We start from the raw sequence: 53,129 nt of genomic DNA on the forward strand, positions 1-53,129 counted from the left end.
GGTTTTGTCAAACTCCGGACGTGAGATTTCAAACAATGTATGCATTTTATACTAAAAATATGAAGAGGCTAACTTTTTATAAAGCACACACATGATTTTTTTATTTATTTTTTACGTAACATTCATACTCTCAAAAATAACGAGTTAAATTAAGAAATTTGAACATAATTCTAGTTGATAAAAAAACATAATACGAGTTGAAATGTCAATGAACAAGTCATACTTTTAATGAGTCATTAAAATATAAAAATTATTGAATTGTTAAAACGTAACTACCAATAAAAAAATAGCAAGAGAAATAGACGGTTGCATCGCATGGGGGTTTGTACTGACTCTAAACGAACAATATCGTGCTACGATGGAGTCGAGCTCAGAATGTGATGAGGCCCCGGACCGGGATGTGACACGTTGAATTTCAAATAATCACTTTAAAATATTGATTGAATACCTTTACAGTTAGTCTCTCTTTTTAGAACTCAATAGTCTTTTCTTAATGTTTTCGTTCTGTGCTTGAACCCATTAGTCTTTTTTTTATAGAACTCATTAGTCTTTTCTTAGTGTTTTCTTTCTTCCTTAATTAATTCCTAAGTGCATGCCAGACATTAAAAGTACACATTTATATATGTGTGTGTGTGTTTGCACATGATTAATTATTTGCAAGTTGCTAGATAATTGAGGAAATGTTGTGAGAGAATAGCTAAGAGGATACTTTTAGATGTGCCTCAGAGTCAATCAAACTTGACAGCTTCCAATTGTAATGTTGAAAGTTTATACAATGACTCAGCTATCGACTGCATGTTAGCTACGTCACAATTTTATACTATCGACTGCATGTTAGCTACGTCACAATTTTATACGTCATTAACTTCTGGACATTGGTCTAATGGAGGTTTTGCAGAATCAGGGATTGGCGATCAATCTTACACTAATAATATTCCCAACTTAATTATATATTTACTTACTTGTCCAGCATGAGTGCGTATTTATGAACGGTACTATGTAATTATAAGTTGTAAACGGTTTTGTCAAACTCCTGACGTGAGATTTCGAACAATGTATACATTTTATACTAAAAATATGAAGAGGCTAACTTTTTATAAAGCGCACGCATGATTTTTTTTAGTTTATTTTTACGTAACATTCATATTCTAAAAAATAACAAGTTAAATTAAGAAATTTTAACATAATTCTAGTTGATAAAAAAAACATAATACAAGTTGAAATGTCGGTGAACAAGTCATACTTTTAATGAGTCATTAAATATATAAAAATTATTGAATAGTTGAATTGTTAAAACGCAACTATCAATAAAAAATAGCAAGAGAAATAGACGGTTGCATCGCATGGGGGATTGTACTGGCTCTAAAATATGATATATACCAGGTTAAGTTGGAGCTAAGGAGCAAGCATTAGCAAGCTAGAAAATCACGTCAAAATTTGAGAGAGAGATCATTGGAGTTTAGAGGATGGAATTTTATGCGCTGAAATCAAACGAGAGCAGCTTGTACTTGAGGCACATACCTGAACCTATCGAAAATCTTCATGGGATTCTCCAGTTCTCCAGAAATGATCAGAACGGCGAGGACGCAAGGTTCCTGGTGGAGATGTCAAACACCAATCCGGAGTACGTGCATATCAAATGTTCTTCCAACCGCAAATACTTGATAAAGGCGCCGGAGAAAGGAACGCCATGGATCCTGGCCGCGGCCGAGCAACCAGTTGAAGACAGAAACGAACCGACGTGCACATTGTTCAAGCTTGTGCCTTCCGGAAAAGAATACCACGACAACGACAAAGTCCGATTAGTCCACGTGCAAAGCGGGCTCTATGTAAGGCCAATTACTGAAGGAAAGTTCGAATCGTGCCTCGGCGTAGTGACAGAGGAAAATTCACTAAGCTCCTTTGTTCTGAAAGCAAACACCAACAACAAATATTTGCGCTACCAATCTGATGTAGAAAGCGGCACTGATGGGATTCTCCGCTTTTCTGAAGAAAATTCTGACAGCCGGTTCATAAAGTTCACCACCGAGAAGCCAAACAATAAGGACTACGCTGACCAGAATTATGTGCATATCAAATGCTCCTACAGAGGCAACTACTTTAGAAGGGTGGACCAAAACAGGCCAATCCTAGCCGCGGCTATCGACCGAAATGAAAATGGAGACGATTGGAAGTGCACATTATTCAAGGTTGAGAGAGTTGGAACTCCCGACGGCAGCAACCGAATCACGCGATGCCGACTCTTTCACTTGCAAAGTCGCCTCTATACAATGATTAACGAAAATTTTGATTTATGCCTCGGCGGTAAAAACCCTCGCTCCGACGATTTGGATGTCTACACATTGTCTAGTCTTCCATTATCCTCATGATCATGTGATGTTTGTAAGTTAGATCTTGAAAGTTTTTATTATTTATTTTCGAGCATGTATTGGATATTATGGAGTTCAATTTCTAGGAAGAGTAATACTAGAGAGATTAAAATTTTTAACCAAATTTGCAAACTAAATGATGTGGTTGTAGATGATTTGGATTATTAATTAAGTGTCGATTAACATGATTGTTTCTTATTGGTGACACATCATTTAGTTTAAAAAATTTAGTCTCCCTAGCATTATCCTTCTAGGAAATATGTTGACTTTAACGACCAGTTGAGAATATTTCCAACTAGACGTCTGGGTTAGCAACGACAACGTCTTCTAGAATTCTCTGTTCTTGTTTGTCTGTGTGTTTGTTTGTCAGCCTTTCTTTGGGTTTCTATGTAATCTTTGGCTTTTGTCGTGGTAATGAATATTTTCAATTTTCCAAAAAGAAAAACAAATAGTTGAGAATGGATTTGACATGTTGTTGAATATCAGATTAAGCAACAAACTAATTGAATATAAAATTTTATTAGACGGTATTAAGGGTGCAACTTGGGCTGGTTGGAAGGTCAATCCAATCCAATCCTAACCCAACCCTTATAATTCGGGCTTGGGTTTGGGTTGGGTTTCATTCGGGTTCATTTGAGCTCGGATTTAATTGGTTTCGGGTTTACTTAGGTTGGGTTCAGGTTGCCTAACTTTTTTGAGCTTAATCCTGTAACAACTTAGTTACCAAGAATTCCTAAAAAAATTAAGCTAAGTGGCATCAAAGCTAGTTAACTTTAATTTCATGAATCAATCAAAGTTGTTGAGCAACTGCTTTGAGACACACCAAAATTAGGTTTTGGAGATTAACAATCTACTATAAAGCTTTAGGATTTAGAGACTACAAATATGGGCTGACTAATTAAAGCCTCTTATTTCCTAAAAGATTAAGTAATTATAAAGGGTAATTTAAACAAATATTAGAAAATGGCGTTGGCTTTTGGACTTAGCCAACTTGGGTGTAGTATGAGAATTAATTGATATAAGTTACAATCTGGTTAGATATGATTTGGTTAATCGAGTTGGGTTGGGTTGGGATGGACGAGTAAATGATCAGTCTAACTAAACTCAATCAATGAACGAGTTGAAATTTGGTTGGTTTCAGGCGGGTTATAACTATAAAAAAATACTAGCTTGTTCGAGTTTTAAACAAGTAGATGCAGACTGGCTCCATTGGGCGGACTGGCTCTGTTAGGCGAACTGACGAACTTGATTGGCAAACTGGCGGAATAAGCATATAAGTGCTTCTGTCACTAAACGGAAGAGATTTCCATATCCCAAGTGCATGAACAAACTAAAACAAAATACTATCACTCGAATGGTCACAGGTCCAATCACTCAAGTGACAGTTATAAAAAAATCCCAAACAAACCAACACCAACAACGGAAGATTTCAACAACAGGCCACGTTGCCTGTGTGGGCCTCTTAGAAACTCAAAAACTAACAATTTTTCTCCTTGCCCGTGTGGGCCTATCTCATAAAGAAACCTCTTTTTTTTTTTCCTTCTCTTTTCATTTTTCTTTTTCCTATTTTTTTCCCTTTTTTTATTGGTGGGGGTCTTCTCCCCGATCATGCAAACCATGGAATGCAACAATCGTGGTTCAGTAAATGGTTCTATTCTAAAAATCTCCGTTTAGATCCCGTCTAGGCGTTAGGCAGTTAGTCATTGCCCCGATTAATGCCTAGGCTTTTGAAGATTAAGAAATTGCGCCTAAACCTATTAAGGTGGCCGCCTAAACACTCACCTAGCCCGTTTGAAACCGTATAGGCACTCACCTAGATTGTGACTTACTTAGACAGAAAATACGTAACTTTCATTTTGCATTTTATTTTTTTCAATAAATTGTAAAAGACTTGTTACATACTTAAATGAACACACATTATATGTTTGTCCTCATGTTTTCATTATGTTCCAATACTTCATTAGATATGTCATTCTATATTGTAGTTTGTGATGAAATTATATATGTCTTAAGTATAAGCAGACACTTATTTAAACGAAATATAATAGATTTACTTAAATACGCCTAGTCCGCCTAGGCGCCCGCCTAGTCGCCTAGGCACTAGGCCTCATCCCGCAGCCTGACTACGCCTAGCGCCTTTTAGAACCTTGGTCAATGGCAGCGGGTAGGATCGGCGAGAATTTTTGGACTTCTAGTTACAGGTCAAGGCAAGCGGATCAGACTGGTGGATGTAAGGGTCTGGTTGCGATGGTTCAAACAGAGATGTGAGGCGGTTGCGACGACAACAAGGGTAGTTCTGGTTATGCGATGGTGATGCCGATCTTGGGTATAAGTGGAATCGATCGGGTGTGGCGGTGGTCTCGAACTCATGAAGGATTCGAACGGGTCTGAGCAGCAGCGGTTCAACAACAGTGGTGGTTCAGGGCATCGAGGACAGAAGGCGTGCGAGGTTTTAGGTGCGACAGTGTCGTGGTGACTATAGAAAATTTGACGAAATGTGAATGAGTGCAAACGGCAGCTCCGGTACAGGTTTGGGTTCTGGCAGATAACAAACTGCGAAAAGTCGCAACGATTTTGGGTTCTGGGTTTTGCGCGGTATGCCTCCCAAGTAAATAGATTCAACTTTTTTTCTTTTGTTTTAAAAAAAAAAAAAAAAAAAACTAACTAATACAAAACTGATACTGAACAAACAAACAAATCGATATCAACCCCAAAACAAATTAATTCCCGAAGGATTTAACTTGCTCTAATACCAAGTTGAATATCAGAGTATGCAACGAACTAATTGAATATAAAATTTTAGATAGTATTGCCAAAAATGCTACATGAATCGAAGAAGTTACATTGTAATTAACTTATTATCGATTGAATAACAAACATGTTATTTATAATAAACTAACTCTAATCTTAAAAGGTAAAAAACCAAAACCCTAAAGCTAACAGGTTAAGCCCAAAAAACCAAATATTAAAGTAAACCTAATACTAATAGTTTCCAACAGTTTACACAAGCATCATATGCGCGAGTAAGTCATAAAATCTCAAAATAGTTACATGCTTTTGCATTATTTTTTTTTAAAGAGAATCGATAGAAAAATGACAACAACTTAGAATTTTGGAGAAGAACGTCCTGAATGATGTCAGAAAGAAACTCCTTTCAAATTATTGTGATTGATGTTTAGAACAAACCTGGCAAGTCGGTGAGCCACCTCATCGTGAGAAATTTTTAGATGTGACGGGAAGACGAGTGGTAAATCACATGTTTTTATGTAAGTGGTAATAAATTTTATTTTTTAAGTTATTAACATTTTAACACACATATCCCACAATTTGTATAATGACACGTAGTGCACCATCTCGTATGCCGATTACACTGAAAAATCTCCCTCACAACGACAAAAGAAAGGGAAATGCTAAGGAACTCGCCCCAAGCGAGTGTGGAAGAACTCTCCTTTCATGTAATAGTACTTCGAACGTTAATGCTAATTACGGGTTCCATAATTTAAATTGATAGTGGGACCCATAATTACTAGCATGATCAAATGAAGGAGTATTTCGTGGGCGAAGAGTCCTTTCAGACTCGGTTTGGGACGAGTTCCCTGGCAATTTATTCAGAGGAATATACTTAAGATCTAAGAAAAATAGATTTTCATACTACATGAGTATAAATGTCAAGTTTAATTACATTAAGGGTAATGTTATCCACATGCTTATTTTTACTTCTCACATTATCATCTCAATTTTTAGCCGTCGAATCAAACAGTTGAAGAAGATTGATGATAAAAATTTAACAAGAGTGTGTGAGAGGTAAAAACGAATATGTAAATATTATTATCCTTACATTAATAACACCAATTACATCATGTCATGCATAAGAATAAAACTCATCATTTGTTATTTATATTTTAAACTATTCAAACTCACAACAAGAAAAAAATATTCAATGTGCAAAGTATGGGTAAGATTTTTCTTTCACTCATCAGATGTGCCCGGCCAAAAGAAGATCTCCAGTGAAAGTTGGACGCTTGATGGAAATATTTTGGAGGAATGAAATTATGGGTTAAATTAGAAAATTGGTGGTTGTAATAATAGGACGTCCAAGTCCATGCAAGTTCATGTCTTTTGTCGGGGCGCAATGGACGAATGGAGGTCGATGCCCCACCAAAAAACAAATGGTAATCCCCCATACTTCTCTGGATACATCCAGAACTAGAAAGAAATAATACTACGTCGTCCAACAACTTCTGGATTTGGTCGCGGCGCAGTCGTAATCATGTGGAGCTCCGACCGAAAATATCTCGCGAAATTCCGGCCAATCAGAAAAAGGTTCAAAATTCGGTCGAGTGTGCACTTACGTGGTTTCATGTGGACTGCTGCTATACTTCTATGCTACAATACTCGAGTTTGAATCTCACATCTCGAAATGTTGATTAAACACTTGGATTTGAATTTCACACCTCAAAATGTAAAATATATTAACTAAAATATGAAATTTAGGAAATACCTTCAGCTTCTGACTTTGAAATATGGGTAATCCTAATGAGACCAAATTTTTTAAACCAAATTTGCAAATCAAACGATGTGGTTGTAGATTATTGGATAATGGATAATGTTAGGGAGACAAAAAAATTTAAACCAAATTTGCAAACTAAATGATGTGGTTGTTGATGATTAGATTATTACTTAAACGTTGATTAACGTGTTTATTTCTTATTGATGAGACATAATTTGGTTTGCAAAAAAATTGATTTACAATTTCGGTCTCTCTAGCATTACTCTTGGATTATTAACCAAGTGTCGATTAACGTGCTTGTTTCTTATTGGTGATATATCATTTGGTCTGCAAATTTGATTTAAAAATTAATATCCATTATTCCTTAAATAATTATCAAACTTTATTCAGTAAGACGAAAAACTCTTCTTTGTTGTGACATATGTTCTTATCAATATGTGATTGTGTAAATCCTAAGTAGAGATAAAGTAGGAATCCTTTGGGATCTAGAAGATCTTTCCTAATATACTTTGTATTACTTGGAAAGCAAGTTTCTCTCCTCTTAATTACTATAAATAAAGGCACAAGGACTGAGGAATTAACACACAATTCCTCAAGTCTATTCTCCAATCTCTCTTCTTCTCTTTGCCGCACATCTCTGTAAAATATAGGCCACAACACGTTATCAGCACGCTCTTCACGTTGTGCTTAGAAGAATTTAAAGAGAATTTAATCGTCTAGAATCAGGGGAGTATTACGTTTCAATTATTTTTAATTGATTAAATCTTGATTTTATTGAATTCATATATTGTTATTGATTCAATTTATTTTTCTTCTTATGTTGAACGTGATACAAGCTTGAAGATGAAAGCCGAAATTGAAGAAATAATTTTTCTGCATCAAACCAGTTCATTCATATAATCACGCAATCAGGTTCTTCCAAAACAACGGCTTTTAACTCGATATTTTTGAAGCCCTGATAGCATGAACATTCACCATGATACATGACCCAACTTTACGTTTAACGTATTTTAGATTCTACATAAATTGTGTATGCCTCATAACCAAAATTGCTGCAATTATGTGAATTTGATATTTGCCATGAATTGAATCGTACATATGTACATGCATTGAAACTATTATTTGCATATGCATCAACGTAAATATGTGATTCATTGAAATATATATTGAATTTCATATGCATATAATTGAATTAAATTCTATTAGAATTTTTCAAGAAACCTAGGGTTTCTTCCCCGTGACCCCGACATCACTGGGCTCACGCGAGCCCACAATAGGATGCGAAGCACCGGCGCAAAACCCTTGCTCCAATCTGAAAGATGCCTTTGGCATCAAACCCTAACCCACGGTGCCACCCGAAGTCGGCCACGGCTTCACCGTTATTACTGGGTACTCACACCTGCAGTTGTGATTGGGACATAGCCATCGTCGAAGACGATGGGTTTTTTTTTCAGAAAGCTCAATGAACACCGCCGGGTTCTTTGAACCCCGATGGTTCTCGGATCCCCCGACGTCGAAACCAAAGGTCGCTGTCTACAACTACGATTCCCAGTTGAACCCACATGTTTCACCATGCCTTAAACCCCCGAGGACAGTCGCTCGAAGCGACGCCGGCATCCCCCCGGTTCGATTCCGACACGCAGCGCCGCTGGGGTGTCTTGGATCCCAAAACCCGAGCCCTAGTGGGCTCTTGTCCCTTGGCCTGCATCAGCGCCTTTGGGCCTGCTGCTGTTTTGAGATGTCACGGGCCAACCCGTGCGAAAAAATAAGAAAAAAAAATTTGTTTGTTTCTGGGCTCGCTTGCAGTGGCCCAGCCCGAAAAAAGGGATTTTTTTTTTCTTTTGGGTGTGCTTGATGCAGCCCTTTGTGTGAAAAAAAAAAATTTAAGGGGGCTGCCCGCAGCAGCCCAACCCCATACTGTCCCCGTGGGCCTGCAGTCCCACCCGAGACACCCTAGCCCCATTTTGGGCCTAGGTCACACGACACCCATTTGTTTACGCCACCCTGTGGACTTAATTTTTCTATTGGGCCCCACATTTTATCTGCCTAATTATTTTTAGGCCCAATGGGTTTTATATTTTTTTTTCACCCACATTTTAATTTGGCCCGAAGTCCAAATAAATTAATTCAATTATAATTATAAACCTGAAGTTATATCTTTATATATCCTTGTTGTATATTTGCTTGCATATATATTTGTGTTTGTCTACAGGTATTATGAACTTAAAAGTTCATACTTCCGAACCCGAAGTTTCGGAAAAGTGTCATATGAACCTGAAGTTTCTTAATGCGCAACACTCATGTTGAGACCCAAAGTTCTCCATGCTTAAATCCGTTTAAACCAAACCATGTCTTAGAACCTGAATGTTCTAAATTTGTTGTTTATGGCAATTTTATTTCCTAAAACACCACTCACATTCTTGTTTCCTCCATTCAGCGTATTGTCGAACCGTAACAAGTTCGATTTCACTGACTTGGAAGTTTCGAATAGTAAACTACTTTATGTGGATACAAGACGTGAATAAGCATCTGCCATGATCCTTATTCAAAGAATTATGCCTGAAGCATATCCAATGGAAGTACCTCCCTGCTGAGGACTCCATGACTCTTCAAATCCATTATGGACTGTTTCAAATCATGCAAAGATGAATTTTTGCCTGAAGCAAAACATGATTGAAACTGTTACGTCCATGAATAGGTACAATTCTCGTAGTCCATTTGTGAAGACTCATTTTGCTCCACCTAATACATTTGGAAGAGCGAAATTTGACATGGACGGCCTATTGGCCGAACCCCATTGTTTTTTTTTTTTTTTGGTTTATTTTGTGAATAATTTATTTTGTTCTCGGATTTAAGATTAGTGTTTGGATGTAAAAGAGTTAATTAACGAAGATTACCACATGTGACTACAATTAACTCATGCTTAGGTATGTTTTGTGGGGAAGTTAGTTGTCTGGTTCTATGCTAACTTCATACCTAATCATCCCCTGACAACCTTTCAGGCTTATCCAACCTGATTGTGGGGCATGACACTGCCCTATATTGTCCAATGGTATTAACTTTACCATAAAGGGAAACCTTATACTCACTTCGTTCCGGAAGAACACCCTTTTGAGCTTTAAGGATATTCGAGAGTATTATTACCATATCGAAACCAATGTAGAAAATGGAGTAAAAATTCCTTGGCATATCACCATTTTTGCACTTCCTACGGATATAGTTAAATGCATATTCTAGAGAAGATGGAACGCTTAACGAATGGATTACATCCATTCAGCCCCATTATATGGCCGGCCAGAAGCCCGCGATTCCTAAGGAATTTTCGCTATGGATGTACGTTTGGGATATCTAGGATGATTCGTGATGCGCCGTTTTGGGCATCATTTTACCAGAAGTAAAGAAATCATACCTGGACACGTATTATACCTTAGCACCATCAATCTCTTTACAAAGGATTCAAATGGGACATTTGTGGATAGATTCAACCACCCTACGGACCATTTAAATATTCTATAGTATTGGTTGATGCTTCTACACGTTTGTCACACGTGTGGTTGTTGTCCACAAGTTGCATTCTCCACACTGGTAGCTCAGATTAACAAGCTCAGGGCTCACCACCCTGATTATCTGATCAACTTTATTTGATTGGATAAGTTGGAGAATTTACATCGGCATTTACATCGAACACTTTAAATCTCGATGGATATTGCATGTCGATTAGGTTTTTTTGAAGTTGAACATCCAGTCCCATGTTCATACCCAGAACGACCCAGCAGAAGTATTCATTAAACGCCTTCAAATGATTGCGTGGTCGACTGGTCATACGTACCACAGTTCCCGACCTCTGCTTGGGGCCATGCAATATTGCAAGCAACCATGTTGGTCCGCCTGAGGCCCGTCACGACCCAACCTTATAAAGCGCGTGTCAGTTGGTTACCAGATACGAACCCGACATATCGCATCTGCGCGTCTTTGGTTGTGCGGTCTATGTGCCATTTGCGCCGCCCTTACGTACACAAGAACAAAAGGGTCCTCAGGGAAGGATGGAAATCTATGTCGATTATGATTCTTCTTCTAATAATTGTTACTAAATAACCTTTGACAGGCGATCTCTTTACCGCTCGTTTTGCGGATTGTCACTTTTATGAGCCAGTCTTCCCGTCGTTAGGGGGAGATAAGAATGTCACCATTCCTAAAGAACGACGCAAATTATCGTGGACATCCCCACTATGTCTCATATCGATCCCAGTCTAGATCGTCAGAGTTTAACCAGACACTTCCTCTGATCTAGAAAAAGTGACGAGATCACATATACCAGCTGCAAATGTGCCTGCAAAGATGTGTACCAAATGTACTTCAGACCTTTGTCCTGAAAGTAGGAAAACCACAATTGTGGTCGACCCTCGTACATTGGCGACTAGCCAATCAATCTATCTTATGCCAGAAGCATGGTAGATAACTCGGTTCGAGGATTCACCTCCCCAAAAGAGGAGGAACGTGGCACGAATGAATCCGCCCCTTGATCGCTGTCTCAGACCTTTTCATCTCATGAGATTAAATCCGGATTACTCCCGAGACCTAAAGTTCTTGGTCCAGTATACTAGTTTGGATGAGATATGAAATTGGAATGAGATTATCATAAATGATGTTTCATTTATATGGTACCGACATAAATGAAAAGGGATGATAACGAACCGCGTTCCGTTGATTAATATCAACGTAGAACTGATTGGTCAACTAAAAGAATTAATCTATGACGAATGAGATGAATGAAATAGTGCAATATGGCGCCTTGTGGCGCAATGTTTCTCTCATACGCCATTTGATTGATTGCAGCATTACAAACGTGGTTGTAGTATCTCTGGGATCGTGATATGAACCTACATGGAGTTTTCAAATGACTTACATGTACTGATTCAAATAGTTCTAGACCACAAGAACATCCTCTTGATTCCCAAGAAGCCTTCACTTTACGGATGCAGAACTATCTGGGCGGATGTGGTATACCCGTCTAAGTGAATATTTGATCAATTAGGGATATATGCCCTTGCGTGTATAAAATCCAAAATTGCTAGAGTTGAGCAAATTAACTCGCATGTCGGACTATAAGGTGAATGATCTTGGGAGAACTTGACATTACCTCGACCTGAAGTTTCGAGCTAGTTTTGATGGTATTCTGGTCCACCACTCAAACTAGACCCAGAAGGTGTTACGTATGAGTATATCCCGATCATATGTATGCTAGATGCAAATGAGACCTTTAACGGAGGGTATGAAGCATAAGGTTCCATATTGGAACGTGAGGCAGCCATATCTAAGTACCATTGGCGTTTGTTGTACTTAGCTCAAATGCACTAGATCAGACATCTTATGTGCTGATAATCTTTTGGCATAAAGCAGCACTGCGCCTAACACTCCGCCACCAAATTTGGTGTTAAAGACATTTTTTTCCGTACTACGGATTTGGGCTTATTCCCTATACATCTCAGAATAGATCACACCCCCTTGATTTTCGGAATGATGCCTACCTTGTGGGATTCGCTGAATCAGACCGTCTATCTGATCACACAAGGTACGTTCCCGCATGGTTATGTCTTTACCATTAAGGAACACCGCAATATCTTGGAGGTTAACTAGATAGACCTTTTGTTGCGAAACCTTTGAATCGTTCCAAGACTCACTATGTCTCATCACGTGAGAGATATGGTTGAGAATTCTTGTTGAGCATATTCAAAATCCCTGCGTTTTTCATCCATCGTTGAGTCCCAACAACGATCCATGAATACAACGTTGTATGTATCGACCAAATCATGATACATCCAACAAGTCAACACCAAGCATATTGTGTCTACATCAGCATGAGCATCAGAAGATTGAAGTCAAGCAGTCCAATCCCAGATAACCTTGCTGACATCTACACGGAGTCACTACTGAAGTCTAAATTTCAGAAGCTTGTCCAAGGAATTGGTATGCGTAACTTTCTCATTTGCGATGCTTGTAGTTTCATTTCGAAGTTTTGTCAAACTCAGGGGGAGTATCTAGAAGTATACTCACTTGATCTTAATGTACTCTTTTTCCCTACGATTATGAGCATTTTTCCCACTGGGTTTTTGCTACCTAACTAGGTTTTAACGAGGCACCCATCCTGGGCTGATCATACCCTTGTAAGCTCTTCTACTTGCGTCCAGAAGACGTATAGTTTTGACTTAATGCAACTTCTCACTTTTCTCCTTAGCCTATGGGTTTTTCTCCCACCTTGGGTTTTGCCATAGCAAGGTTTTGTGAGTTTTACCACTCCTGCATTCTTCCGTTTGTTTTGAGACTCGCATTCGCTACTTGTGCCGACTAAACGAGACGATTTCATCCACTACTTCTACATTTGCCTGAAGATCTGATGCGCCATCTACTTGAGTATTTGCACACTCAAGGGGGAGTGTTATGACATATGTTCTTATCAATATGTGATTGTGTAAATCCTAAGTAGAGATAAAGTAGGAATCCTTTGGGATCTAGAAGATCTTCCCTAATATACTTTGTATTACTTAGAAAACAAGTTTCTCTCCTCCTAATTACTATAAATAAAGGCACAAGGACTGTAGAATTAACACACAATTCCTCAAGTCTATTCTCCAATCTCTCTTCTTCTCTTTGCCGCACATCTCTGTAAAATATAGGCCACAACATTCTTCACAATATATAGCTCATTAACTTATTATGACAATGAAATATGAATTTTATTTTATTTTAACTGGAACCAACCAAATAGTCATTAACTTATTATGACTGAAATTTGGGGAGAACCAAAAAGAAAATATATTGATTTACTACAAACAATAACCAAGAAATACTTGAGTAAAGATGTCCTAGATCACATCACGCTATTTATATTTTGAAATCTTTTGTATGTGGGGTAATGTTAAGGAGTTTAAAATTTTAAATTAAATTTACAAATCAAATAATGTGTTATTGGTAGAAAATAAATACGTTAATCACGACTTAAATAATAATTCAATCATCAACGACCACATTATTTGATATGCAAATTTAGTCATTCGACACTATACTTCAATCACGTAACTTGAAAACGATCGTAAGTAGACAACTCTACAGAAATTTAGTTCACAATATAAAGTGTAAAGCATAAACATTATCATTTGTATCAATATATTTTTTTTTCACCCTTGTAATTTAAATATCTCATTTATATAGAAAAAAAATAATGGAAATGGGACATACAATACAAGGCTGCCCGTTATTTCCACAGAAAAAAGCATAAACGAGAATCACAAAAAATAGAAAGAAGGCAAATTTGACCTGCGGCCACAAAAACTCTGAATCGTAAGACGCCAACGTACCCCTTTACGCAACACACAGATAACACACGCTCTCGCTCTCTCTCTCTCTCTCTCTCTCTCTCTCTCTCTCTCTATAAATTTGTCTCTTTGGTACGAATTGCACAAGTCAATCTGCTCAATTCGATTCCCATTTTTCCAATTAGGGATTTCATTGTAAATCGAAAAAGAATCAGAATTTCATTTGTATTGTGGGAAATTTCTCAGTTCTAATCTTAAATTATAGGGTTTTGGGTTCGGGAGCTGAAAGATGGAAGCAGCAGCCACATCGAGTGTTTTCCAATCATCAATCGCCGCATCCAGGCCTTCCAATTCGATTGGTCGGTCGGGGATTTTGACGGCCCATGGCCCCGGATTTCTGCGTTTGGGTCCCAAAGCTCACTCGCCAAGCAAGGTAATTGATGAGAATTCTAGGTTTCCTGTTGCTTTTCAATTTTGCATGATCCCGAATGGTTTGTGAGTAATCGGTTCCCCTGATAATTGATGAGAATTCTAGGGTTTCTGTTAAATTCATAAATGTTCAATCTTTGATTAGGATTTTAGCGCTTTTAGTTGATGCAGTTCAATTGTGTTGTTTATAGCATATGATTTACTGTCTATGCCAAAAATCAATTTCTGAGCCTCATCTGATTATTTTGGAATATTTCTATCTACGATAGAAAATGGAGATGTACTTGAGTAATATTTGATCTGATTCCTTGTTTAGCAGCATCAGTTTTCAATCTGTCAACCGAAGGTGGGGCATAGGAGAATGGGATATGGAATCAGGAGAGGCTTGGTAGTTAGGGCGGCAGCTGCATCTTCGTCTCCGGACTCAGCTGGTTCTGATTCTCCAATTGCCCCACTTAAGCTGGAGTCTCCAATTGGGCAGTTCCTCTCACAGATAATGATAAGCCACCCGCACCTCGTGCCTAGTGCAGTGGACCAGCAGCTTGACCTGCTTCTAACCGACCGTGATGCTGAGGAAAAGAAGGAAGAGCCTTCTGCTTCTGGTACCGACATCGTTTTGTACAGGTTAGTTGCGATCTCGAGATTGAGTGCTAAGCTAATAGCCACTGATGTTTTCAATTAAATCAAGTTAAGCTGCAGAATGAACCTTAAGTTTGATGCTGTTTTCCTTATGAAAATCAGAATAAAGGAAGCAAGTTTGAAATTTTCGTGTAATTGTCCAGAAGACAAGACATGGGACGAAAATAATCGAAAAGAATGAAAAGAAAAAGAATATTCGTTCTTTATGTTGTTTTAAGTTTCCCTTTTTGTCATCATTTGTTATGTGTGTCTAAATGGAGAATTGCAGTTTTGGAGGGAGATATTGGTCTTTTACTAACTTCTTCTGCATTATCAGGAGGATCGCCGAGGTTAAGGCTACTGAAAGGAGAAAGGCCCTTGAAGAGATTTTGTATACTTTGGTGGTGCAGAAATTCATGGACGCTAATGTTTCTTTAGTACCTGCCATTACCCCCACTGCTTCATACCCTTCTGGCCAAGTTGATTCATGGCCAAGTCAAAATGAGAAGCTCGAGCAGCTTCACTCTCCCGAAGCGTACGAGATGATTCAGAACCACCTGTCTCTCATCCTAGGAAATCGGTTGGGTGACTCGACCTCCTTAGCTCAGATTAGCAAACTCAGAGTCGGCCAGGTTTATGCAGCCTCTGTCATGTATGGGTACTTCCTCAAACGGGTTGACCAGAGGTTTCAGCTTGAGAAGACAATGAAGATCCTTCCAAGTGCAATGGGTCCCGAAGACAGTGATATTCAGACATCCGTGGGGCAGGACATGAGGCCTGGCGGTGGAGAGGATACTTTGCAAGCAGGGGCTTCTTCGCATCCTGAAGTCTCTTCCTGGGCTGGAGGCATTAGTTCTGGGGGTTTTGGTAATGCGATCAAGCCTTCCCGTTTGCGTACTTATGTGATGTCGTTTGATGGAGAGACCCTTCATAGGTATGCAACAATTAGATCGAGGGAGGCCGTTAGCATCATTGAAAAGCACACCGAGGCATTGTTTGGGCGACCCGATATTGTCATCACACCTCAGGGGACTGTTGATTCCTCCAAGGATGATCACATCAAAATTAGCTTTGGTGGTTTGAGGAGACTTGTTTTGGAAGCTGTGACTTTTGGCTCTTTTCTTTGGGACGTCGAGAGCTATGTGGATTCCAGGTATCATTTTGTTGCAAACTGAGTTATGTCAAGTTCAGTTCGGTCCTGCCATAGTAAAACACGGTGGTGCATGTGGAGGCAGGCATAACTGCCCTTCTCAAATGGGATAATTGACTGTAAACTTAGTGAAGAATACCAATTATTTGGTGCTAATTGCTGTATATAAACAGTTGAAGATTTGCTTTTGTTCATGTAATAAAAGGCTTTGTAGGATTGTCAAACTTTGTGTAATTTTGATTTATTTGCGTGGCAACTATTTCGCATCGATGCAATGGGTTACAAGAACAACATTTGATCAATACATTTATGAGACATCCTTTCTTTTGTTGCACTTCTACATGGAATTGTAAAGAATTTTGTTAGGCTTGGATAGATTCAGACGATGCAAAACTGTACCGAACATATCATAGAATGCAAATTCCGCATCAGTTTCTGTAAGTTGTGCAGATAAGAAGCCTTGCCCGTCATAGTAGAACTTGAATCCATTTCGTTTCGCTTTGATATCGCCTTTCCATGCCTTCGACCCACCACCGCTGGTCAAGAATTGCATTTGGCTGCACACAAATTGGTGATTTTTAACAGATTCTGTTCATCCATAAACATAACGTAAAAACTGTTTGTTCATCTTTACCTGTTGGTGTCACTTAAGTGTTCCAAGCAGTGATCATGTCCGTTTATGTACGCATCAACGTTGTTTGCCTGCATCAAAATCATACGAGAGATCGAAACACGTTATTCAACGTCTCTCTCTCTCTCTCTCTCTCTCTCTCTCTCTCTCTCTCTCTCTCTCTCATGCATAGCAGCACAAGAAGTTACCTCAAGAATGGGCAGAATTTGGTCTACTACTTCTTTGGTGTCTCCATGAGACCCTATGCTTCTGATTGTGTGATGTCCAACGACTACTTTCCACTTTGCAGAAGAATTCCTTAATGCAAAATCTAGATCCTGTTCCCAACATAAACAAATGTATTATGTTTACTGGCAGGAAAATCCATTGTTGTAAATTCCCACATGATGGGAGAAAATTAGGAATGCCACTATCGCGGTATCTCAACTCTCAAGTCAATAACACACCGCATGAGTTTTAAATTTCTCATAGAGCAGTTTGTGATTGATTTGAGATACTGTCAAGCGAAATCCCTGTTTCGTTCTCAAGCTGATGGGGAACGGGAGGAGTACCTTCAGGAGGTTGGAGATGTACTCCTTCCTAGGAAGAACACCTCTCCAGTCATGCTTGTAGTACTTTTGCCTCAAAAAGTACTTGTCCACGAAAGGGTTGGTGTCAATGAAGAAGAAATCTGCAACTTGTGTGTTGACAAGAAAGGACCTGAGGCAAAGCCACCGGCTGTCCATCTTCCTAAGGACCGGACTCAACTGGGCCAAAGCGTTTCCCCGGTAGTCATGGTTGCCGAGAACTGAAATCGACCAGATTTTCCCGCCAACATAGAAACAAAGTCAGCTGAGCTCCATCCCAATTCAATTGCCACTATTGTTACGAAAATCAGAGGACATCCATGTATAACATATATTGCTGAATTTAACAATTGAATGTGCATTGAAGAATCAACGAGAATTTAACGGGTGAATCTGAGCTGACTTAAAAATGTACGAAGCAACGAACTCACCAAGATACCATTGCTTTTGCAGGCTCTGAGCAGTGTAGATTTCAGTAAACGACTTTAGAAATGCAGGGTCGTTGACGCTGGTCAATCCCCTGTTGTAAAAGTTGTCACCCGTGGAGATGACGAAGTCTACGTTTAATTTGGCTCCAATCTTCCCCATCTGCAATTAAGTATTTACAAAATGCAATTGTACTTGTACATAGAGGAAAAGAACAGCCACTCATTACTTTTAGGAAGGAAATGGATCTTCGCCAATTCCTTTTCTTGAGGATTCCGGGAATTCTGTAATTGTGACCGTTTATTGTATATCTTATGGTCAGTTTTCATTAGATAATATTCATATTAAATTTAAAATAATTTCTGACCGCACGATATACGATGAACATTTATGATTACGGAATTCCGAGATTCACAAAAAAAAATCCGACGAGGATCATTTTCATCAAAAGCATTTTTAGCAACATTCCATTGAAAAAGTTAAATGTGCTTTATGAGTTAATCAAAAGCACTTTCAATATATGTCATATATGAAAGTAAAGCAAACTGTCTCCAACTCTATGTCGATGATAAACAAAGTAAAACAAATCCTGGTGTAGCAAAGCTGATGAGAACAATGTGTTCCCCCTCCGTAACTCGCATAAAAATAAAAATAAAAATAAAAAGAACAACAAAGTAAAGAAATATAGTTAACAAAGTTAACCTGAAAAGCAACTTGAGATTGATTGTAACCACCCCTTCTACCCCAGTCACCAACCGCCAAAAAGCTGAGTGAGCCATCAGGTTTCACAGGGTGTTCAAATCGCTGAAGCTCTGCCGTCGACACAGAAACAAAGCTCAACAGAACAATATTCATGCAAACAACCACCCACAGTAACCCCATGGCCATGGACATCAGGTAGCCAATATTATGTTTCTGTCTCTGTGAGAGAGAGAGAGAGAGAGAGGTGGTTGGAAGTTGGAACTAGAAGAAAGTACAACGTTGAGTGTATTATATTATATTATATTATATATAAAAGGGAAAGTGCTTTAGTTAATATGAATTATTGTTGTGAGGGCCATGTAATAATGTAATTAGATTTTGAATTAGGAAAATGTAGGCATAAACATACAAGGGAAAGTAAATGCTACGTAGACTCATCCGTTTGAAGTTAAAAAGAAAACTAATGAAAATGGTTTGGAAACCTTAAATTTTAATAATAATGACAAAATAAATGATAAAATAAATAGTATTAAGATTAACTTTTTAATATAAAAATATAATTTTTCGTTAAAATGAATAGTATCAAAAAAATTTCATTAAAATCCCTTAAATTATTCCAGTTGGTATCTGCAGTGCAAAATATGATCATGCTGGGTCCCATCGATGGGTCTAGGTCCCAGGGTTGCTTTCCTTCCCAATTTCCTAGCAATTTCCTGCATCTTGTTTTTCTCTTTCACTTTCAGGTTTTGGGATCGTACTCTGGCAATTGAGTGATCGACAGAGAGGAGAGAATCCTACTTCATTGAGTGATGGTCCTGCACTGATCACTTGCTAGCTCAATTCCAAATATATACAGAAAGGAATGAAGCATGTTGCGTAAGTTTTTCTACAAATCATTAGGTCTTTTGATGATAGAACAACTCTTTTAATAATATACAAGTCATGCAACAAATTCATATGAACTTGCTCTACATTCGATCCAACACTGATATAGTTTTCAACTTAATAATTTGGGACAAACTTCAGCGCCGAAGTTGATCCACACCGATGACTTATACCGAGCTGTACAAACTCCAACAATATATATCTTGGTAAACATTAAAATGGTATCTTAGTATATTTTGTACAAGGTGCTAGGAAGAACTGAAATGATGGCTTAATTTTGTGTTCTAGTGTCTCATCACCTAGGATATGTTGAAAGAGAGCTACGCTAAACGTCCTTATTTAGGTTTACCTCATCTTGATTCTTGTCCAAGAAACCTCTTATTTATATATTATAGGTTATTTAGTTTCATACATGAGGGAATGTTTCCGGCTCAGAACATATTTGCCAAGTAGCTAGAATTTGGGTTCGTTTAAAATATTATATTGAGCAATAAAATTGTGGTGATCGAAAGAAATCGACTAATTGCATGTGTGTAAGGCAGTGTACTTTGCCTCCTTGCTCTGCAGTTCGATCCTTCTTGTCGTACATCAAAGTAATTTAGAATATCGTCATGTTAAAAATAAGAATCGACCAATTTGATAAGAATCAATTTAGCCGAACGAGGTACATTTTAAGAATAAGAACAATTTGGGAATTGAATCCAACTACAATTTTTGTTCTTGCAACAACAATCTATATATAATACGTTCCCCATAGGATCTAGCTACGAAGCTTGATTTATATGGAGGGGTGAAGCTGCTTGGAAGCATTCAGTCTATGTAAAACCTTGCCATAAACATCATAAAATGCAATCTCTGCATCTGTGGGATTCAACTTCACAGACATGAAGCCTTGACCATCATAAAAGAAGTTGAGCCCTTCTTTGTTCAGCCCCTTAACATCTCCCCTCCATGCTTTAGACCCTGCTCCGCTTGTTAGAAATTGTATCGGGCTGCATTTACATTCGAGTTTCAATCAGCATCACCATCATATGGCGTCACATACAAATTAAACTTTTTCGGCAAGACTCACGTTTGGTGCCTAGGATTGGATCGAATGGGATAATCACCACCAGATTCAATGTGTTGAAGCAAGAAATGAATGTTAACTTCCAAATCTAGTGAGTTTTCCAATCCAAGGTACCAAACAAGGCCTTCCAATTTTAAGCAACACCATGAAAATTGAAAAGGATTACCTAAATTAAACTTACCTCTCTAAGTCACTAACGTGTTCTAGGTCATATATACACTCGGCCATTTGAATGGCCCTTTCCAATTCTTCTTGACAAGATTCCTCGTTACTTTCACCCTGGTTGGTTGAAGCTCCCCCTGCCATTCCTGCTCTTCTCTGTCTAAGAGCTCATTTTCTTGTCTTTTTCCGTTCCCATACACCAACAGTCGTTTAATCAGGGATCTGACTACCATTACCTGATCTTCCCTTTTTTGTTCTATCATTGATGGTGTAGGTGTGTTGGGATGATATAAGGTCTGCCCCACTCCTCTCTAGTAAGGAGCATCCCTTGTTCTAGGAGCTTTTGGGCCGTCACCTTGGTAGGGCGGCCGTTCTCATCTGCTCCCAAACACTTCAAGATTCCTATGTTGGGATTGTAAAAACTTGCTTCCGCTATATTGGTTGTGGGAAGAAATGGCCGTGATTCGGCCTCTACCATCTCCCAAAAGCCTGACCCTTATGCGCTTGCCTCATGATACATAGCCACTTGTTGATGTAGGGTGGAGGGTATAGCAAGACTTTGGTGGATCCAATCTCTTCCAAGTAAGGCTCCATAGGTGGAGGTGCAGTCCACCACAAAGAACGCCAGCATGATCTGTTTAGACCCCAGATCTACTTCCAAAGGCAATATCCCAAGAGTCTTGGTGATAGCGCCCGAGAAACTAGAAACTGTGAGGTCTGTAGGAATAAGATTCTCTGTGCCTCTCCCCAACTTTTTCATTTGCTTGGCTGGTAATACATTAACAGCTGCCCCTCCATCAATCAAAATCCTTTTGAAGAGCACTCCCTCCAAATGAGCTGTTACATATATGGGCTTTAGATGATTGGCAAGTGAAATGTTCGGGCGACTGAACACCATTTTGTCTGTGTAGATCCTTAAAGGACCCTCTTTGGATGCTTCAGATGATGCAACCTTCCCCGACTCTCCTTCTTCTGCTATCTCCACATTAACATGAGCCATCATTGGCTCAGTTGTTACATAATCTCATTCCATGGTGGCGGGCTGATTAGGTTGGGCAACAAACATAGCAGATAACACATACGCCATGTTTATATGAAAGTTGATAGGCTCTGGCAGTTCCTCTTTTTTGCTCCCAATCTGGTCCATGAACTCATTCAACCACGTCATAGCATACCATAGCATCTGTGTAGATCCTTAAAGGACCCTCTTTGGATGCTTCAGATGATGCAACCTTCCCCGACTCTCCTTCTTCTGCTATCTCCACATTAACATGAGCCATCATTGGCTCAATTGTTACATAATCTCCTTCCATGGTGGCGGGCTGATTAGGTTGGGCAACAAACATAACAGATAACACATACGCCATGTTTATATGAAAGTTGATAGGCTCTGGCAGTTCCTCTTTTTTGCTCCCAATCTGGTCCATGAACTCATCCAACCACGCCATAGCATCTGGTGGAAGCAATGGTTCTGGTGCCCCCTCTAGCTGATTCACACCTGAACATGGTGTTTGTTTTGGAACTTCCCCGAAGGGATCCTCTAATGATAGAGAAGGTTATTCTTTCTCAGGGGAGACAGTTCCAAAGCAAATAGGCTGCTTTGCCTTCCATCCGGGAGTCGGCGCCATAACTATATCTTCTTGAGCTCTCCTCAAGATTCTATATTTCCCAGGGTGTAGGCTTTATGGCACATGATTTCCTTCACCTTCAATCTTGCTGTTAGCCTTTTCCACCTCCTTCTTACTTCTCCAGTGGAGCTGACTGCTCCCCCCAGATGACGTTTTCTCTAACTTTTGATTTTTGGAAGCTTCCGACGTCGCTGGTGTTTTCAAGGAATTCATGTAGGCTTTGTGTTGCCTCTGAACCCTTCTGACCATGGAGGCACCCATTTGTTTAACAGGCTGTCCATTCTTCCTGACCACATACCATTTTCGCCCAAGGCGGGCAGGATTATCTTTTGTGACGGGGTTTGTTATCCTGTCATTCCTCCTGACCTCTCTTCCCATATGGCCGTACTGAGAATGCCCTACACTTGTCTCTTTTGGCTTCTTGGCATCTTTATCCTCTGCCTCCTCAGAAACTTCATGGTTACGAAATTTCTGATAAAGCCTTTGGTTGGGAATCGTCTCCTAGCCGCTGAAAGACACTTCGAGAGGTATCCCTTCCTGCAGTCCGCCGAGCTTTCTCTTGTGCCTCTTTTCTCTTTTGTTCTTCATTTCTCCTGATCAATTCATGATCTATGAGGGCTCCCGCGGGCAATATATCGAGTTCACACTCGCATTGGCACTTACTGCACAGCACCATTCCTTTGAATATGGCAGCTTTTGGATATTTAAGCAAGTTAACCCCCCCCTTTATGGGTTTGTCAACCAGTCTTCTTTCTTCTTCTCTTGTGACCTTCTCTTTTCCCTTCTCTGCCCATGCCATACTGATCATATTTATAGGGGCCTCTGAGAAGGGATCCGTATGTTTATCCGTCATCGCAGCTTCTTCTAATTGATTGGTTTTAAGCCCCATCTTCTCCCTATCATCTTTCTCCCCAATATGAGGTAAAGACATAGGGATAGGTGGTCTTAGAACCAGGTCATCTTCTTTTCTGGAGCCTGCAGAAGCGTTCTCCAGTCTTTGTAGTATGTGCAACAAAGCAGTTTGGAAATCTTCTGATCCTTTTGACATATTGCTTTGATCAAAGAATCCCACCGGGCGTGCCAAAACTATGTTCGTGGCGGGAATTTCCGTGGGGAATGCTTCCTGGCCGACGAGCACACAGTTCCCCGAGAGGTTGGCGCCGGTTGATGCTTTCTGTCGGGCTTCTGCTTTACTGGCGGGCTTGTCGGGCAAAGCCTGTCGGGTAAGGCTGAAAGAGAAGGACAGAGTTAACTTTGAAATGTGCCTTTGTGAGGCTTTAGGTGTAAGCCTTGAGGCTCAAGATCAAGATTAACTTTGAATTGCTCAGGCGTGCCACTACCATCTTCAGCATGGCATATGTAGAACGGATGTTTGAGTTACAATTATATATATTCGAGAGACTATGTTAGTTATTGACAGGTGCCTTTGTGGGGCCTTAGGTGTAGGCCTTGAGGCTTCCCATAAATAACTAACTTAGTACTCAAACACATAAGGTTCCTTTTGTTGGTTATATGGGTCTTATAACCATTATACTTCTGATTACCTAAGCTCAAATAGCAGAATGAATCCAAATAGGTGCCTTTGTGGGGCCTTGAATAGGCCTTAAGGCTTCCCATAAGAACCCCTTCTGTACTCAATGTTCTTGCCCGAGAAATAGGATGAATCCAAATAGGTGCCTTTGTGGGGCCTTGAATAGGCCTTGAGGCTTCCCATCAGAATTTATCCCGTACTCGAACGTTATATAGTCATCATAATATAACAGAAATCAAACTACGTGGCAGGTCGATTACTTGCGCCCCAAGTAACTTGGGACTTCTTGTTTATCAAAGCTTGTCGTGGATGGGTTAAGTCCACATCAGGTTCTTTTTTATGCCTTGAGGCCAAGGACTTTTTAGGGTGATCAAATCTTATATGCCCGAGGGCTTAGAACTTAGATCTGGCTTGAACTGTGAAGACATATTCAAATCGGATTCAAGCGCTGAGAGAGTCTTTTAATAGCCATATTACTAGAAATAACTTGGATACAACTTGAAGTATACAACATATTGCTAGGCTAATGAATGAAAAGACAAAAAACAAAGAAGGTCGGGCAAGGTTTAACCTTGTCGGGTAAGGCGGATCGTCTTGCAACTTCCTATCTTTGTGGGTTAACAGAAGGTTTGAAAATTTAGAAAAGGGGTTGGGAGGTGAGTTTGTAGAAAGAAAATCGATACTACAGCAGGCGTTGAACAGGGTAGCAGAGCTATTACAAAGGGTTTGTCCCGAAAGAGATGAAGGCTTGGGTTGATTACAGCTTCGTTTTGAAGGTAAATCTGGCTTTGAGCAGAGTTTGTGCTTTTGTTTGTTTGTTTGAGTGTCCTTGATTCTAACTTCTCTTTCTCCTTTTATAGCCACCTTGGCTTGGCCTCCTGTAGCAATAATCTTGCCCGAATGCAGTTTGAAGGATAGTGACTCATCAGCTATTTACTTGTACTGCCATCATAAAGTACTTTTGGGCTGATTAGTTGGCTGGTCTATACCACTTGGCCGGTCTATACCACTTGGCCCTTGGGTAGGTAAGCAAGTGGTGCAAATGATCTGCACCTAGTCGGGAAATGCCATTTCTGCTTTCTAGGTCTGGGCTGAGCTTCGGACTTTTCCTTCTCTTTTTGGGCCAACTCCCTTCTAAGCCCAAAGTTTAAGTTTCAACCCAAACAAATATAATAAATAAAATATACATTTTCATTAACTTTCGAAGGTGAGACAACTCTCCACATCCTCGCAGAAGAAACTTACCGTTATACCACTGCTTTTGCAGGCTCTTTTCTGTATAGATTTTGGTAAACGACTCTTCAAATGCTGTGTCATGCTCGCTGGTGAGTCTATTGTCGTAAAAGTTATCTCCCGTTGACACCACGAAATCTATGTCAAGTTTCTCTCCAATCCTTCCCATCTGCAACAAAAGTAGTTGTGCATGCCAGAGCGAAATGTTACTAGCACTCCAAAAATGTTACTTCTGTCAAAATCATAAGAAGAATTTTATATGAATGAGAAGAAGGTTTGGAAGAAACCTGAAGGGCAACTTGAGATTGGTTGAAATCTCCTCTTCTTCCCCAGTCCCCAACCACCAAGAAACTGAGTGATCCATCTTGTTTGGTGGGGTGGTCGAATCTATGAAGCTCCGCAGATGTAATTACCAGACACAGGCCAAAACTGAGGATCAAGAAAAACATAGAGGTCCTGGAATTTTTACAAGGAATAGCCATGGATGGCTTTGGAGAAAATATATGAACCGAGGCAAAAGGTATAGACTTGATGACTATTTGGAGGTAAGCTTCTTCCTTGTTCAAAGTGTCACGGTCCACTGCCTTTATATATAACAAGGTTGATAGCCTTTATATATAACAAGGTTGATAATTAAGTAGGAGATGCTTAATTGTAATTATTATGGTGATGATGCAAAAGGGTTGGGATTAGTTACCAATCAATTTTGAAATGCTAGTCTGTTACGCAACGACAAGATAAATACTAATAAGAGAAAAATCTTAAGTTATAACCAAGAAATTAGAACAAGGTATGCGAGGAATTGAGTATATCCACAGATATCCTCATCGACGTGTGAGTTGGTGGACACAATTATCTAGCTGTTGTACTTTTGAACTTGAAACATTTTTCAATATCAGGACTTGTAATTTGTCCCGTAAATATTAGTTAATCAGTAAAATTTGTAAGTTTTTTAGATTCTTTGTGTATAAAATATTGGTTGGATATGATTGGGTTTGGCAGGGAGAAGGTGGGAGTATTAGTTTCATGGATTATAAAATGGTTGGCAGAAAATGTTAGGGTTTGCATACACGATGACGAGATGCGAATATGCGCGGGCATATATGTTGGAACCGTTAGAATATTCGGAGGATCCAAATCCAAGGTCGGTAACAAGTAACAACCACTTTGCCTCCCGACTCGTAATATGGCATGGCAGATGCCATCGTCTCCAAATAAGATTTAGCCAAAATGGTCTCTTTCAACCTTCGTATGTTGGATTGGACGGGACCAGTCAGAGACTCTTTATCTTTTATTTTATTTTTAGTTCAAGGCCATGTAGTTTTTTTCCTTTTATAATATCTTTTAAAGTCTTGTGCGAGACACCGTCTTCCGAAAGAGAAAAGGCTAGTGAAAAATGAAACAAGCGGAGAGATTAGGCCACAACACACTATAAACAATTAACAAAATTGAAATGTTCTGTTTTAAAAATTCTTGAGCTTGAATCACTTGAAATTGGATTTTCATAATTCTGCTACTCATATTTTAGCTAGCAATACCCACCTCCTCATCATCAATTTTCTCCTCATGACCTCGAATGCAAGAATGGAAGCCCAACGTAATCTCTTCTATAAGGTGTCTCAGCAAAATCAAGTATCAAGTCCCACAACGTAAAATTATTATTCATTGCACCAAAATTAGAAAATTCATCCGCCAAACAATTTCTTTCACTAAAAATACGTGAAAAGCACAAGCGAGCAATATACCATAACAAATTCACCCAAGAAACTTTGAGAAACAATGGAACATCTATGGAACAAGCTGATAGAAGGTGGATGACATGAATAGAATATGTCTTTAACCAAATATGATGCCTTATCCCACCCAATATGAATTGCCTCGATCACAGCAACAAGAATCTCATATTAACGTATCACGTTTTGTTTTTATAGTTTTTTCACACTTTGAAGATTGTGAAAACTGAAAAGAAAAAAAAAAATAAGAACACGTGGTTTGGTAATTTTGGCGTATACCTTTATGTCATTAAATAAGAATGAGAAAATTTGAAAGAGGTCCAATTTTATAACCCATCTTTTGAAATATGTTCAATTTTTAATGATTTTTTACTTTTGAAATAAATCCAATTTTTAGTCCAATTGAACCCATATCAAAAGACCCCAATAAGAATCCCGTTAACTCTTTTCAATTAAACAATATTTTAAATTACTCTAATTTATGTGTAACTGGTTCATAGAGTATTCTTCTTCAACTCATTGTATTCTTTGTTGAAACCTTTTCTCTCCCCTTAATTTAGCTTTGAGTAAGAATATCGCTTGTAATAAAAATAAAAAACAATTTAATTTGAAAGATAGGTGCACAAACTTGGATGTAAGAGACACGTTGTTCTAATCAACTGACATAACCTAAAATGCACAATTCGATTATTAACCTAAAACCAAAACTAGGGTTGTGAAGTTGTCATAGCCAAAGGGTTAGTATTTTGGGTTGGCCCAAAATCTAATATTTGACCTAAAGTAGGCCTTATAAATTTCAGCCATTAAAACCCAAAATCCGAATTATTTTTTTAGTCGGCCCAAAACCTGAGGTCCGTTCGGATACTTGAGGGCATTTATATATTAGCTGAAAGCCAGAAAGCCAGAAAGCCAGAATTCAATTCCTCATTAGGGATTTGCTTACGTTCAAGAGAGCATATCTAATTGGGGTCAGATTGATAGCTCTCTTAAAAATGCTAAGAGCAGAAGATGAAGACGCTTCAGAACTCAAACTTGGAGACGGTAACTGATAAATTATTATCAATTTCTTTCAAACTTCTTAACTGGATGCGATTGCGATTTTCAGTCATGACCTAGGCATAAACTTTTGTGTATCAAAACTCAAAAAGGCACAAGACCAATGGCACTGTAAACGTGATATTGTACAATAATTTGCGTTCATAATTCAAAGATATAATAATTTAAGATGTGAGACGAAGGATATGGAATATATATATATTTTTTTCTTGGATTTATGCACTTTAATTGAATTTGTGTAAAGATGAACATTACTCCGTGAAATCATTATCGTTGTTTTAAGAAAGCATGCTAGGGCATAACTTTTTGTATCTTCAAGCACTCAATTTCTCTAACTTACCACCATAATTAATTGTAAACCTAGTTTGATTCAATCTTAGGGTAATATCCGGTCGTGATTTGATTTGCGTTGGGAATAATTGATTAGTAACGATGAGGTTGGGGTTGTCAGATTTTTTGAAGGCAAAGTGTCTAATGAATAGTGAGGTTGCCATTCTTCTTGAGCATAGATGTGATCAGATGAAGCATATGTCCGGCGAATCAATGCACCAACTTCCCCAGTAAGATTTAATTCTAGTACTCTTGACATCAAAATCTTGTACAAAATTATGGATTATCAGTTAACATATAGTTAGCTGGTTGATAGAAAAGGTGCTTATTAACTTTTTCTTGTCCAGGCTTATTAACTTACTGATCACATGTTATTTTCATGGCCAGAGTGTTGGAGAAATCACTGCAGTATGTTAAGCGCTTTAGTCGCTTCACGAATCAGGGCTCTGTGAAGCAAGTTCGAGAGTATCCTTCGTTGTTGATATAATTTCAGATATCGTCACACCGATGAATTAGTTTATGTATGGTCTGGTGAAATCTTTAGGATTCATGTTGGTTCAATACAAGCATGCAATGCCAATATAATGGAGTAACTTACTATTGATATAGGTTATCCAATTGCACTTCATAATCTAATTATTGTATTCTTCTTTTCACTATACATCATTTATACACGTTTAATCCTTAAGTAAATATTCAGAGTTCTCAGTAGATACCAGTTGGCTGAATTCGAGGTAATGTACAAATAATCAAAGGAACAAACTACTCTTTGTTTTAGATAATAGCCCTCATATATTCTCTACACTGCAGCTTGCTGTGATTGGAAATCTTTGTCCTGAAACTGTGGAGGAAGCCAAGGCAGTTGTGCCTTCTCTCAAGGTAATGTTGTAAATGTCATAATTCATGTCTACATATCTCAGGTTACAACAAGGCAAACATTTATATCTCAGCATCGCACCACTTCATGCCTGTTTGATAATCTTTAGGTTTTTAATTAGTTTTCAGTATTTGGCGTAATATGGCAACTTTGTATATCTTTACTTTACTTCTTATTATGTCAATTTGGTGTATGTATGTCTGCAAAAACTAAATTGTGATGAATCTCCTGCCTGATCAAACTGCAGACGAAAGGACGTGGGCACGACGATGAAGCCATTGACAGACTGTTGAATGACCTAATGATGATTAAAAAGTTTGAGTGAATATTATGCTTCACTGTTTTGGTGATTTGATTTTCTCATCTCTTGGTGAATACTATGCTTATTTCTACTTCAAGTTCAAATCGATCCACAATAAGTAGTTAATTTCTCTCTTCAAAATGCACAAACTTGGATAATTAACCTAGGCTACCAGTCAACAATTTTTTGTTAGTTAGGCGAGCATTCGAGATATAAGACACATTAATTAGCGTTTAAGCACCTGACCTAATTAAATGGACCTGTCTATCCCTTCGGTCTTAGGCAGGCTTAGCATCTGGTCCATTCTTATTTGTCCATTAGAATTTGGTCCGACTTTGGCCTGTACGAGAAGTTCTGGCATATGAACACATGAAGACCTTTTCTACCTATATGCATATGTATGCCATAACTTCTCAACCTATACACTCCAGGCTCTATCTTATTACGGGTTGATCTTATCGATGCTTCTTCTTCTTCTTCTTCTTTTTATTGTTTTTTATTCGAAACATGTTAAAATTTTCTAATGGCTTAACATACACTCATGGAATCTAGAACTCCTATTCTTCTTAGAATTTTTTCTTTAATCAGTACCTGTCTCTTGATATTAATTAATAATACAAGAAAGAAACTTTTTGTAATTATATTGCAGAAGAATTCAACATGCATATCTAATGTCTTGTCCAACCATATATACTTATATTCTTCACTATATACATGAATTAAATTTAGCAGCAATAATCAAGTTGAGCATATAACCCAACTCTACACTATTTATGACTTTTAAGTCATGCCTTATCAGAGTGTACAACAAAGACTTAGATCCCCTCTCCGGATCTTCCCTTCTAGATCATTTTCGAAACTCTAATTCTGATCGTTCACGCAAATTGTTAGGCCACGAATAATTTTCAATTTCTTCTTTTTCACCCTACACGCAACATGATCTTTGTGGACGGCTAAGAATTGAGTTTTGTAAAGAATTTGGAGAGAGAAAACCGAAGAGAATCTGGACCCCAAGGAAGCAACCTTCATAAATAAACAACACGATGCAATTCAATATGGGTGTGAAAGTGAATATGTGATGGGTCTATGTAGTAATTATGTGTGTAGGTGTATCGGTCCCGTCCTGTATGGCCTGTGGAAGGAAAAGGGAGGACCTGGTGGTTCCATCCACTCTCCCGATTGTTACTCCTCAATTCAAACCTGACCTGATAGACTGACACCTCTTAACAATATTATATATGCCTATTGTTGTATAATAAAGAAAATTTTAGTTCACTCTGTCCAAGAACAATTAGAAGTAGTACTAGAGAGGATAATTATTAACAATAATTTAATTAATTTTCTTTTATAAGGGAAATTCCACTGTACTTTCTAAAGAAATGGGTATAGATTTCCAATGTTACATAACTATGGTGAGCTTAAAAATGGTATTGTTTATGGAAAGTGTTATTTGCACATTCATTTTTGCTTCACACACTTTTGTTAATTTTGATTCAATCATTTTCTTCAATTCATTCGATTCGACAGCTGGAAATTAAAAAGAGTGTGCAAGAAATAAAAATAAGTGTGTTGATAGCACTACCCTTATTTATAACATTATTAATGTTGGTTGTTACATCTTGGTATAGTATGCGTAGGATATTATTTGTGCATGCCATGAAAAATTACCCGTTATTGTTATTCATATTTGAGCTCCTTACTTTCACGTATTCAATCTGAATTACAATAAAAGGTAAAATCAAGTCATAAATATGTCAAAGTTTACTCCCTAAAGCAATGCAATAGTAACAAAGTATAATTCATGGCGTAACATGACATTGTGAATACCGTAACAAGTTTGATTTTTACGTTGTGGATGTTATAATACATTGCACTATCAAAGTAGAATGCTATGCATGACCAGATTAAAGGGTAGTTTGGTTATTAAGGCCTGATTTGGTACTGAGGTGATTCTAAAAAAAACTGGTATCAAAAAAAACTGGGAGCTGTTTTTGTGTTTGGTAAACATTTAGCTTCAGCTTTTGTTCACAGTTTTGGGTGAAAAAAGCCAAAAACAAGAAGCTGCAAAACTCAGCTTTGAAAAACCGACTTTTTCACATTTGTTTTACATAAAAGTTTACCAAACATTATAATACTGCTTCTTTTTTTCAAAAGCACTTTTACAAAAAATTTTACCAAACACTCTGCTGCTTTATTTTACAGCTGCTTATTCTCACAGCACAGCATAAATAGCTTTTTTTCAAAGTACACAATACTAAACCAGCCCTAAGTGGTGGGCTAACTATATTGTAATATTATTATGTGAGTTACAAGAATACAAGGAGTTAATTTCACGGTGTCAGCTGGAGAAACTGAGGGAAATTGCAGGACTGAAGGAGGAGGAGAAGGCAGGCAAGAAAGAGAGAAAGCCAGGTCCCAAGTCCGTATGTGTGTGTGTGTGTGTGTGTGTGTGTGTGTGTGTATAACTTGTTATAAAGCCATGCAGAGGAACGTCTACATCTCTTCTCGGTATTCCATGCGATGTGAAAGCTCAGTGACATCCAGTTTATGCTGCTATCAATCTCCTCTCTCTCTCTCTCTCTCTCTCTCTCTCTCTCTTCTTGATTTATGACCACCAACCCAATGAGGCGGTGGTTGATTTCAATATTTGCCTGGGGGGCTGTGTATGAATAATAAGAAGCAGAAGAAAGAAAGAGAAACAAGAAAAAGTCAAAAGAACTCAAATCCCAAACAAATTCAAAGGGGGAGGGGGCAGAGGGAAAACCCTAATTTTCATAATTTCACCATAAGGAACGACAGACATAATTCATTGGAGTCCAAGCTAAGATATACGTAATAAGTAGCCCTTCTTTTTTGTTGTCAAAAAGGCGTTGGAATTGCTGAATAAAGTGTGTGTCTGTGCGTGGTTTCTCTCTCCTCTCCATCAATCATAAAGCAATCGAGTGCAAAATCATTTCTCATGCATCTTTTCTTTTCTTTTGTTTCCTGTACCCACTTACTCAACTCAACTACTGTTTTCCTTGATACTGACGTCCTACGTACTTTTTCCCTTCTACTTCCGAAAATTACAAATTTTAGTCTCCAGTCCCTGTAAATAAATAAACTAATTGGCCACTACTTGCACTAGCTCCAGTATCCACCCCACCCACTTGACTCGAGTCAGTTTAGACTTGCCTTTGTAGCACAATACTGAATTAATATAAAATAAAATAAAATCATAGGCAATAATATAAAATTGCACAAATTTTTTTTTCTCACCCACATGTAACTATAGTTTCACATATACGAAAATTATTATCCTCTTCATTTTAGTATTTTTCCTAGAAGTCAAATGTAATCCCTATGCAACCATTCATTCATTTATTGAACATAATAAGTAACATTGTAATAATAGAAAAATGATTGGAATTTGGTATACTAGGTAATATTTAATTTATTTTTGTATATCTTTCTTCTTTTGATATTAATTTTTAATGATATTTGATATAAAATCAGACTTTTTCATGTATTTGGTGAATTTTTTTATTATACATATCAATTTATAAAGGGTCGTAGGTCAAATAACTCTAGGGCCCCAATTCAAAGACTCGCCTAGGGCCCCCAAATTCTCAAGCTGGCCCTGATTGCGCTTAGATTTGATATTAGGGGTGAAAAATACATGAATGTGAATCTTTTAACGTTTTAATCTCAACTTTTGATATAAAATTATAAGTGAGTGACCGGACATTTTTATCACTAAGTGGCCAAAGAGAACATTTATCTACATTGTTATATAGTATATGAAGAATATTTTTGAGTGTACGTGCATCTACTAAACTTCTAAATATAACCATAGGAAACACTTATAAAGAAAAGATAGTCTACTGGGATTTTGAGTGGAGAGCTGCAATCGCAATAACTTTAACAGTACTGCATAATTGAACAAGTTTGTGTAAAAGTATTCCTAGTAGAAATAAATATCTGATCGATCTCAATGGACATTTACATACATACATACATACATATATATATAAGAACAATTGCTAGCCTCCAGTTAAATTTTACTTAGGCATTGTGTTCTCTTTTTTATCTGAATTTAAATACTCTTCTTATAAATTAAAGATTTAAAATATCGCGTGATAAAGAGAAACAAATTAATGAAGCCTAAAATTAAAGTGTTGAAACTAAATATTCGATGTGGAGTAGTTGTAGATTGTATTTTCTGTGTATGTCTTGAGTTTTCAGCGAAAACGTGAACTTGCATAAACCAAGATCAATTTGAACACATAAAACAAACTCAAAGAGCACAGAATTTCTGCGGTTCAATCAAATCCTACCTACATTAATGGATGAGAGAGAAAAGTGAGGTAGAGAGAGCTTAGCATATGCACAATTTTTTTTTTTAAAATAATTGATGATGCCTTCGTTTGTCAGAGAAGATTGTCTTAGATAGAATTATTCATGTGTTAAGGCATTTTACTGGAAGAAGTGGATGCTTATTTTTCAAGTTGAACGTTACTCATGAAGAAAGTTGTCTCTTTAATTCTTACCATTTTGTGGGATTAGTAGGGATATTTTTTTTTTCTACATGAGTAACCTTTACCCTTGACAAAATATGGAAGATGTCATCTGTTGATGCGCAAACCAGAGGGGTTTTAGAACAACGTAAATCCGACCGTGAATCTGCAAAAAAGTAAAGAACACAAGATGTATCGTGGTTCACCCCAATGTTTGGGCTACGTCCACACTGATGTTGATTGTATTTCTCTGTAACTGTATGTATGAATTACAAGTGTGAGGGGGAGTCCCCTAGAGAAAGAGAGAGTTTGAGAGAGCTTTGCTCTGAATATGAGAGCCTCTGTTTGGGGATGTCAGGTTTGAGGATTGTGATGTGAGGAGTCCCTTTTATAGACTAAGGGCTCCTCTTTTACATAGATCATGGGCTCAATGTCTGGAAGCCCAAGTAACGAGGCCCAATATAATATGATACTAACAGCATCCATTTCTTCCTTCAAAATGTATGTCACTATAGTGAATAATTATATCCAAGACAATCCTCTGCAACAATCATGCTTTATATACAAAGTTACGGACAATATACATATATGCTTCAATTTGAACATACATATGATCGACCTTGATATAGATGAGGGACTTGCAAAATGTTTTCATACAATACATTTGAGAGGACTTTTACATGAGTCTTTAAAATGCGTCATTTTGAAAGCCATTTGTCTAGCGTATTTGTTAGTAGCTTTAGTATTCCATGGTAGTCTTTCTTTTTTTTTTTTTGCCCAAAAGAAAAGGTCTAAAATTCCTTAGGACTTTGAACGTCTCTCGTCGGAACATACCCTCGATTAAAATTGAAATTACATATCCGGCCGGCCTGTTGTTTTGCTGAAAGGGTCCATGTCTAGCTATCTGATTATCATCAGATGGTGGACCTGTTACCTAAGAAAGGGTGGCTGAGGGTGCTTCTAAGAAAGGTAAGATTGTAAGAAGCAGGGCAATATTCAGTGAGGTCTCAGCACGTAATTTCCAACACCGGCTTTCCTCCTGCTGCTGCCATTGTCATGAGCAATGACTTGAAGATGAAGTACCTTGCTACCAATCATAAGCCACAAGGACCTGAAGACGAATCAGTACTGCTTGAGAGACCTCACGGGGATTCGGTGCACGTGAGTTGGTATAGTTTTCCAAGTTTATATTAAAGATCTACACTTTGAAAATAATCTGTAAGTATGATTTTCATTAAAGTGTTTAATTACATGAGTAGCTTGAGCTGTTCAATGCATATGGAATGGCGATCTATTGCTAGTCGATCAATTATGTAAAATGTCCCACCAGACTTCATTTCAGTGCTTAGATATCCTCGACCGGCCATCCTTTTAGCTAGAGATGCCCTTTTCTGTATATTAATTAAGAACTAGACAGTGACACTCTTTATCTGTGATTTTCTCTTTATTTCCTCAAGAGCAAAATGAAGGGGTAGAAAATAATAGGGGATAATTGAAGATTAATTACTAATTTTGAAGAACAAATGATCATGTAATTAATTTATAAAAACAAATTAATCTGTAGGATTGGGTTTTGAGTGACCAACCTGATCACTAGTGTTGGCCTAATATACAAGGTTCATTGTCTGTATATTGGTTTTGGGAAAGTGAATGCGTATTAACTCAGCAGGTAGAAATAGAAGCTAGCTAATCATTCCATTTGCAAAATATGGATGCCGATAATCAAATCTCCTTGATTTCTGTTATGTTAAAGGATATTTAATTAGTCAATTTTTGTTATTATATGAAAAAGCAGAGTCCTCTACAACCGTATTTGTTTTTCTTTACCTAAAATTGTGTGAATTGTGATGCATTGAGGAAAAAGTTTATAAGTTTAACATTATATGTGACCATTTGGGTAACAAATCCCGGAATTTACCATCTTATTATAATTTTATTAAAAAAAAATAACCCATAAATTTACATCTGCATTGACAATTGTAAAGCAACTAAAAGGTGATATGAAAGCAAATGTATGCCCTTTATTGCAATGGCGAAATCAATCTTGTCTATGAATTATTGTGTGGGTTGGATTCTCACCGATTCCCTTCATCTGAACAACTAACTATTTAATTCACTTTGCTCTATTAAAAAAATATTAAACATTTATTCCATCCAAAAAAGTGAAAGAGTACAAACTCATCATGTTAATCTAGTATTAGATCCACTGCTTGCCGACATGGTTACGACATACATGTTTGTTTTTAAAGACATGTACTGTTTACTTGATAGGATGTAACAACCGAAAGATTAAAACTAGGTAACTGCTTAGGCATCGATTGGCAGTTCGGACAATATTGACTATTTTAGTCGGATATGATAAATAGTCGTCAGATAGTATTGATTAAATTAGTCGAACGTTTGGTACAATATCGGACTAATAACCGTATTATTTATACTGTGTGTTGATAATGTGCTGGATAATAGAACTTGAAACTATAATTGATGATTAATGAAAGGGAAATTTTATTTAAACCTATCTAACTTATTTATACACCCAACTTACTCTTTTCACCCATTTGATTTTTAACTAAACTATTAATATCTCTTTAAACCCAAATTTAATACCTTATATACCCCCATAAACCCAATTCAACATGTGAATTTATTTTTACACCCATTGAATTTTTAACTCAGAAGTTGCCACTATGCCACTTGACTTCTGATGGTAAAGGGATTACCTCCTCCATAAACTTCTCCTCCTTTTCTTTTTGTAATTGAACAATGCAACTACTTCTACCTTCATATTAAAAAATGAAGTACCAAAGACAAAAGGCTTTGACTAATAAGAACATTATACAAAGCAAACATGACCAAAGAGTAGAGAAGAATATAAGAGATCTCACGGTAAAAAATTCGCTCAAGGGGGTACTTTTATGGGCTTGGGGCTTCGGTACTCCATCCCATATCTGCAGAATTTACAATACTTAGAGATGTATGGGAAAAGGAATAAAGTATAAAAGCAACATAGAGTTGAAGAAAAAATTACCTTCTGTATATCTTCCCTTAGCACAGGTTCCAGATATTCAAAAGGGGTCTAAACGAGCAGCCACAAACAAGAAAGTATTAATATGCAACAAGAAAATCATTTCACAAGGACAACTTAATTAGACAAATCCTGTTAATATGCACACGAAGTCTGCTTTCATTGTTGTTTGTTTTAGCCGGAAGGTAGGATGCTTTCGTTGTATTTGTTGAAAAAAATTACAGTAAAGTAACTTCTACACTCTAAAAAATTGAAATCAAACGAACAAAAAATTCATAAATTGAGTCATACCTTGGTTAGAGGATTCAAAACTTCAAAATCACCATCCATCAATAAAAAAAATTATTTTTCTCTATGAGAGCTATTAGTGTTTTAGCCGTAACGAACACAGGAAACAAAGAGTGATCGTATGGTTTAATTATAGTGTTTGAGTTTATTGATAAATTTGAGTTTTATTATTAATTTCATTTTGTACTTAATAGTAATTATACAATAGGATAAAATTGACAATTAACATTTGAAATTTAAGTTACGTGTAAAAAGAGGTTAAAAGAGGTTAAATGAGTTTAAATAAAATTTCCCTTAATGAAAACGTTGCTAAACATCACAGATTACAAAATCAACAAAATTAAAACAGTTAATTTCGTTTTTTTTTTTTAGCAAAACCCAAATTTCAATCCAACCAAACGAAACTCAATTGCGAGAGAATTGTTGAGGAGCACACCAAGCCAGTGAGAGCAGCAAACATGGAGTGCAATTCCAGAAGTTCAGCTCCACCCCCAGGTCCCCCACTCAATTACAGTTCTCTAAATGTTGCAGAGGGAATTGGATTGGACAAATAGATAGGAATAAAGAAGTAAAATTTTAATATCATTCAACGAAATTGTTCATAATTTTTGTCATCCAGCCAAAACCAAAATTGGAGAAAACGAAAAGGGTTGGATTTGAGCGGAACAGATAAAGAAGAAGAAGAAATTTGCAATTACAAAATTGGGTAAGCATGAATAATTTGACTCTACCCTCTCACTGCATGGGCAGACGGTAATGAATTATATATCCCCGAACAATAAGAAGATTAAGAATTATAGTAGTAGCAACTGTCAAATATTCTATTTTGTTGAAATATCCCATATCAGGTAGAGACAAAGAAAAAAAAGAGTTTAAATATATTAACTCCACTTTAACTAATATCGAAATTTATTGTGATAAAACTTCATACATGTCAAACTGTGATGTGATAATTAACAAGTTGAGAACAACATCAGTATTGTTGGCCGAATTGTTTAGGTGGTAATTAACAGGTTGGGGACAATATCGGTATTGTTGGCTGTGCATGTGGTAATTAATAAGTTGGGAATAATATCAATTTCATACTTCGGGTTATTTCAATTTCCATGCAAAATGGATCTAACCCGTTAGTTTCTCTGGAGCCAGTGGCGAAGCCAGAATTCTGAATGAGGAGGGGCCTTTCACAAATATGTATATATATATATATATATATATATATATATATATATATATGAGTGTGTGTAAAAAGTTGAATCCATAACATGTTGACATATGCAATTTATGTAATCCTCACAAAATTGAAAAAATTCTCTTAAATTCAATACTAAGAAGAAAAAAATGTAAAAACCCAGACAACCAAGTAAGAGATAGGTTGTGGAAGGCTAAAGAAAATACAAAGAAGTAGAAAAAGAAGGAAAAGGGGGAGAGGTCTGCAAATAAAGAAGGTGGGTTGCTTTAGAAAATTATAGGGTTATTACTGTTAGGTGAGAGAATCGAACCAGAAGTGGGGTTGCTTTTTCCATTTAAAATTGCACATCTCTTTTAAAACTCCCCTGCCAAATTTATCATTTCATTAGATAGCCGAAAAGATTTAAAATCAAAACAGCTTAACGACGTCGTTTGCTTCATCTTCTTCCATGAGGTTCACACCTCAGATGAAGTCAGGATAGGCCGGGGACTACCCTAGTCCCTTGGTGGCTCCGCCCCTGTCTGGAGCGATTAAAATTTCATATTGTTGAGTTAAAAATTTTGTTGGTTGTAAACGGATGAAGAAAATCTGTCGTACAATTAGAGAAATAACTCGGTGAGACAATAAATTGTCTCGAATGGAAGGCTTACATTATTACATGTCAATGGAATAATGCCAAATACTATTGCTTAATGTTATGATTAGAAACGATGGATGAGAATACTCATTTGGAATAAGAAAAGGAAAAACATACTTGTAAGCACAAAGTAGGGGATAAGTATGTGGTTTAAGAATGCCGATGAGTACTGAGTGGCTGAGCAACAAAGCATATTATATTCCACCTATAAGATCAACTTCAACCTTTGGAGTAAGTCCTAAAATTTACCATCTATTCCCCCTCATCTCCTTCCAACCCTTGGGCCAATTTGGGATTTTGAGTTAGAAGCTAAAATTGGGCCAAATACCGGCCAGAAAAGAGGGCTGGTTAGTGGAGGAGCCCACTTGTGCGAGTGGAAGAGAGGGAGTTGGACGACAAGCGCCCAAAACCACTCGCGCCACATGAAGGACGCGTCCTAGCATTTATCATTGTTGCAAAGGGTAGCCCCACCCACGTGGGTGTGTCCAGCAAATGTCGGGCAAGAAAAGTGAGCCAACGACTCTTTTGGATGATCAACGACTGAAATTCAAACGGGTCATTGGTTATCCAATGGTCCACATTTAATTTAGTTAATGTTTTTGTTTTATATTTATAATTTTATTGAATCCAATGGTTGATACCTAATATGATCAAATCCAACAATATAAAAAAAGATCTAACAACTCAAATTTAAATCCAATAGCTAAAATAATTAAAAGAAATTATTTAACTCAAAATTCACCCAAATTTAATGATTTTTCAATATTTATTGGAATCTAAATATTTTTAGGTTCAAATGTTCATAAAATTAAATTATGATAGTTTACATATATTTTTTAAAAAAAATTACTTAAAAAAAAGCCTAAATTTATTCTTTAATAACCTTGGGGTAAAAAATTTAGACTATAAGGGTTGGAGCAGAAATGTTGTTTTGGGTTAAAACCTAAATTTTCTGGGCTAAAAATTTTAGGTTTTACTTCAAGGATTTGAGATGGTCTAAGGTGTTATGTATAAAATGTCAAGACTCTTAAAGTGAGACTTTTTTATGGACTCTCTGTCATCTCATTTTTTTGCATAATATTTTATAATATTGACACAAAAATTGACATGTAAAGTGACAAAAAGTCCATAAAAATCCTACATTAAAAGAGTCTTCTTTACCATTTCTCTATATCTTAATTTGCATCGGAAACAAAGGATGCATGACTCAAATTTTTAAATCTACTTATGCATTATGGAAATAAGTAAATTTAACTAAAATATTTTGAAGCATTAAATGCATTAAATCTTTCACCTTTTCAATGTAATACACTTGCCTCGGCTGAACTAGTTTAATTACTAATTAATTAATTAGTTAAATTAATTAAGACATAGGGGCATATATAGGGCCTTGTAACTCGTTAGTCAAGCAGTCGAGGACATGTTTAAATCTACATCTGGTGAATGCATTAAAGAGATGAGCAGTAGAAAAAAGAAAAAAGTAATGTTAGGAAGATCAAATTTTTTAAATCAAATTGCAAACTAAATAATGTGTCTTCATTAAGAAACAAGCACGTTAATCGACACTTAATTAATAATTCAATTATTAATAACCACATCATTTAGTTTGCAAATTTAGCTTAAAAAATTTGGTTTATCTAGCATTACCCGAAAGAAAAATGAATTAGTAGGGAGAATTGATTTGATTACTTTTTTTTTATATGGTTAATAAGTTGATTTGGCCTAGGTTTTTGGAATTGATTAAGATTTGTACGAGTCAATGAGGGTAGGGTGTGGTGAAGGCTTGAAGGTCATGTGGGGATGACATATCACACGCAAAATGCTAGACGGAGTTGTTGGAGGATTAGAAAGGAATATTTTGGAGGATGAAAAGGAATATAAGAAATCTAACAAAGGTATGTGGAATTAGGGTTTACGATAACAACCATATGAAAGCAAACAAACAACACTTTAGAGGGTCCGCGAAATAAAAATTTTAAGGTCAAAGGGTCCACCTAGTTAATCAATATTTCTTGACTATTACAACGATCACCCTGTTCCATCATTCATTTGCCAATATACGCTATGAGATCTAGATTATCAAAATTTTCTCCATGTTCCATCATTCATTTGCCAATATACGCTATGAGATCAAGATTATCAAGATTTTCTCTAAATTCAGAATATCATACTGATGTTATAATTTCGTTCTAATTATAAAATATGTATTTGCTTTTCTATTATTATAGTACATGTTTAAATTTAAAATATATCGACTCTATTATCTATTCATGTATTGTAACATATAAATAAATAAATAAATAAATCACGTGACAAGTGATGCAAATACTTGTATAAAAAACTTATCTCTTAGTACAAAAATGACCCTATATAGCATTATTGGAACTTCAATTCTTGTGATATCTCATCGACACGTATCACATGGATGGCCTAACAAAAATCACAACACGTTTTAAAGTGATAAATGAAATGAAAGGGAATTATTGAGAAAGGGTCAGATCGTGGATAAATGTACACATGATGATAGGATATATACCATACACCACAGAATTTGTGCATGTTCAGTTACTTTCTGCAGCTCTCTTTGGGCTTGTTTTATGCTGTTTTGCAGCTCTCTTTTGGTTGGATGCAATTTTTCTTCCACGAAAGGAGAAACAATCGAAAGAGCTTCTGTCTTTTTATATAACCTTAAAACCATGGATTTTTGTAATGATCTTAATTTGGGGCCTAATCATCATTTAGCTTTCTACATATGTTGTAGTAACGAACCCACCAACTGAATGATTTTGGAACTCTAATTAAGATAAGCATGCGTGTAAACACATCATATTTGTCATCTTTACTTCAAAGTTCTAAACATTGAAAAATATTTGTTTGCACAAATACATATGTAGTTCTTTTGTTTTATATGTACAAGCGATGTTTTTTTTTTTTACAAAATGATATTCGAATTAAACAACTTAAATGTAAAACGATAAGGATTTGAACTTGTATCTAAGGGTGTGGGTGTGAGGATGAAGAAATGTCTTACATTGGAAATTTACCAAATTTTTTATACGTTTATAAAAAAAATGGTCGTATTGCCAATTAGTTTATCGGTAAAACCTCAACTCCTTTCGACGAGTACACTGCTTCTTACTAGCTAGTCTAAACAATAATGAGGTAGAGGGAAGAGAATTTACACACAAAACTGATCACGATAGGGTTTAGGATTAGATATTGAGAGCCAAAGACATTTGCCATTGCACCAGAAAAAGGTAGAAGGAAATTAAGATACCTTACTATAAGGTGAAAGGAAACTAATTGAGATATTTATACTAAAACTGATCACTTAGATGGCATTAAGAAAAACAAAAAGCATATAGATGTGTAGTATACGTACACTGAGTGTCAATTTATGAATGCCGAGAGAGATGCAAGAGTTAAAGGACTACAGGAACTAGGAAGGGAGGGTTTATAGCGAAGAGGGTGGGGGAAAAGGAATTCTAGATTGTTTGTCGGTCACTCTCTCTCTCTCTCTCTCTCTCTCTCACACACACCCTGTCCTCTAAACTTTTATCCCGTCGTCTCCGGTGAAGATAAAAATACCAAAGATTTATAGAAACAAATTTTAAAAAAATGTGCAAACAACTTTGCTGCATTTTTGCGTGCTGAGTTTATATATTGACTAAAGCCGAGTGAGAGGGACAGGCTTTGTTGGAGCGTCATTTTCCTATATATACTCTCGAGGCATTAGAAACTCAGACCCACATCTTCTTTCTCCTTCCCAATATCCCTTCCCCATTTTCCTTTTTATTTTTTTTATTTTCTACTACTAATTATTACATATTAAGCAAAATACCAAACCTCTCTCTCTCTCCTGATGAGGATGTCTGTTTCTTGAGCAAGAGAAAAGTCTTGCTTTTTTTTTTCATTCAGCCTTTCTTACTTTCTTTACAGCACACTCTCACTTTCTTTCTTTCTCTCTCCCTTTTCCAATTTTCTTTTGAAAGGCTTTACTTTCTTAATTTGTCTTCCATACTCCTCCTAGGCTGAAAAATCACCAGTACTATTTCTCTACTAAATTATATTATATATATCTATATATATTCTCTCTATATATGTGAAGTGATTTTATTTTTGCAGCAAGAAGATGGATGAAATTAGAGAAAAACCAACATCTCACAATCACATCTGTATATTACTATGAGTGTGTGATTTAGTTTCTGAAATCTGTCAGGAGAGGAGTAGTGTGCTTTTTTTGCTCTTTGTTTTCAGAACCCAAAACTGCTGGGTTTGTAGCCATAGATAGAATCTGGGAATATATATAAAAGGGTTTCAAAAATGCTTCGCGAAAAAGGGCTTTCATCAGAAGCAGCTGCAGGCGGTAGAAGCTGCTTAGCTTTGAATCCGATTCCTGATCTTTCACTCCACATAAGCCCTCCAAACACAAACACAAACAGTGCTCCCTCCTCCATTTGCACCGACCAAGTAACGCCCGATCACGACTCCAGCAGCTGCTTCGACATATGGCGAAGAGACACCGACGAGGATTGCACCAACTGCGGCGCCCTATCCAACAAATCCCACAGCGACAGCTGTATTAGGGCCAGCTACACCAGTTCTTCCCCAGCAGCTGCTGGCGCCGACACTGAGCTTTCCCTCGCGAATCCCTCGGCCTTAGAGGCCGAAAGCGCCTGGAAGAAGAACTATTTCGGCGGTGGAGACGGTTACAATGACGAAGCGAAGAATAGTGGTAATAGTGTAACTAGTAGTAATGGGATTTCGATGCTTGAGAGACTCAAACCCATCAAAGGGATTCCCGTTTACAGTACCAGTAGTACTAATTGCTCGTTTCCTCCTTCGTTTTCCCCTAATCCTGTGTACCAAACGGCGCCTTATCTGTCTAATTCCTTCGGACCGGCAGCACCTGCTCGGAATTGCAGTGGCAGGGGAATGGGAATGGGATTGGGAGGGTTTAACGGGATAACGATGGACAGTCTAAGCCTAGGAGTAGGAGGAGTGCAACAACAACAGCAGCAGCGTCAACGACAACACCATTTTCCGTCGTATAATTTGAATCCTTATTATCCTCAGCAGCTGCAGCAGCATCACTGTGTTGGAGGAGGTGGAAATTACAACGCCGACTTGTCGTCGAATGGTTTCACCATGAGATCGAAATTTACGCCGCCGAAGCTCATAGGGCAAAATATTAATAAGAGGAACATGAGAGCTCCCAGGATGAGATGGACTACTTCTCTTCATGCTCGTTTTGTTCATGCTGTCGAGCTCCTTGGTGGTCATGAAAGTAAGTCCCTCTCTCTCTCACACCTTCAGGGGCGGACGCACATTAGGGAAAGTGTGGGCAGCTGCCCGTCCAGCCGCCGGAAAAATCTCGCCACTTCTCACCCTAGCTTGTTTCAAATTATTAATTTCTTTTTTTTCCTTCTTTAATTAGTTTGAATTGAATAGTCTTTTAGTTTTTTCATAATTTTTTTGGGGAATTCTTTGGTAATTTTTGTCTATATATATAGGGGCTACTCCAAAGTCAGTGTTGGAGCTCATGGACGTCAAGGATCTCACACTTGCTCATGTTAAGAGCCATTTGCAGGTACAGCTAGCTTCATCTCATCACCTGATTTTTTGTTGTGTTTTTTATTTCTTCAATTAAATTGGAGAGTTTCAAAGCCTGGACCAACGCTACTCTTAAGTTCTTAACCATCACTCTACCCACCTCACCCCTAGGCTAAACCAGTGACCTTTTTTGTTATGTTTTTATTGAAAGAAATTAAAAAAAGTTAGCACTCTGAAATGTTTGATATATCGACCACATTCGGATTTCGGATTCAAACCCTATATTTTTTTTCTCAATCTCTCTCTCTCTCTCTCTCTCTCTCTCTCTCTCCCTCTTATTTTTTCTGTCGACTTTCACTACGCACGATTTTTTCTGTGGGTTGTCTTGAGTGTGTATGTGTTTGTTTGTGTGTTGGGGGAAGACTGGAGACTGAAGACTTTGGCCATCCAAGTGGCACGACAGCCAAGGGACGACGCAGCAGATGCAGCAGAACTAGTACTGATACTGTGATGAATTACTGATCCATGAATAAATGGATGAATGAATAGTTGAGTCCGTTTCTGTTCTTGTGATAACTGATATACACAGGACAAGTTCTACTTTTAGAGATGGAGAAAGGAAGAAAGTAGCCAAGCCATCATTTCTCAATAATACAAAGCTTTTACTGACCTCACCAAACATCAACCTCGTGGTTATTAAACAAACCAAAAAAAATCCCACAAAGTGAATTATGTAGCATCTCCTTTGATTTTGTTTTGTTTATTTTATTTTATTTTATTTTGCTTTTTTGACCGAGTGAGATTTTACATATTAATCAGTTATTTATCTCATTCTCTTATTAAATATCTTCTTTTTGGATTTGCAGATGTATAGAACTGTTAAGAACACTGACAAACCTCTAGCTTCCTCAGGTAATTCATATTTTTCTTTACTGGTACTTCCCTAATTATTATTGCTAATTATTCCCATGAATATTTCGCTACCACGTACGTACCCTTTTGAAGTTTGAAATTCTTACAACCATTCCTCTGCACTAGCTACCTACAACCCCACATATATAATACTATTGTATTCATACACATAATTCAGACTAAGCATGCATGAAACAAAAGTGTATCTTTTTTTTTTTACTGTTCTTTAGATTTTTGGCATGTTATAACTTGTAATGTATATGACCAAAAATAAAAGAAAGATTAAACTTGATTTTATTACCTATATAATGTAAAAAGAGAAAACAACATTGACAAGTTACGTCGTCTACGGCCATTTTTTGTTCTCGTGTCATGAACATTGATATGAACATCTGGTTAGCTTGATATATGTAACAGATGGATCTGGGGATGAAGATCTTTTGTCTATAACGAACCATCATCATAATTCAAATTCAAATGGTTTACTTAACCAAAGAGGAGCCTCAAATGCAACTTTAAACTTAGAGCACGATCATATGGAACACCGCCCTTTTAACAATCTGTGGGGCAACTCCTCCAGGTGCTTAATATTTAACTCTCTCTTTATGAATCAATAACCCTTCATTAATATATTGATTTTGTGTTATTATCATTGGTTAAAGTTGTACTTTTCGAGTGATTGCTTTGTCTTTCTTCTCCTATAAATGCATGGTTATGGGTTGCTTTTGCTCGAGAAATCAGAATCCGCGTCCTTCCTTTTCTGAAACTAAAAAGTAGTTCTTTTTACAGCTTTTGCTTTCCATTTGTTTTCTTTTTATGTTTTCTTTCTAATAATCTATGCGGTGGCGTCGTTCTTGCATCACCAATCTTTCTTGCAAATGTTTACCAAAACTAAAATCTCGAAACTTGAGAGCATGATAAGTTAAATATACATGTCTGAAAGAATAAGATCAAAGAGAATGCAATACAATAGCTTACAGCTAATAGTACATTCCAACTTTTTGTATTTGATTTTCCAATTATAATTTAGGCTCTTTACTTAGAAAAAAAAAATGAAAACATGCCTTTTATGCTTGAGAGATAGCCTCTCTTTCTTGACGATGAAATCACCTACTCACTCTCTCTGACCTTCATGCCACATTAATCGTGATAGCCTTTAGCTACTCTTTACTTTTAATTTTTTTATACACGAAGACATAATAAAAAAAAAGAGGTCGCACTTGGTGCGATGGCAAGTGCCTTCGCCCATGAGCGGTAGGTCTCGGGTTCGAGACTTGGGAGCAGCCTCTCCATAAATGGGGGTAAGGCTAGCCGACATTCACCTCTCCCAGACCCTGCGTAAAGCGGGAGCCTTGTGCACTGGGTACGACCGAAGACATAATAAAAAAAAAAATTGACAAAAAGTCACTTGGGTTATCTCAGGGGTGACATATTTAAAGTGATGAGTAAGAATATGCTAAATTTATCATTCGAAACAAAAATAAATTGTCAAATAGATTATCCAACTTGATCATGAAAAGGTGATATAGATTAAGGTGTAGTACATTAATTTATACAGCTGTGATATGTAGTAAGATATCCAAGTAATTTCATATTATAAAAAAGATCTTATGAATCTATATAACTAATCCAATGTTATGCTTGTTTACTGCACCATATCATGTCATAGATAACTGGGTACCAAAACCACAAATCATGAATGAGAATACAACATATGTATGATGATCACTATCTTTTAATCAATATTTTTCTTCTCTGATGTTCATTTCATGCATTATGATGAAGTAATGATCAAGGCCAGCAGATTAATCCTCTTTTGTTGTATACAATTCATGAATGTTCACCTGAAAGTCTTGCGAGATGAAGTTTATTAATTCTTTAATTTCCCCGCATGATACTTAAGGGAATTGATTTGATTTATAATTATTTGGCCTTTCTATTCAGATTAATTATTACATAAATCTTACTTCTGCATGTACCTCACCTTTTACTTGGTCTATTCTATTTTCCAATGTTGCAGGTATATATGATCTTCACTTGTGATTTGCATCAAGTTTAAGTACGTATCGTAGAAGCTGATTAGGATTTTGGAACCAGCAGAAGATGTAAAGAATTGCTGGCACTTATATTTTAAGGAAATATATGCAAGCATGGTTGCAGTAGAGGAGCACTGGCTGCAAGCCAGTTCAAGGGATCTAAATGTGCTTAGAGCAGAAATGCTTTCTCAACATAGAATTACTACTGGAAACCAATTACCTGCAATTAGCTAGGGTTTACTAATTACCAAGTCTTGCACGAAACATATCTTTTAAATTACGTGGATGCAGAGAGATTGCTTCTTTTGATTGAATGGGCTAGGGATTTTAGTAATCGAGCTATCATATATATGTCTCTACTTACATTAAAAACTAGTAATTAATTAGAGTTGCTCATAAAATTAATTATGTCCTACAAGCTTGTAGTTACACACATAATTAATGATTCATTATCGAACTAGTGAGTATTAAAAAATAAGCCCACAATCTGGATCCATTACATTTTTGGGTTACTTTCGGACGACGGATAAGGGAAATAAGGTTTCTAATTTTTATTCCAAAGATTTTTAGAATCGAATATGATCACAGTTTTCAAATTAGAATTTTCATAATTTTCGAAATCAGAGTAATATCAGAAATCTCATAATATAATTTGGGAATACATATATTTTACAAGTTTTTAAATATTCTCAAACTTTTTCGTACATGCAATTTATTGTTAGTTCTTACTATTTGGTAAATGGTTATGTATAACGATTATCAAACCTTTACAATCCGAACAACATAATTGGAACCATTCATTCACTTTATCATAATCTAAAAATCATATCTGAAAATTCATTCAATTTAGAGACCGTTTAGTTATTAATACGTGTTAAACCAATCAACGGTTTGGGTAATAAGTATCATCCTCATGATGAACCGTCTATTTATTTTCTGCATATGAATAACTAAAAGATATCCAAATTAAATATTTTTTTTTGCATATATGGTCTTTTGATGATGATAAAGAGAATAAACAATTTTATCAATTATGATGTCGAACAGTAAGGGTTCATTAATCGGGGGACACAAGTATTATCCAATTAATTTTGTAGTATAAATCAGAAAAGAAAAATAAGTCTGTAGCAACTGCTCCGAGTTTTTCCAAGGATTGAAAGTAAGGATGGGAATTTTATGGATATAAAACTTCACCATTTTAGGGTGCTGGCTTTATGTACAAAAACAATGAAAAAAATGTGTCCAAAATGACCAAAACTAACAATAACTTATACAAAAGGTAATTACAAAATACATAAGTTTAATAAATAACTTCAAGCACCCTATCCTCCGTTTGATCGTAAATAACTATTAAAAATCAGAAATTTTTTTATCCAATAAATTCATAACATTTTGAAAAAATTCAGATTGGAAATTCAAAATTCTTCAAAAGACATAAATGCATTCCAATTTTCATTCCAATTTTTCAAAACTATTCGAATTTGAAAATTTTCGGGTTCGTATGAAAAACTTAACAGTGGAGTGGAAAACTTCATTCCAACTTGCACCCCTATAGCTTTCAATCTTACCTTTCCATCTGACTCTCTTCCACCCTATATTTCACCAAACTACATAAAAATCTACAGTAAACTGCTGAAATTCCCCTTTATTACTAAGTTCATGGGGCAGATACGAAGTTAAGTAAGTTAGGGATTTCGACAGTTTACTCCAAAAATCTTGCCCATTGGTAGGAGAATTGATATAACAAAACCACTTTCTTTTTTAGACCGTGAACCCTCTTTACTATTTAATTATCACATTTCATGTCAAGAGTTTAGGCAAGTTAATGATGAACTTTAAGTTGCAGGGAATAATAAGCCAATTTTTTCAATCAAAGAGTTTTATAGAATCATATGATGAAAACCTCAACAATCCAAGCTCATTGGAGTTCAGCTTGGCGAGACCGGACCGGATTGGCACGTAAATGAAGTTAAAATTGGCTGACTACTGCTGCATTATGCTCTGAAAAAGAAAGAAGCAAAAAAAATAAAAAAATCACAAATATATGCCTGTGTATGTATATTATATTTAGGAGTTCCCATGCATGTCTATATAATTAGTGATGTTGATATGTGATGTTTTGCCATTGCGTAGAAGTCATGAATTGAATCAAAAGTTAAAAGTAGAAGGAAAAGAGATGGAATAAGTTTTAGTGGTGCATTATCTGCTGGCTTAATATTCCCTCTTTTGCTCCCTCTCTTTCTGCTGGCTAATCAAATTACACTTTCCCAAAGAACCTTTTCCCTTAATCACTTTTAAATGGGATCATTTTTTGAGTGATTAAGTTGTGAATTCTTGACTTTGAAATCTCTCTCTGTCTGTCTGTCTTTATTTAGTACGTTCATTCGTTAGATTTGAAGCCTGATTTGCCCCCCAGAAAAGCAATTTGAAAGCACTTTTTTCTGTTGATTTATAAATATTTTAAGAGATGGGGGGAATACTGATTGAATACTTTAACAAGCAAACCTGCATGCATGTATATCTACTTATCCGGCATCATTCCTTTGTGAAGAAAAGATAGAAATAAGTACATTATTTATTATTTAAGTAATAATTTAATTATCAACAAATATGATTTATAATATAATTCAAATACATAGTCTCTTTAATAGTACCCTAACAAAATTAATTAACACAGTTAACTTGTGATGGTAGAATAAAAAATTGAGATACGAATTAGGAGGAGGAAGAAGGAGAAACAATTTCTAATTGTTGTATTTAATCCTAAAATTGAGTAAAAGATGAGAGTATACTAGATATACTAACTTTTTAAACAAATTTACGAACCATATAATGTGTCACCAATAGAAATAAGCATTTTAATCAACACTTAAATAATAATTCAATAATTAGCAATCACGTTATATAGTTTACAAAAATTGATTTAAAAGTTGATATCCTAGCATTACCCTAAAGATAAAAATATAAATACGAGATGACATTTATCACAATTTAATAAAAAGATAACAAAAAAATGACGTGGATAATCAGTAAAGAGACATAACCCAACAAAGTAGACTAAATCCAATAATAACTCACAAAATTAGACTTCTGTTTAAATTTGTCCTTAATTGGGGTAATTGCTTTAGGGCAATGTTATCCCTGCACATCATTTTACTTTCCATACATTATTTTAATTTTTGACCGTAAGATGGAATGCAATGAAGAAAATCAAAAAGTACAAAGTTTAACAAAAAATGTGAAAAAAGTAAAAATAAATGTATAGATAACATCACATTTGCTGTTGATTCTACTTCGCTTGGTCCCGTGTCCGTGCGTGACTAAAGTGATGTTCCCATTGTGGCTTGCACCATGACCCATTTTATGGTCCATTAAAATAAGATAAATGTTTGGGTTGATCTTCGGTGTTCTCTTGTTTTTCATGGTACTAGTACCTTTTTTTTTTCCTTCTAATTAACTAAAATTAATTTGAAAGTTCAACTAACGTTTTGTAATGCAATCACTTCCGCGTATAATAGCCTACATTGATTATAATCTAACTTTACTTTTTTTGTAATTCAAACATTGAAAGTTCATGTCAAGGTTGTTTGGTTCTTTGGGGGCTTTAGGGTTCAAGGTTTTTATTTTTGGGTGGGGGCGGGGAAGTGAATAATATGATTGAGTAATTCTATCACATCTACACACAATATCTTATGTTTATACTATAACACGAAGTCCACGCTGTAATAATAATATAATTACATAATCTTTATTTAATATTGGATAGCACTTTAACGATTTTAATGTAATCTTGCATTTCTAATAATTTAGACGTTAAACCATTTTGAAATTCAATGTCATGTCGGAATAGACTTCACATGAAGGTTATGGGCATAAAAGTAAATTAGAATTTTGTGTCATCCCATGATGTCCACTCATATCTAATGTTTGTACTTAACAAGACATACACATTGCAACAACCAACTTTTTTTTTTTTTTGGGTATACCAACAATATGATCATGTAAGCTCAGAAATATTATGTGACTTATTTAACGGTCAAGATAATTCAAATTAATTTGCCATTTTATATCCGATTAGTGACTATCATGGCTGTTAGAAATCATTGTCATTTGGGTCTAGTTTGAGTGAATGGATTTGTGTTTGGCCCAAGTTTAAATGAAAATTTTCATATTCGGCCCAGTGACTATTACGGCTCATTTGGACAAAGGTATTTGTTTAGAGAATGAGTAAAATTTAAAAGGATTTGATTACAACACTTACATGTATTTAATACAATAAATATCTCGACTATCAGATAGTGATTATATTCCATACCTATATGATAGCGTTAATTGAAGAAATTGTTAGTTGTTGAGAGAAAGGGAAATTGGCAGGGATCGATGACACGCCCGACCTTGATATTCTCCAAAACACCAAGGTAGATATGTGTTAGTCGACACTCGAATGTGATGAAGCCATATTAGAAAGCATGAGAACAAGAATTATGAATAAAATAATAGAAATTTAAATATAATGAATATGCATTTAAGGAACGTGTTCAGAGCATACACCTAATATAGAACACTAAAAAGGAATAATATAAAATTGAATGAACAAGAGATGGGTCCTACACTGAGAGGACTCGAAGATGCCGATGCGGAAGTGCCTTAACGCAGGGATTATACGCCTCGATTCTAAGTCATGAGGGGGCACAAAACAAACATGAGTGGATCAAGTTGATATATATAGTACTAAAGCAATTATCAACATATTAACCCCAAAAGTTTTATGAAAAAATAGCATAATAAGTGGTAGGTTTTCCAAAAACCTTAGCATGCCATAAAACTTCTCATAAAACACATCTTATATATAGTGTGCTAAATAATGGTATCTAATAATAATATCTCCCGGCCCGCAGCCAACACCATGTTTCTCGACCCGAAGCCAGAGATTATTTTCTCCCAGCCCAATGCCAACTCCATGTCCCTCGGCCTGAAGCCAGGGATTATTTATCCCAACCCGCAGCTAACAACCATAATCCTCGCCTGTGACGGTATAGTGACCACTACATAAGCACAAAATCATAGAACATAGACTTCCCAAACATAGGTATCTATATCTTAAAAACATCTTCATTGTATAAAGTCATCCATCATCTATACTATAAAGAAGTGTGTAAAAACATATTCTAAATAATATATCGTCATCCATCAGATGTCCTACAAAGAACATGGGTTCGATAGAAAAATATGGTATTCCAAAATATTATAAGTAAGCGTAATATCTCGTAAAACGTTTCATAAAACGTAATCATTAAATCATGCTTTTTATGTATGCATTTCTACTATTAAAACATGCATTTTAGAAGGGGTCCACTCACAGATACTCCGTCGTCGTAGAGCCGTACAAAATAGAAATGACGGAATCACTGCTAATATTCGCACCTAAGCACATGAAGTGCATAATTAATAAAACTCTATTCACACGATTGAAT

General features: G+C 36.6%; 5 protein-coding genes across 12 annotated transcripts; 3 read left to right on the forward strand and 2 right to left on the reverse strand.

Annotated features, from left to right (window-relative positions):
* Positions 1-14,112: 14,112 nt before the first annotated feature.
* On the forward strand, positions 14,113-16,613 carry LOC103438262 (UV-B-induced protein At3g17800, chloroplastic-like). Of its 5 annotated transcripts, none has more exons than XM_070824230.1 (4): positions 14,113-14,324; positions 14,458-14,625; positions 14,938-15,245; positions 15,577-16,613. In XM_070824230.1, the coding sequence occupies exons 2-4, from the start codon at positions 14,482-14,484 to the stop codon at positions 16,412-16,414; spliced, it is 1,290 nt and encodes a 429-aa protein (XP_070680331.1). In that variant the 5' UTR covers positions 14,113-14,324; positions 14,458-14,481; the 3' UTR covers positions 16,415-16,613. The 5 variants fall into 5 exon arrangements, with proteins under 5 accessions (XP_070680331.1, XP_070680332.1, XP_070680333.1 ...); XM_070824231.1 differs by having other exon boundaries at positions 14,941-15,245; XM_070824232.1 differs by having other exon boundaries at positions 14,132-14,217; positions 14,941-15,245.
* On the reverse strand, positions 16,606-25,797 carry LOC103438260 (purple acid phosphatase 8-like). The gene is made up of 8 exons (XM_070824233.1): positions 25,510-25,797; positions 25,235-25,391; positions 18,715-19,529; positions 18,018-18,174; positions 17,572-17,807; positions 17,209-17,337; positions 17,024-17,091; positions 16,606-16,946 (listed from the first exon to the last, which is right to left on the reverse strand). The coding sequence occupies exons 3-8, from the start codon at positions 18,904-18,906 to the stop codon at positions 16,727-16,729; spliced, it is 1,002 nt and encodes a 333-aa protein (XP_070680334.1). The 5' UTR covers positions 18,907-19,529; positions 25,235-25,391; positions 25,510-25,797; the 3' UTR covers positions 16,606-16,726.
* Positions 21,327-21,830, reverse strand: LOC139196953 (uncharacterized). The gene has a single exon (XM_070823320.1). The coding sequence runs from the start codon at positions 21,828-21,830 to the stop codon at positions 21,327-21,329; it is 504 nt and encodes a 167-aa protein (XP_070679421.1).
* Positions 25,798-27,855: 2,058 nt separating the features above from the next.
* Positions 27,856-29,645, forward strand: LOC103438265 (DNA-directed RNA polymerase II subunit 4-like). 2 transcript variants are annotated; one of them, XM_008376803.4, is made up of 6 exons: positions 27,856-27,996; positions 28,463-28,571; positions 28,729-28,806; positions 29,042-29,075; positions 29,152-29,220; positions 29,466-29,645. In XM_008376803.4, the coding sequence occupies exons 1-6, from the start codon at positions 27,948-27,950 to the stop codon at positions 29,541-29,543; spliced, it is 417 nt and encodes a 138-aa protein (XP_008375025.1). In that variant the 5' UTR covers positions 27,856-27,947; the 3' UTR covers positions 29,544-29,645. The 2 variants fall into 2 exon arrangements, with proteins under 2 accessions (XP_008375025.1, XP_028959947.1); XM_029104114.2 differs by having other exon boundaries at positions 27,867-27,996; positions 28,392-28,571.
* Positions 29,646-42,896: 13,251 nt separating this feature from the next.
* Positions 42,897-47,969, forward strand: LOC103438264 (transcription repressor KAN1-like). 3 transcript variants are annotated; one of them, XR_011582457.1, is made up of 5 exons: positions 42,903-44,441; positions 44,668-44,744; positions 45,574-45,619; positions 46,020-46,199; positions 47,640-47,969. XR_011582457.1 is itself a non-coding variant. In XM_008376801.4 (5 exons), the coding sequence occupies exons 1-5, from the start codon at positions 43,478-43,480 to the stop codon at positions 47,647-47,649; spliced, it is 1,260 nt and encodes a 419-aa protein (XP_008375023.3). In that variant the 5' UTR covers positions 42,903-43,477; the 3' UTR covers positions 47,650-47,969. The 3 variants fall into 3 exon arrangements, 2 of the variants coding, with proteins under 2 accessions (XP_008375024.3, XP_008375023.3); XM_008376801.4 differs by having other exon boundaries at positions 46,037-46,199; XM_008376802.4 differs by lacking the exon at positions 46,020-46,199 and having other exon boundaries at positions 42,897-44,441.
* Positions 47,970-53,129: the final 5,160 nt, after the last annotated feature.

Source organism: Malus domestica, chromosome 06, assembly GCF_042453785.1.
Source record: "Malus domestica chromosome 06, GDT2T_hap1".
NCBI classification, from domain to species: Eukaryota; Viridiplantae; Streptophyta; class Magnoliopsida; order Rosales; family Rosaceae; genus Malus; species Malus domestica.

Excerpts from the sequence above, each read along its gene's own strand:
- LOC103438260 (XM_070824233.1), bottom strand. The coding sequence starts at position 18,906 with ATGTCCATGGCCATGGGGTTACTGTGGGTGGTTGTTTGCATGAATATT. Across the intron at positions 17,338-17,571 it reads ACATCTCCAACCTCCTGAAG|GATCTAGATTTTGCATTAAG; the intron begins GTACTCCTCCCG and ends TGTTGGGAACAG. Across the intron at positions 17,092-17,208 it reads AAATTCTGCCCATTCTTGAG|GCAAACAACGTTGATGCGTA; the intron begins GTAACTTCTTGT and ends ATTTTGATGCAG.
- LOC139196953 (XM_070823320.1), bottom strand. The coding sequence starts at position 21,830 with ATGGCTCATGTTAATGTGGAGATAGCAGAAGAAGGAGAGTCGGGGAAG.
- LOC103438264 (XM_008376801.4), top strand. The coding sequence starts at position 43,478 with ATGCTTCGCGAAAAAGGGCTTTCATCAGAAGCAGCTGCAGGCGGTAGA. Across the intron at positions 44,442-44,667 it reads GCTCCTTGGTGGTCATGAAA|GGGCTACTCCAAAGTCAGTG; the intron begins GTAAGTCCCTCT and ends CTATATATATAG. Across the intron at positions 45,620-46,036 it reads CAAACCTCTAGCTTCCTCAG|ATGGATCTGGGGATGAAGAT; the intron begins GTAATTCATATT and ends TATATGTAACAG.
- LOC103438265 (XM_008376803.4), top strand. The coding sequence starts at position 27,948 with ATGCTAAGAGCAGAAGATGAAGACGCTTCAGAACTCAAACTTGGAGAC. Across the intron at positions 29,076-29,151 it reads ACCAGTTGGCTGAATTCGAG|CTTGCTGTGATTGGAAATCT; the intron begins GTAATGTACAAA and ends TCTACACTGCAG. Across the intron at positions 29,221-29,465 it reads CAGTTGTGCCTTCTCTCAAG|ACGAAAGGACGTGGGCACGA; the intron begins GTAATGTTGTAA and ends ATCAAACTGCAG.
- LOC103438262 (XM_070824230.1), top strand. The coding sequence starts at position 14,482 with ATGGAAGCAGCAGCCACATCGAGTGTTTTCCAATCATCAATCGCCGCA. Across the intron at positions 14,626-14,937 it reads AAGCTCACTCGCCAAGCAAG|CAGCATCAGTTTTCAATCTG; the intron begins GTAATTGATGAG and ends TTCCTTGTTTAG. Across the intron at positions 15,246-15,576 it reads ACCGACATCGTTTTGTACAG|GAGGATCGCCGAGGTTAAGG; the intron begins GTTAGTTGCGAT and ends CTGCATTATCAG.